General features: G+C 36.3%; 2 protein-coding genes across 2 annotated transcripts; both read right to left on the reverse strand.

Moving 5' to 3' along the window:
* Positions 1-3,705: 3,705 nt before the first annotated feature.
* On the reverse strand, positions 3,706-30,378 carry LOC309610070 (olfactory receptor 8S1-like). Its single transcript, XM_082352507.1, has one exon. The coding sequence runs from the start codon at positions 8,405-8,407 to the stop codon at positions 7,394-7,396; it is 1,014 nt and encodes a 337-aa protein (XP_082208633.1). The 5' UTR covers positions 8,408-30,378; the 3' UTR covers positions 3,706-7,393.
* LOC309610078 (olfactory receptor 8S1-like) lies at positions 30,374-48,570 on the reverse strand. Its single transcript, XM_082352537.1, has 2 exons — positions 46,376-48,570; positions 30,374-44,781 (listed from the first exon to the last, which is right to left on the reverse strand). Exon 2 carries the CDS (start codon positions 43,567-43,569, stop codon positions 42,652-42,654), a length of 918 nt encoding a protein of 305 aa, XP_082208663.1. The 5' UTR covers positions 43,570-44,781; positions 46,376-48,570; the 3' UTR covers positions 30,374-42,651.
* Between the last annotated feature and the right edge of the window lie 23,519 nt (positions 48,571-72,089).

Here is a 72,089-nt window from a genome sequence, read left to right on the forward strand (position 1 = left end):
ATGTAGTGGACAACATGGGTATGCTAGCTTCTGCATTATACATGCAGTCTAGCAACAACAAGGAGAAGGTATAAGAAAGAAGTGCAGAACGGCAAGAGACAGCACTCTTTCAAGAATGACTCCTTGAAACTTTCACTGTATACCTCATTGGTCTGATTTTAATCGCATTGTCATACATACCTGCAAGAAAGACTGGCTAAAGAATTATTCTGTATATACATGTGCCTGGATAAAGAACTGTAATAATTCTGTGATGAGGCAAAAAAGGATAACAGATATTTGGTGACAACAAGCAATTTCTACCACAAACAGGGCATACAATTAATATAAAATGCAAAAAGATAACCAGAAAAGAAAACTATAGAATAATATCTATTATGAATAATGATGCAAAAATTCTGAGTAAACTATTAGCAAATGGAACATAGCAATGTATCAAACTAAAATTCAATAAGACGGAACAATGGTTAATGTCAAAATGTAAGGATGGTTCAATATCAGGAAGCTTACTACCAAAAACATGACGTTGACCAAGATGGCCTTAATGTTTCCTTCAGTTTGACTAATCTTTAGATGAGCTGTTTCCTGCCTCTAGGCCCCTGACCTCCCTTTTCTTAGAGATTTTACTTTTGAAAATTTGTCATTATAAATCATTTCTCTGCCCTTTTGTGATATGAATATTTTAAAAGGCTTCTTGCCAATTTTACAACCCAGGAATGTCTGGGAACCATCTCTTTGAAATGTAATCATCAAAAAAGATAAGCAGCTACCTCTCCATTTCTGTGGGAGGGTAGGAGCCTGACTTCTAGGGCACCTTGGTCTAAGTTGTAAATCGACCTCCTGTCATGAAGACACAAGAAAGTTCACTTTTCCTTTGGGTAAAGCCAATTAGCAAACACAGATGGCCTACGATCTCCCAGTCACCCCAATTCTTAAAACCCTACTGCCTTTTGTTTCAGTGGAGTTGAGTTCAGACTCAGTTCTGGCTTCTCTTACGCTATTGCATTAGCTTTCGATACAGCTTTCTTTGCTTTTTTCCAATTTTTCTTTGACAACATCAATACATCAAAGAAGTAAAACTGTACGCCAATAGTAATAGGTGCTGAAGAGTAATTTGTAAAATTCAGCATCTATTGATAATAAACAGGAATAGAAAGAAACTAAAATAAAATAAAGATATCAACAATTACAGGAAATATTATTTTAAATATGAAACACTAAAACAGTATCAGTTAAGTTCAAGAATAGGCCAGGGATTCCCATTGATACCACTATTAAATATTATTTTAGAAGTTTTCACAAAATAAAAACAGAAATGAAATTACTATATGAATATTGAAAAAGAAGACTATAAGGTATTTCTTTTTTTTTCTCCTGGTTGTATAGTTGCATGTCTAGGAAACTTAAGCAATTACAGTAAAAGAAAAACAAAAGAGTTAATAAGATTTTGGTACTCTGGCTTATTGCATCCATTGGGTTCAGCTGCAATCACAGAAAGAAATTTGATACAGGAATCAGCACTTACAAAATCATCAAGAAGGGCTGGAGGAGCCAGCATCAGGATGATCTCGTAGTTAATAAAGTACCCAGCACCTAGAATCTCTCCTTTGCATAACAGAAAAAGCTGCTGCCACTGATGCAGACAGCCAAGGAATCAGGAAAGTTCTGCTGCTGCAGTCGAGTGTAGAGTCATATCACTTTCAACCTAGCCAAAAGCTGTCTCTACTATTGTAGAAGCGGCTAAATCAGTGAGACTTCAACACAGTTATCGGCTGTAGAGCCATGCCACCTCTGCCATGATCTAGGTCAGCAAAATGAATGCCCCACATCTTGCTTCGCTCCTCCCGGGATTCAGGTTCAAATTATCATCTCAATGAATGCGTCTGATTGAAACCTCAAAAAAACCTTCTTGATACCTGATCCAGTGGAGTTTGCAAATACAGTTTTTACCTTGTAGTTTCTACACACTAGAATAATATTGAAAGGGATGCAAACAAATGCATTCCACAGTATCTACCGCACTGGATACAGTAGTAAGTATATAAAATTTGCCAGTTTATCACTGTACTAACAGTAAGAACCGTAAAAAACAAAAAAGGGAAAACGTCTCATTTACAATAGTGACAGAAACTTTAAAAATGTATGGGTACATTTAATAAGAATGGCATGATAATCTATGAAATTTTATTTAGGGATATAAACGATGTCTAACAAATTGAAAGAAATATTCTTGTTGTGAAAGTATTCTTACTGGGATGACTCAACATCATTAAAATGTCTACTATACCCAAACTAGTTTTTAAATTTAAGGCCATTTAAATCGTAATCCCAAAATAGGACTTTTCTGAAATTGAATAAAGGATACAGGAGCTCATATAAAATAATGAGAAAGAATAATAGTGGTTGTGGGGGAATGTTGTTGAAGAAGACTTATCTTGCCAAATATCAATATAATATTTTAACTAAAAGATGAATAGAACATTGATTAAAAAATTAAAAACTAAATTTATCTCAGATTTTAATGTGTGACTCAAGTGCTATTTTAGTTCAGTTAGAAAAGAATAGCTTATTTATTAAATGTTGCTGTCATCGTTGTTACCCATCATAACCTAATGTAGTTAGACATCTATTTCACACCAAGTAAGTATAAACATGAATTCCAAATGATTATAGATGTAAATGTAACAAATTTTTAAAACTAAGTCTAAGAAAGTATATCTAGGGAACTATTTTTAAATTCAAAGTGAAGTAGACCTTTATCTCAGTGGGTAAAGAGATTTATTGTTTGAAGAATATAAATTATGTATGAATATATAAAAACTAAGCTTCTGCATGGCAAAAGATACCATAAACCACAAGAACAAGTAGCAGAACAGAAAAAAAACACCTGCTGCATAGAATACAAATGTAAATATACATGAAATGTGAAATGCTCTAAAACTTTGATTAAAAACAGCAAACAAGCTGAAAAAAAATGAGCTGTGCATATAATCTTCACAAAAGATCAAATGCAAAGGACCAACTAATACGTGAAAAGATGTTAATATTGCCTAGTGGCAGAGGAATGCAAATTGAAATAAAAATGAAATAGCACTATGTAATAAACTATAACACATTGCAGGCTCAGTAGGGGTTAAAGGGCACTCTTTGCTGGTGGAGATGTGAGGTGTTATAGCATACCCAGAAAACAATTTGGTGACATCAATTAAAATTAGAAAAATACATACACTTTACAAGTCTATTTCTGGGAATCAATCCCAAAGACATAAACACATGTAAATTTCATGTTATGTACTCAAAAATGTCTACTGCAGCATTTTTGCAGTGGTTAAAAAATGGAAGCAGAGTGAGCCTAAACATAGGGGAATGGTTTGAGAAACTATGGCACATTCACAAGTAGAATTTTATGCTGACACACAAAAAAATGAATTAGAGCTATGGCATTTGAAGTGTAGTATGTTTTATAAATTATTAAAGAATGAAAAGCAAACAGAAGAAAAAGTGTATATTTATACAGTTTTTTTTTAGATTTTTATTTATTTTATTTTTTTTAGTTATTTCTGAGATATACATTTTAAAGTATATACAGTTTTTAAACAGAGATGGAAAACTTCTATATGTATACATATACGTATATGTGTATGTAAGTTTGAATGTGACTATATAAACCCAGAGAAAGCTAAGAAAGACATATACTCTGTGATTAACATGGGTTACCTTGAGTGGAGAATAAGTAGGAGAAAATGTGGAAAGGACGGCAAGCCAAAAAAAAAAAAAAACAGGAAACAGATTGTATGATGTGATCCCATTCAGGTGTTTATGTAAAATGATGTCTGAATAAAAGAATATAGATAAATAAAAATGGTTCAAAAAACAACACTACATAGAAATTAAATTTACTCTCATTTGTTAAGAAGAAAATAAAATTTATCCCCAGAAATATTCTCTAGATTATTGGAGATAAAAATTCATCTATTACTATATTTTTTCCAATATGTAATTCTTTCCTTTTCTCATTCTGATCTCATCTTTCAGGCCATGTTGGTTTTGAATCCTAGACCTCAACAAACCAACAGGGAAGAATATAGGCTATGAGGAGTAACTAGCTTTATTCCATTAGGGAGTCACAGTATGCTGAGGCAAGGGAAACACGGTGGTTTTAGAGAGGTTGGAGGTTCTTAGTTCTCTAGGTCCTCCAAATCCATGATGTCACTATTCCACTATTCCATGATGCTGAGATGATGTAATTCCCTGGTCAACATCCATTTCTCCGATAAGCAACCTGCTGCTGTAGTGAAGTCACTGAGTCAGTCTCTGAGTTATTTTTGAATACTCTCTGCTCTACATCTATAAAAGGACAGGCATTCTTTCAGCACAGGGAAAGAAAGTCCCTAAACTTCATTCTGAACCTTAAGGTCAAAAATCAAGAAATGTTTTTTAGATGTTGTGTTGTATGAGCTGTTTATATATGTTGGATATTAATCCCTTGTCAGTAATATCATTTGCAAACACTTTTTCCCCAACAACCCGATTTAAAAATGTGCAGAAGAACTAAATAGAGATTTTTTCAAAGAAGACATGCAGATGGCCAACAGGCACATGAAAAGATGCTTGACATCGCTAAATCATCAGGGAAGTGCAAATCAAAACCACAAGGAGATATCACCTCACACCTGTCAGAATGGCTATCATCAATAAGTCTACAAATAACAAATGCTGGCGAGGATGTGTAGAAAAGGGAAACCTTGTACACTGTCTGTGGAAATGTAAATTGGCACAACCAATTACTGTGGAAACCAGTATGGGGGTTTCTCAAAAAAACTAAAAATAGAACTACCATATGACCCAGCAATTCCACTCCTGAGTATACAGCCCAAAAAAACAAAAACACTAATTTGAAAAGATACATGCACCCTAATGTTCATAGCAGCATTATTTACAATTGCCAAGACATGAAAATAACTTGTGTCCATCAACAGATGAATGGATAAAGAAGATGTGTTGTACACACACACACACACACAATATGGAATACTAAGCCATAAAAAAGAACAAAATTTTGCCATTTGTAGCAACATGGATGGACTTGGAGGGCATTATGCTAAGTGAAATAACTCAGACAGAAAAAGACAAATACTGTACAATATCACTTATATGTGGAATCTAAAAAATATAACAACAAAAAAGCAGACTCACAGAGAACAAACTAGTGGTTACCAGTGGGGGGGAGGGGTAACATAAAGGTGGGGGAGTGGGAGATGCAACTATTATGTGTATTATAGGCTCAAGAATATATTGTACAGCACGGGGAATATAGCCAATATTTTGTAATAACTTTATATGGTAAGTAACCTTTAAAAATTGTATAAAAATTAAAAATTTAAAAATCAAGAAATGAAATAATTGTCTTGACAACAGAAGACCCTGTGGTCTTGGCATTCCTCTTTCTCTTGTACTTGCTTAATTTTAGCAACTTTCCCTTACTGAAAGGCTTATTAGTACAGTGTCCATGGTCTCAGACAATGGATCTTAAGAGTGGCAATTACATATGATGAGCAGTAACTACGGACAGACGGCTCACTTCATTGTGCGTGTCTTAGCACAATCACGAATTCTACATATCCTCACTTCCCTGATATTTGTTGCCTACAAATCAATCTCTCAGTTCCAATTTCAAAACCAATCATTTTTCTTTGAAAAAAAACAGAAACTGACTGCAAATAACCTGATTAAAGAGAGAAAACACATTTTTGGAAAAAGGGATAGTTTACAAAATAGAAGAGGAAGGGCAGCATAGCGATTACTGTCTTTTCCCAAATCTTAACTAAATATCTAAATCTAAATACTTTGCATTTCACCAAAGTTCTGTTGCTTGAACGTCACCTTTGGTATTAATTACCATTCTTTGTAAGCAACTGAATCCAATAGCAAATATAATTATAGAAAGTATTTGCGAGCCTCATAGACTTAATGGAAGCAGCACTACAGTGATTGAGAGCGTGGACTTGATTCAAACTGCATGGGTTAAAATTCCAGCTCCACCATTTCCTTGCTATGAATCGCTGGACAGCATACAAACATCCTGAGTCTCATTTCCTCATCAGTAAAGGAGAGCTAACAATAAACCTATCTCATATATCTGTTGAGATAATTAAGTAGGATAATAAAAGGTACTATATTAGTTTTCTATTGCTGCCATAACAAATTACCAGAAACTTAGTGGCTTCAAAAGACACAAATACACTTTCTGATAGTTCTTTAGGTCAGAAATATGGGTGCACTCAACTGATTTTTTGCCCTGGGTCATATCACACAAGGCCAAAGTCAAGTCAGTAGGTCTTACCTGGAGGATCTAGGAGAGACACCATTCAGGTTGTTGGCAGAATTCAGTTCCATGAATTCCACGGACTAAAGTTCCTACTTCTTTGCTGGCTCTTGGCTGGGGGTTGTTTTCAGCTTCTAGAGGCCACCCACAATCTCTGGCTCATGGACCCACACCAGCAATGGTGGGTTGAGTCTTTCTCATGCTTATATTATCTCTGACCTTCCCTTTCTGCCTCATCATAACTGCCTACAGCTGGAGAAGTTTCCCTGCTTTTAAGGATTCATGTGATTAGATTGAGCCCACCTGGATAATCTATACTACTCGACCCCTTTTAAGGTCTATAACCTTATTCATCTGCCCAGCCCCTTTTGTCACATAACATATTCACAAGTTCCAGGGATTAGGAGATCATCTTCAGGGGGCCATCCTGTCTATCCCAGGAACTTAGCGCACTTTTTGACATGACTTAAGAAATGTAACAAATTAGCTATTATTACCATATCTATTAAAAATATGACCTCAGAAAGGACAATTGCCAGGGGAACAGGGTTTCATGGTCTCTTTAGGCACTACAGTCAGATTGACTTTATTCTGAATGATGGGTTTTTTGTTGCTGTTGTTGTTGTTTCTTCCTGCTCAATATTTGAATCTCCTAGAGAAGGATTCTAAATAACCTCACTTGGGTCTTCGTTTCACACCTTGCCTCAATGCACTGTCGGGAGAAAGGGTAGAATGGTTAGTCTATCATGGGTTATAGGATCACCTCACTTTATGGACGTGTAAATTTGAGAAAATCAGTCTTCCTATGGACTTGAAGTGTAATTATATGAAGAAGCACGAAGAAGTAATAAGCAACAATAGCAATAGATATAGATGTCCACATAATATGAATAATAAATCAACATTTTAACAAAATGATCCCTTGAAAAAGAGGGTTATCTGATTCATTTCTCCTTTTCCAAATAAGACTGAACCTGAATCACCCTAAGAGTTTTCTGTCCTTTTCAGAAGTATTTCCAAGGAAATAAATGCCACTATGTTCCCTGTAATATCTGGCAGCATGGACAATCAAGAAACTCTCCTTAAAGTCCATTGTTTGATCATGTAGCGCAATAGTTCAGCTCCTCTTTCATTATCATTTTGTGCATACTGCAAGAGAGAATGAAAATATTTTCTAAACATTCTTCCCATAGCTGCCTTCAACTCTTTGTTCTGTAGGCTATAGATGAGGGGATTCAGCATGGGAGTAATCACACTGTACTGCAAGGAGAAGATCATCTCCAGAGTGGAGCCTGAGGTTGGCAAGAAATAGCTGAGGAAACCTGAGCCATAGAACAAAATAATAGTAGTGAGGTGAGAAGAGCAGGTAGAGAAGGCCTTGCTTCTGCCTGAGGTGGAGCTGATGCTTAGGATAGTGCAGACAATGCGGGCATAGGAAGAAACAATCATAATGAAAGTTCCAAAGAGATGCAAGACAGAAGAGCAGAGCAGGAGTGTGAAACTGGTGGAGGTATCAAAGCAAGAAAGATGGAAGAAAGACAGCTCGCAGCTGAAGCGGGGAATAGTTTGGTCCTCACAATAGTCTAAATTGACAGCCAGGAGGATATTGATGAGAGCATCAACAAAGGCCAGGCCCCAGGAGCCCCACATTAGCCCAATACAGAGCTGGTTGTTCATCCCCTGGCCACAGAGCAGAGGGGAGCTGATGGCTACATAGCGGTCATAGGCCATCACAGCCAGCAGACATGCCTCAGTGCCCCCGGTGGCAAACACAAAGAAGGCCTGAGCCAGGCAGCTCTCTACAAAGATGGTTTTACTTTCAGAAAGTACATTTTCCAGCATCTTGGGGACTGTGATGGATGAGTGGCAAAGGTCCAGAAAGGAGAGTCGTCTCAAAAAGAAGTACATGGGTGTGTGGAGGTGAAAATCAGCCCTAATCATCAGCAGCATTAAGAAATTTCCCATCAGAGTGAGGAGGTAAATCAGAAGGAACAGCACAAAGAGTACAGCCTGAGTATGGGGGTCAATAGATAGTCCAAGGAGAATGAACTCACTGACAGCACTGTAGTTTTTCATTGCCATATAGAGAAGTGTTCTCTCTGGAAAACAAAAAAAGAAGATCCATCAAAAGTCCTTTAATGCCTCTCAGTTACACCAGCACCTAGATCTTATTCTGCATAAATGTTTTTTCATTACTGTCTCACAATCCACATTCAGATATTTAAAAGCTCACTTCCTGGTCATCATCGTACCACTGATGTTTTAAATCAACTATGTTACTATTTTTTATTATAATCTGTTTTTGAGCTAGAGTATTTTTATGTGGTTCAGAGTGATACATTTGAAAAGGAAAGTTTGCTGATATTAGAGAAATATGGAGAAAAAAATTTCAGGAGTAAATTACTTGAGAAATAGAGCATTAAATCTAGATGAAAAGGACTTAGGTAGGAGCAGAGGCACTTTGTCTATTCTATGTCTAGGAGGGAAGGTCAAGAGTGCAAGAAGTTAAGGGAATTTGCATTTGATTGCTTCCATTTGTTTTCAATAAACTGTAAACGAATTCATTGGTTATGCATGTGTATGTCTGTGAGCATGCCCACATGCACACAAGAAATTATAAAGGCATGATAATGATAAAATTAAGTGTTCAGTCATGGGAATAGAGGCCAAGGTGAAGTGTAAGAAACCATTAGGGGGTAGGAGGACAATATGACATGAAGGAATTTAGAGACTGGATGTGGAATTAGATTGCTTTGGAGTTTTCTTGTTTTAAATTTCTCTCATTTTATTTAGTGGCATCATGTTGTCATTTAATTTTAAAATACAGTAATACAATTATAATAAATTTTTAAAAACTGGTAGCCTAGATTATCATGCCCAGTGATATTTTAGGTGGGTTTTTGTAGGCAATGCTATGATTACAATGAGTCATAAGAAGCTGTTCCCAGTAATAGAACAATGCTCTGGGTAGATACACCATGCTCACCCTAAAACCAATATACCCAATAATATATGTAGTCACCGCACCTGTCTTAGCCATTCTGGCAGGTTTTAAGGTCCCACATGGTCATCTAAACTCTATCCTCACACTTTAAGACTTGTGTATATATTCCCACACTATCTTGATATTCTAGACTTCACCTGAGTCTCAATATAACTATTCAATACTCTGGCCTCAATATAGAGGCCCATCCTGGCCTTTGATGTTCTAATTCAACACTAGTTCATTTAGTTCATCATTGAAGACTCAGAAAGCTATCCTTTTGTCCATTCATTGACTGAATAGCTGAGTTTCCAAGCCCAGGTGAGGAATAAAACCCAATTACCTGAATTCTCAGTGGTACACTGGTTTGTAGCACTTTCAGATCCAGTAAATGATAAAACTGTTTAGCTTGTGAAGTCAACATTGAGAATACCACTGTAAGAAAGAAATAGAAAATCATATTGAAAGTTAACATTTATGGTGGATTCAATACTAATAATGTAAAGTGATAAACTGTGGACAATATCTGGACATTTATTTACAGTAATTTGGCATCAGGATAAAGGAGATACTTTCTTAATTTCTTCCTCTTTCACTCTTGTGTATAGCAACATTGTTCATGGGGGCTCCCAGGGCTCATCCTGAGATCACCTCAGAACAAAGCAACTTGGAAGGGAACTCAAGTAAGGGTTCACAGTAACCAGGGATGAGGCTTGTTTTTGTATGATTTCAGAGCCAACACACACTGGCAAATCCTACCAAATATTTAACGAAGAATTAATACCAATCCTTCTTAAATGCTTCCAAATAATAGAAGAGGGAACACTTTCAAATTCATTTTATGAGTCCAGCATTACCCTGATTCCAAAGCCAAACAGAGGCACCACAAGAAAAGAAAATTATAGGCCAAAATCCCTGATGAACATAGATGTAAATATCCTCAACAAAATATTAGCAAATTGAATTCAACAGTACACTAAAAGGATTATTCACCATGGTCAAGTGGATTTATTCCTAGGATGCATGGATGACTCAACACACACAAATCAATTAATCTGATACACCACATTAACAGAATGAAGGATGAAAACCACATGATAATTTCAATGGATGCAGAAAAAGCATTTGACAAAATTCAACATCATTTATGATAAAAATTCTCAACAAAGTGTTGAGGGAACATACCTCAACATAATAAAGACCATATATGACAAACCCACAGCTAACATCACACTCAGTGGTGAAAAACTGAAAACTATCCCTCTAAGATCAGAACAAGACAAGGATGCCCACTCTTGCCAATCTTACTCAATATAGTATTAGAAGTCCTAGCCAGAGCAGTTAGGCAAGAAAAAGAAATAAAAGGCATCCAAATTGGAAAGGAAGGATTTAAATTGTCTCTATTGTTATATAATCAATGTTATACATAGAAAACCCTAAGCACAACAAAAAACTGTTAGAATTAATAAATGAATTCAGTAAAGTTGTAGGATATGAAATCAATATAGAAAAACATTATATTTCTATACACTAACAACTAATTAGCTGAAAAAGAAATTAAGAAAACAATCCCATTTACAATAGCACCAAAAAGAATAAAATACCTAGGAATAAATTTAACCAAGCAGATTAAAGATCTTTATGGTAAAACTCTGACTTTGATGAAGGAAACTTAAGAAAACACACATAAATGGAAAGATATTCTGTCTTCACGGATTGGAAGAAATAATATTTTTTAAATGTCCATGCTGACCAAAGTGATCTACAGAGTCAACACAATCCCTTTCAAAATACCAATGGCATTTTTCACAGAAACAGAACAAACAATTCTAAAATCCATATGGAACCACAGAAATACTCTAAATAGCTGAAGCAATTTTGAGCAAGAAGAAAGCTGGATGCATCACACACCCCCATTTCAAAATTTATTACAAAGTTAGAATAATAAAAACAGTAAGGTACTGGCAGAAAAAACAAATGTATACACCAATAGGACAGAATAGAGAGCCCAGAAATAAACTCATGCATCCAAAGTCAATCTCCAGCAAGAGTGCCAAGAGTATGCAATGGAGAAAGGACAGTCTCTTCAATAAGTGGTATTGGTAAAACTGTATATCCACATGAAAAACAATGAAATTGGATCCTTATCTTACACCTTACACAAAAATTAACTCAAAATGCGTTAAAAGTTTAAATGTAAGACCTGAAACTATAATACTAGTAGAAGAAAACACTGGGGAAAGCTTCTTATTATTGGTCTTGTCAATGCTTTCTTGAATATGACATCAAAGGCACAGGAAATAACAACAAAAATAGACTACGTGAGACTATATCAAACTAAAAAGCTCTGCACAGCAAAGGAAACAATCAACAAAATGAAAAGGCAACCTAAGGAACGGGAGAAAATATTTGCAAACCATAGATCTGTTAAAGTGTTGATATCCAACATATATAGGGAACTCTTACAACTCATTAGCAAGTCATTATCATCATTATCATCTGATTAAAAAATGGACAAAGGCTCTGAATTGACATTTTTCTAAAGAAGACATACAAATGGCCAATAGGTACATGAAAAGGTGTTCAACATCACTACTCATCAGTGAAATACAAATCTAAATCACAAGGACATATCACCTCATACCAGTTAGGATGGCTATTATCAAAAAGCAATAAGTAATTGTTGGTGAAGATGTGGAGAAAAGGGGAAACCTGGCATGCTGTTGGTAGGAATGTAAATTGGTAGTCACTTAGGAAAATAGTATGGAAGTTCCTCAAAATATTAAAAATACAACTACCATATAATCCAGCAATCATTTGGGTATATTTCCAAAGGAACTGAAATCTAGATCTTGAAGAGATATCTGTACAGATATCTGTACTTCCGCATTGCAATATTATTCACAGTAGCCAAGACATGGTAACAATCTAAGTGTCAATCAACAGATTAATGGATAAAGAAAATGCTATAAATACATAAAATATTATTCAGCCTTAAAAAAAGGAAATCCTGCCATTTGCAACAACATGGATGAACCTGGAGGAATATATACTAAGTGAAATAAGCCAGGCAAAGAAGGAAAAATACTACATGATACCACTTACATGAGGAATCTAAAATAGCCAAACTCATAAATGCAGAGAGTAGAATGGGGTTGTCAGAGTCTGGGAGGAAGGGGTAAGAGGGAGGTATTAGTCAAAGAATACGAAGTTAATTATACAACATTAGTAAGTTCTAGAGATCTCCTGTACAGCATAGTGACTACAGTTAATAATGTTGTATTGTATACTTAAAAACTGGTTAAGAGGTTAGATCTTAAGTGTTATTATCACAAACAAAAGATCGCAATAATAATAAAGAGGGTGGAGGAAAGTTTTGGTGGTGATGGATATGTTTATGCATTGATTGTTTTGATGGTTTCACAGATGTCCACTCATCTTCAAATTCATCAAGTAATATAAATGAAATATGTATAGCTTTTTCTTTGTCAATCACATCTCAATAAAGTGCTTTTAAAATTATTTTAAAATTTCCATTTTTACTGTGGCAGAAATATCACCATTATTGATTTATTTCTTCAAAATCTATTACAAAATTTAAAATAAACAGCTTTGGGAACATAACATAATAGGTTTGTTTCTAGATATTAACAGCCATTATGTGGAGAAAATTAGTTGGCTCCTGCCTAAAGAAAAATTCCCTGAGAAGAGTTCGTTTCAGAATTAGACAAACAAAGGGTACCAAGCATAATATATAATCCATGTGTTGCTCAGAATGTAATAGTGAAAAACATGAATGAATGAATGAATGACACTGCTTTTGGAAGACAAGCCAATCTATGTAACCAAGACACAGGTTTTTAAAGGGTCTGTATTAGCTTGAAGTCCCTTACTTTATGAGGGGCACTTGGCATTATGGGGAAAGTATAAAGTGAGAGGTGCCAAAGACAACCATCACCTATTTTTTTAAATGTGTCCTGATTTTGCTTTATGTGCTGCTCCTTGCTCAGTTAGATACCTCATATGCTCTGTGGTGGGATAAGGGAAGTGCTTTGTTAGGTTTTATTTTGCAAAGCTTTACTAAACAAACCTGGAAATCCATAGTATTACTACATAAGTTAGACTGTAGTAAAAATTACCTAGGATTTATATACAAATCATAATGATTTCCATTGTGCAATCAATTGACAAGATTTTGAACAGTTCTCCACATGAGAACGAGCTGTATACGTCACACAGAAACTGAGATTACCTTATGGAGTTTCCAGTTGCAGCTCTCCAGGAAGAGCAATAAATGACACAAAATTGACAAACCTTGAGATGCAATGAGCAAGAAAAAAAAACTCAACAAAATCAGATATTAAAGTGGAGACATTTCTAACATATTACGGAAAGTTAAAAAATTGTAAGACAACACTATGAAAAACTGTATACCAACAAACTAGATAGTTTGCATAAAATAGAGAATTGCCTGAAAGCACACAAAATACCAAAACTTACTCAAAAAGAAAGAGAAAAACTGAACAGACCTATAACAAGCAAAAAGATTATATCAGTATTCAAAAGTCTCACCTAAAAAAATTCCAGGACCAGATGGCTTCACTGGTGAGTTTTACAAAATGTTTAAAAAAGAATTAATACTAATCTTTCTCAAACGCTTCAAAAAAAAGGGTGGCGGGGGGGGGGGGAAGAACACTTCCTAACTCATTCTGTGAGAGCACCATCACCCTGATACTAAAGCCAGACAAAGACATCACAGGAAAGAAAACTTTCAACACCCTCATGATTAAAAAAACACCAAATACTCAACTATCTAGGAATAGAAGGAAACTACCTCAACATAATAAAGCCCATATATGAAAAGCCTACAGCTAACATCATACATAAGGTTGAAAGGCAGAAAATTTTCCTTCTAAGATCAAGAAGAATACAAGGACACCAGCTTTCATCACATCTGTTCAACATAGTACTGGAATTAAGTAAATATTTTCGACTTTTGAATAAATTTTCCTCTATTAGCGACTGAAGTCACTGACGCTAGTCTTTCATGTGTATTAATAAACATGTTTCTTCATTTAAAATGTTATGACAATTTTCCCTATCACAACAGAGGTGAATAGTGCTCTCTGCTTTAAAACAAAAGTTTCACACTGCCTGAGTAGATGCTCATTTTGATTAAACACTTTCTTTCCAAAGATGAGGCTGCCTCCCCTAACCAGGTTCACTGACCTGAAGAAGGAGCCTGTGATTGCCCTTGTCATCCCAGTGTGTTTTGCAACACTGTTGTGTGAGATAAGGGTTTACAAGCGTGTCAGATGCAAATTGGATGGAGTCAATGATTTTTTTAACTAGTTTAATCATCATAATGTTCACACCAAAGGTGTCTAAAGACAGTTCATGTGAATACGGAAAATAAAGATGCCTGGTGAAATATATCTCACTACACACCTCCTTAGATAATTTCCAAATGGAGAATCCCTCCTAAGTGGACAATAAGAAAATACTACCCATCCTGCCTACTTTAAAGTCCACCAGACCCCAGGGTTTACACCTAAAGCTTCAACCCTAAAGTTACAAACGTTATACATGTGGGAATGCCCTAGGATGCATACAAACCTCAGTTCTTCGAGGTAATGCGTTTCAAATTTGGCTTCAGATTGTGACCTCAGGTATAGTGCTCTCCTGAGCTTCTGCTGCTCTGTCAGCCAAATTACTGGCTTCCCTTCTGCTACATTATATCTGAACCTCGCTTGCTTCACTGATATTCTTTGTCTAGTACATAAAATCACAAAGGCAGCTAAACAAAGAGAAGCCTCTGTGACTGAGGTTAGGATGACATAAAAGAAATCTCTCTTGAGCTCCTTTCAGAATCTTAATGTTTCTCACTGCATTTAATGAGTGAAAGTGGCAGTACCAAGACAGATTTCAGATGATGTGTCCTCAAACTTCTCCATCTGAAATGGTCTACTTTCTTTCCACCATTTTGATTTGCAAAAAATTAATGTCTGTGCTTTCTGTAGTTAGGCTATAAAAAAGTTGGTTTCACGTGCATAGAGATCCCAGGACAAAAAATGACATATTATGGTAAGACCAAAACCAAAAGATGACTTTTGTGCCAGAAAAAGTCAGACCTCCATGATTTCTCTAAAAGTTCCCCTCATTCCCATGTGGGGCTACTAAGTCCTGGTTATATCTTCTCTTTAGCCTTCCATGCCTGTCTCTTTCAGTCAACTCCTTTTACCTTTAGTTCTCACATTACTTGTGCTAGAAACTGAGTTCTGGACCCTTATGGCTTTATGGATTTTATCTATTGTGAGACTCTTTTCTTCAGCTGCTCTTATACTCTACTAATAAATCCTTTTTATGCTCTCTAAAACGTGTTGAGTGTACACTAACTATAAACTCTGCATTGATCTGGGAAGCTGAGACCAAAACTTAAGAGGTTCCTAGTCTAGGGAGGAGTGGGTAGAATAACATCAGAGTAGAAAGGTAGTGAGATTCAGTGACCTAGAGTCCTCCTCCTCTTCTAGACCCTAAATGCATGAGCTGAAAATAGTTTATTTTTCAGCTATTATTAACTATGCTGTCAACTCTGGTCAACAAAATTATTGGTAGTAAAAGAGAAGGGGGAAGAGCACATTCAGACAAATTTCTAAGGCAGGTGTTAAGGTATATGGAGTTTGTTTTCCACATACACAAGACCACAAGTATTGTGACCATTCTCTCCATTTCTGATGTTCCTGGGATATCCAGAGTTTTTAATATTCTTCTGACCTCTATTAGTTACTTAGACCATTTCTGCCTTGAAATAAATGTGACCAAAATTCAAGTCTGAAAAAAAAAAAGACTTATCTTTAATTAATTTACCTATCCAGTCATTTATGCAATTAACTAATATTTTCTGTGTGATTAGAGATAGATAGAATAGATAAACTGTGAGATATTTCTGTGTGGATTGTCCTCAGTTATCTACCTCCATGGAAATTACATAAGATCATTGTATCTAAAGGAGCTAATTTATAATATCATTAAATATGCTTTGTCCTCAGAATTGATTTAGTTTAAACTTTGGGCAGATAGTAATTTAAGTGGAATGGTTCCACAGTAGTATAAATTTACATATAAATCATAGGATGAAAGGTGATGATTATTTAGGATATTCTTACAATGATCCAGAAAATGCCATCTCTCACTCTACTTCTCTTTCAGATGATGTCTGACAGACATAAACAAGTTAGCAAAAAGTGACCTGTTTGACAAGTGCTGAAACACAGCTATCCAAGTTAACTGAAAAATTTCACACTTTAATAAGAGGATCTCACTGGGTCCCACTTTCTTTTCACCTGTTTTTCTCTATGTAAGCACCCAAGTCTCCCCTCTCTTCTCCTTTTATTGAATTTAGAAATAGGCATTTGACTTCAACATGTATTGAAGCAACAGTATTTCCTCTTGCAAGGTAAGCGAGCAGAATTTGGAATTAGTGTTGCCTGTCATTGCAAGATAGAAGTGAAGCCTTCTCTTCACTTGGTCCCACAGTCAGAGGATCTGTGCTGCAGGCCAGGATTAGAGGATTATAGAATCTCACAACTTGGGCTTCCACCTGCCTTGCTGATTGTGCAGGCACTTAGCATGGGAAAGAGGTTTTCAAATGTTGAATCTCTAGCTCACAGCTTCTTCAACATCCTTTGGATATGCTAGAGTTTACTCAGGCTGAGTGCTCAGGAACAAAAATGGGATAATATCCAGGTCTACACTGAAGGTTAAACATGGAAAAACTGGAGCAAATATCTAGCCCAGAACAGACAGTAAATTCCAAATGCAGAGAAAATTCTTTGCTACTGAAGAATACAAATAAACTATTTTATTTCAACAGAATTTTACAAACTTACATGTAAGAGAAAATGACTTTTTAATAACTGAATTTGGGTTCTGTTTTTCCCCCTTCCCCCACCACTTCCCAGTCTCCCTCAAGCTTGCTTATTTCTGAAACTGAAATTCAAGCTGGGGACATTTCATCAGAAAAGTTACACATGATATGTCTTATTTGCTTCATCATTTCATTCTCTCTATATTCAACAAATAATGATATGACCCATTATGAGTCTCTCATTCTCCCATGAACTCAGGATTTTAAATAGAATAAATGGTTAACAACACTGTATTATACATTCGAATGTTGCTAGAAGAGTAGATCTTCAATGTTTTTACTACAAAATTTATAAAGGTAATTGTGTGTGGTGATGGAGGTTTTAACTAACCCTATTGTGGTAATCCTTTCATTATATATACATGTATCAAATAATCACATTGTACAACTTAAACTTATGCAATATTTTACGTTAATTATGTCTCAATAAATCTGAGGAAAAATTTTAAAAATTAAAAATAAATAAATAGAATAAATGATTGGTTACCAACCTATACTCCAGGAACAGGGAATTTGATTGGACAAAAAAAGACTTACTATTCACCTCCTACTAAAAGACAGAGCCAGGTAGATATCCAAAGACGGCACAGAAATGTTTAACAGAGTAGGAGGTGAAATAGACAGAGTGGAGAGTAGCAGCTGTGTGTGTAAAAAATGGGTGTCGGTCAGTCAGGGTGTAAAAAGCCAGATTTTGTAGCTCCACAGACCTGGGATAGATGTAAAATTTATGAACTAATTTACTATCTCAAAACCAGCATGTTACTATAACACTTTCACCTTCAATTTCCTTGTTATAAAATTTGGGATAATGCAGCTCTCAACAGTTTGTTAGAATCTTCAAATAGAGAAACGCTAAGTATTTTAATAATACCTACAACATAATTGACAACAAAGAAATTATGAGTATCATTATTTTCCATAATCTGGGCAGGCCTGGAAGGAAGTAATCAAGATAGGTGTAATGGAGGAGGTAAAAACTAAGGTGAAGTTTGAAGAATAAGTAGTTTGGGGTCAGAATTTGAGGGCTAAAAATTTCAGAAGAGTATCAGCTGAAGGCAAGGCACAGAAAAGGAGACTAATGAAAGCTTCAGTATAATTGTGGCCTGAAACAATCCGTGCCCTGATGCTGCATCCTAGGTGTACATTGGAACCACCCAGGGAATTTTTAAACTATCCAACACCATGACCCAAACAAGACCAAATGAAACAGGATATCTGCACATGTAGATGTTATTACTAAGATTGGTTGATCCTTTACACCAACCAGAGAACTTTATCTTTATAAAGTTCTGGAGGAGCAGTAGAAACAGCACTATAGTTTAATAGAATAAGTTGTGGATATAGGGTCGTGCAGAGTGGATACAAATCCTGGCTGTTCAAATTGGAGATTTGAACACATTTTAGAAGGGTCTATTATCCAGAATAAATAAAAACTCTTACAACTCAACGACAAAAAGACCAAAAAAAAAATCTAGTTTTTTAAATGGATAAAAGAACTTGAACAGATATTCCTCTAAAGAAGATATACAGGGCTTCCCTGGTGGCGCAGTGGTTGAGAATCTGCCTGCTAATGCAGGGGACACGGGTTCGAGCCCTGGTCTGGGAAGATCCCACATGCCGCGGAGCAACTAGGCCCGTGAGCCACAACTACTGAGCCTGCGCGTCTGGAGCCTGTGCTCCGCAACAAGAGAGGCCGCGATAGTGAGAGGCCCGTGCACCGCGATGAAGAGTGGCCCCCGCTTGCCGCAACTACAGAAAGCCCTCACAGAAACGAAGACCCAACGCAGCCAAAAATAAATAAACTAATAAATTAATAAATTAAAAAAAAAATACAAAAAGTACAAAACTTAAATTAAAAAAAAAAAAAAAGAAGATATACAAATGACCTATAAGGACATGAAAAGACACTGAATATCATTAATCATTAGGATAATGCAAATGAAAACCCCGATAAGATTACACTTCATACTTGGTAGGATGACTAATTTTTAAAAAGGACAAAATAACTACTGTTTGTGACGATGTGGAGAAGACAGAACCATCATACATTGTTGGTGGGAAGGTAAAATGTCACAGTAGCTGTAGAAAACAATTTGCCAGTTCCTCTAAGAATTAAACACAAAATTACCATATGACCCAGCAGATCCACTCCTTTGTTATACTCAAAAGAATTTAAAACAGGTACCTAAATAAATACTTGTACATGAATATTTATATCAACACTAGTCACAGGGACAAAAGGTAGGAACAACCCAAATGTCCATCAACAGCTGAATGGATAAATAAATTTGGTATTCCATAAAATGGAATAATATTCAGCCATGAAAAGAATATGAAGTACTGATACATACTACAGTGTAAATGAAACTCAAAAACATTATGCCAATAAAAGAAGACAGACACAAAAGGCAACATACTGTATGATTCCATTTATATGAAATATCCAGAATCAGTAAATCTAGAGAAAGAAAGCCTGTGACCATGAGGGAGAGGAAAATGGAGAGTTACTACTTAATGTGTACAGGTGTTATTTTTTATTTTTTTGCAGTGATGAGAATGTTATCAGATACATGATTTGCAAATAATTTTCACATTCTGCACATTGTCTTTTTATTTTAGTGACATTGTCATCTGATGTACAAAAGTTTCTTATTTTAGTGATACTGTCATTTGAGGTACAAAAGTCTCTTATTTTATTTATTTTTTCTTCTGTTGCTTGCTCTTGCGTCATTTCTAGAATCCATTGCAAAATCCAAGGTCATGAAGATTTACCCCTATTTTCTTATAGTGTTGGCTCATATTTAGGTGTTTAATAAATTTTGAGCTAATTTTTATAAAATGTTTGAGGTAAGGGTCCAACTTCATTCTTTTTGAATGTGGACATACAGTTGTCTCAGCAACATCTGAAGAAAAAACTATTCTTTCCTCATTGAATAATTTTGGCATTCTTGTGGAAAATCAATTGACCAAAGATGAATGGGTTTACTTATGGACTCTAAATTCTATTCCATTGATCTGTAAGTAGATCTTTAGGCCAGTGTGACACTGTTTTGATTACTGTAGCATTGGAGTAAGTTTGGAAATCAGGAAGTATGTCCTCCAGCTTTGTTCAATTGTTTTTCAATGTAGTTTTGACTATTCTAGGTCCCTTGCAATTCAATATGGTTTGGGGATTCACTTTTCCATTTCTGCAGAAAGAACATTGGAATTTGGGTAGGAATTGGATTGAATCTATAGATAACTTTGGGTAGTACTGCCATCTTAACAATATTAGGTATTCCAATCCATGAACACAGTATATCTTTCCATTCGTTTAGGTGTTCTCTAATTTTTTTCCACAATGTTTTAGAGTTTCAGCATATATGTCTTTTACCTCCTTGTATTTTATTCTTTTGAATGCCACTGTAAATGGATTTGTTTTCTCAATTTTCTTTTCAGATTGCTCATTGCTAGCTTATTGTAACACAATTGATTTTTGAATGTTGATGTTGTACCCTGTAGCTTTGTTGAATTTGTTTATTAGATCTAATAATTTTTTGTGTAGGTTCTTTGGAATTTTTTTATGTATAGGATCACATCATCCATGGTGTGTTTAGGGTTTTCTATATATCAGGTTGCATTATCTCCAAGAAGAGACAATTTAACTTTCTTTCCAATTTGGATGCATTTTATTTCTTTTTCTCACCTAATTGCTCTGACTAAAACTTCAAGCCAGATGTTGAATAGCAGTGGTGAAAGTGGGCATCCCGTCTTCTTCCTGACTTACAGAGAAAGCTTTCAGTCTTTCACCACTGAATATGATGTTAGCTGTGGTTTATTTATAAATGTGCTTTATCATATTAAGGAATTCCCTTCTACTTCTAGGTATCCTTCAACACTTAGCCAAACTGCCTACAATTCTGCCTTGGCCGTCACTTCCTGCTTGAACAAAGTCCAAAGATCAGCCACAGGTGTAAGCCTGGAGTCCTCTCAGATTTTTTCTGTGCACTGATCCATCCCTGGAAATGTGTATTGCACTCCATATTTCTGGGTACATATGGCTGCCCTTCAAAACCTTTATTTGCTCAAGTATCTTCCTCCTCAGCTTCCATCTTACCAGACATTTTGGTCTGCCTTATGCTTTCTCTGTCCACCATCCATTGCCCCAGGTGTTTACAGGTAGCATAAAAGTTTAAATGCTTTGACAGAAGGTTCTTGAAAAGCTGCATCAGTCAGAGGGGGCAAATTGAAGGCAAGCACATGTTAAAGTCCCAAAAGTAACCACCAGGCAAGTCAAAATATATAACCACAATTTTTTGAAAACAAGGTCTATGTGGTCCCATCCAAGCACCAGTTAGCTGCACCCTAATCATGTGCCCCAACCCCCCAGCCACTGGTGAGCTGGGGATGGGAAATGGTAGGCAGGAAAGCAAAAATACCACAATACATTCTTACTGAAATTTAGCAGCCATTTTCTTAATTTCTTCACTCCCCTGGATGCCATAAGTCTTTGACTAGTTCCAAGAGTTCCAACAAAGTTGATTCTGTCACTTTTTGCCAGCTTAATGGTTGCTTCAGTGGAGAGACCCACTCAATGGCTCTGTACTTCACCAATTTCTGTATACCCCATTTATTTTTGAAGCTCTGCTTTTAGATCCACATGCATTTATGGAGTTACATCTTTTTGGAGATTTGACTCCTTTATCATTATGTATTGTTACACTACTGCTAATAATCTTTCTTATTCTGAAGAATACTTGCAATTAATATGTGACTCTAGGCTTCTTTTAGTTAGTCTCCCATGGTATATCTTTCTCCATCACTTTCCCCCCACCTATTTGTGTCACATATTTGAAATTGGTTTCTTGTAGATAGCATACAGTTAGATAGCAATATCTGTGCTTTAATAGATGTTTATCTGACAATGGCTTTAATGGATATCTATCTGACAATATCTGTGCTTTAATGGATGTCTTTAGACCATTCACATTTTAAATAATTTTTAATATGATTGGCTTAAAATACACCACTTTCCTGTTTTCTGTTTGTTTTGTGTCTTTTTTTCATCTTTTTCTGCCTTCTCTTGGTTTGACTGTTTTTCAGAATACATCTTTTCTCCTTTCTTAACTTATTATTTATATTTCTTTAAAAACCTTTTTTTAGTGCTTCCCCTAGGGTGTAACCATATACATTTTTAAACAATCTGAATCTACCTTCAAAAATATTTTGCCACTTCTAGTCACAATCATTCCTAATTCTTTCTTCCTATCCTTTTGCCATTGTTGTCATACATTTCACCTTTACATCCATATAGACACACAGTTCATTGTTACCAGTATTGCTTTTAACAGTCAGTTACACTTTAGAGAAGTTAAACATTTTAAAAGGTTATATTTTGCCTTCTTTATTCCAGTTTTATACTCCTTTTCTTTGTGTCGATCCAAATTTCTAACTTACTTCATGTTTCTTCTGTCTGAAGGATTTCCTTGAAAATTTTTTACAGAGTAGGTCTGATGGCAAGGAACTCTCATGTTTTGTTTGCTAAGAAAGTCTGTTAACTTTTTGCTCTTGAAGGTTATTTTTGCTGGGCAGAGAATTCTCAACTGATAATTTCTTTCAACATTTAAAATTTTTTACTCTATATTCTTACTTGCATGGTTTTTGACAAGAAGTGTTCTGCAATTCTTTTTTAAATTGTTAAATCGTTGCTATTTTATGATTTTTATTGAGTTATAATCAACATCCAATATTATATTTGTTTCAGTGTACAACATAGTGATTTGATATTTTTATACATAATGATCACCATAGTAAGAGCAGTTACCAACTGTCACCATACAAAGTTGTTCCAATATTATTGACTACATTCCCTATGCGTACATTACATCACTGTGACTTATTTATCTTATAGCTAGAAGTTTGTACCTCTTAATCCCCTCATCTATTTTGTCTGGCCCCCAACCCTCTCTCCTCTGGCAACCACCAGTCGGTTCTCTGTTTTTAGGAGTCTTTTTCTGTTTTGTTTTCTTTGTTCATTTGTTTTGTTTCTTAGAATCCATATATAAGTGAAATCATAAGGTATTTATTTTCCTCTGTCTGACTTATTTCACTTAGAATAATACCCTCCAGTTCTATATATGTTGTCACAAATGGCAAGATTCCATTCTTTTTTATGGCTAGGTAATACTCTATTTTATATATATATATATATACATACACACACACACACACACACATACCTATACATATGTGTATATATGTATATATATGTATCACATCTTCTTTGTCCATTCATCTATTTTTTTTATCTTTTTATTTTATATTGGAGTAACAAGGACCTGCTGTATAGCACAGGGAACTCCACTCAATATATGTAACAACCTAAATGGGAAAAGAATTTGTCCATTCATCTACTGATGGACACAGCTTGCTTCTATATCTTGGCTATTGTAAACAGTGCTGCAATGACATATGTAGGGATACACATATGTTTTTAAATTACTGTTTTAATTTTCTTCAGATAGATACACAGAAGTGGAGGTGCAGGATCAAATGGTAGTTCTATTTTCAGTTTTTTGAGGAGCCTCCATACTGTTTTCCATGGTGGCTCTACCAATTTATATTCCCACCAACAGTGCACGAGGGTCCCCTTTTCTCCACATCCTCTCCAACACTTGTTGTTTCTTGTCTTTATGATAATAGCCTGACAAGTGTGAGGTGATATCTCGTACTTTTGATTTGCTTTTCCCTCATGGTTAGTGATGTTGAGTACCTTTTCATCTGCCTGTTGGCCGTTTGTACGTCTTCCTTGGAAAAATATCTATTTAGGTCCTTGGCCCATTTTTTAATCAAGTTGCTTTTTTTTTCATATTGAATTGTATAAGTTCTTTATATACCTTGGATATCAACACCTTATTGGATATATCACTTGCAAATACCTTCTCCCATTCAGTAGCTTCCCTTTTTGTTTTGTTGCTGGTTTTCTTCACTGTGCAAAAGCTTTTTAGTTTGGTGTAGTTCCATTTGTTTATTTTGGCTTTTGTTTCCCTTTTGAGGAGACAGTTTCAAAAAAATATTGCTAAGATCAATGTCAAAGAGGTTACAGCCTATGTTTTATTCTAGGAGTTTTATGTTTTGAGGTCTTACATTTGTCTTTTATCCATTTTGAGTCTGTTTATTTTTGTATATGGTGTAAGAATGTGGTCCTCTGTAGATAAGGTATGTTTTTTTTCTCTGGCTGCCTAGCACATATCCCTGCTCTTTTCCTATAAATAGAACTTTTTTTTCTGTTCCTCTCCCCCAGTAACATTGCATTTTCACCAGTGATCTTAGGCCTCAGTTTTGATTCCCTTCTCCCTGTAGATTAAAATTTTTGAATCTCATTAAAATTAGATTTTCTAACCAATGACCTGAACTTTTATCATTATGGGTGACACACCTTATCTCTCGTAAAGTTTTTTTTGCCATAATATTTGTATTTCATGATATTAATATAATAAGTTGATTCATATGTGTCTCATGTCTTTTTCCATCCATTGACTTTCAAATTTTATTCATCCTTATGTTTTAGAAGTGTCTCCTGTAAATAATATGTATATTTTTTCTAAAGCCTAATATTTTTTGTCTTTAAACAATATAATTAAGCCATTTATATCTATAATGATTACCATTATTTGGATTAATTTCTAACATTCTTTTTTGTACTTTGTTTATCCTCCTTTCACATTTTTGACCTTAATTGAAGCATCCTCCTCCACTCATATGTTTATTCCTGCCCTTCATCTCCTTTTTTTCTTCTCCTCATACTAGGTCTTATTCTTTCCACAATTCTCTTCTTGAAGAGAAAGAAGAGAATTACATTACATTTACCACAGGGTAAATTTTATGTATTGTTACCTGTATGATGCATTGAATTTCACCTTATAAGAAATTTACTGAATTCATTCCCAAGTAGCAGTTGGTAACAAACTGCTTATTCATCCTCCTCTCTGGCCATGCTCCTCTGTTTTAGGACATTGCATCTCACTGGGCTGGCTCTCCTCTTCCCTGCAGGCACTTCTTCCCCAATTCATTTTCATTCCTAAACCTGAGGTGCACCAGACTTATTCTCTGAATCTTGCACTGTTGGTTTGACACCAGATGATTTTATTCCATGTCACTCAGTGAGCTTCAGCTATACGGGTTGGAAAAGCTATCAGCACCACCAATAAACTACAGAGGCAATTATCATACATCTCTCCTCTTCTTCCTTCCTCCTTCCCTCATCCCATCCAGATATCCAATCATTCTTTTAGCAATTCATTATTTGAATTGTATTGAGTGTTGATTATTTCAAAAAATATTTATTGAATTCTTGATGTGCAAGACACCACATAAGGCACACACAGGTCAGAGAATTCTATATGCCTTTGTTGAACTAACATGTAATTTTAAAATGTAAAAAACAACCTATATAGTACATTGTATGTGTCAGTCACATCTAAATATTTTCCAAGAATTAACACATTTAGTCCTCATTGAAATATCATGTTATTATGGGATCACTGAAGGTTTAAAAATCCTGCTCAAGGTTACATGGCTCTAAGAGATAAAGCCACAACCAAAACTCCAAATTCTATCTCTTAGTCAGCACACTAGGGTACACCAATATCCAAATCTGTCCATCCATGTCTTCACACCAAGATTTAATCCTGCTCTGTGGCTCAGATTGGGCTCCTTTCCATGGCCTCACATTGGCAGGGGAACTCTCAACAATATTTTGACCTGTCTACTGGAATTCTGAGGCTTGTTCATAATACCAGCCTTGGCTGACAACACAAACTCTGAATCTTTGGACTCACAGTTCCAGTCCTGCCATTCCAGGCAACTTCTCGGTTCTTCATTCCCTTTCCCACACAATTCCTGTTAAATGCTTATCCAATGTCCTATCCTCTCATCTTTTCACAGGTCCAGTAACATCTGCATTCTTACCAGAATGGTAATATTCAGCCTCAGATGTTAAATCCAATTAAATTATAATCAGGAACAAAGAAGAACAACCAACCAATCAATATTAAAGAATTATTTTCATTTCTGCATTTGTCAAATTCTATTGAATTGGGATGCTACAATATCAAAATAAAATACTGAATTAAGTTAATTCTTCCAAGAATCTGAAAATTTCAAAGATGTTGGAATTTACCATCTCAATTATCCAGGTTATCATATTAGTTCTTCTACACACCTGTGTAGGCCTTTTCCCCATTGTACATTCTTGCCTCATTTGTCATATATTGAATGACCATATGTGCATGGGGCTTATTTTTGGCCTCTCTATTCTGTTGCACTGATTTTTGTCTGTTTTCATAACAGTACCATACTGTTTTGATTACTGTAGCTTCATAGAATAGTCTGAAGTTGTGGGATGTGATATAGCCAGTTTGATCTTTTTTTTTTTCTCAAGATTGTTTTGGCTATTTGGGGTCTTTGTGATTCCATACAGATTTTAGGATTATTTGTTCTAGTGCTGTGAAATATATCATGGATATTGTGATAAGAATTGCATCAAACCTGTAGACTGATTTGGGTAGTATAAACTTTTTAACATGTACTTGGATTCAAGTAAGACAGAAAATGGTCCCTCAGGCAGCCCCCCTAAAAGTCAGAATAATGGACATACATTCTACTTGTTTCTCTCACCAGGGAAAATATGTGAATTGAGTATGTTAGCTGTGGTTTGTCATAAGTGGTTTTTATTATGTTGAGATATGTTCCTTCTATACCAATTTTGTTGAAAGTTTTTATCATGAGTGGTTGTTGAATTCTGTCAAATGCTTTTCTGCATCTATTGATATGATTGTGTGGTGTTTATCCTCTGTTTTGTTAATGTGGTGTATCACATTGATTGATTTGTGGACATTGAACCATCCTTGCATCCTTCGAATAAATCCCACTTGATCACAGTATGATCCTTTTTATGTGCTGTTGAATTTGGTTTGGTTATATTTTGTTGAGGATTTTTGCATCTATATTCATTAGGGATATTGGCCTGTAATTTTCTTTTTTGTAGTGTCCTTGTCTGGTTTTGGTGTCAGGGTTATGGTGGCCTCATAGAATCAATTTGGGAGTGTTCCTTCCTCTTCAATTTTTGGAATAGTTTGAGAAGGATAAGTATTATATCTTCCTTATATGTTTGGTAAAACCTCTGTGAAGCCATCCAGCCCTGGACTTTTGTTTATTGGAAGCTTTTTGATTACTGATTCAATTTCAATATTAGTAATCAGTCTGTTCAGATTATCTATTTCTCCCTCATTCCATCTTGGAAGATTTTATCCATTTCTTCTACATCGTCCCATTTGCTTGGTATATAACTGCTCATAGTATTCTCTGATGATTGTTGTTATTTCTTTGATATCACTTGTAATTTCTCCTCTTTTATTTCTCATTTTGTTTATTTGGGTCCTTTCTCTTTGTTGAGCCTGGCTAAAGGGTTATCAGTTTTTTTATTCTTTTCCCTAAAAAAAACCCAGCTCTTGGTTTCACTAATCTTTTCTATTTTTTGATGGGGTCTCTATTTTACTTATTTCCTCTCTGATCTTTATTATTTCCTTTCATTTACTGACTTTGGGCTTTACTTGTTTTTCTAATTCCTTTAGATGGTAGGTTATGTTGCTTATTTGAAATTTTTCTTGTTTCATGAGGTAGGCCTGTATCACTATAAATTTCCCTCTTAGAGCTGCTTTGGTGCATCCCATAGATTTGGAAAGTTGTATTTTAGTTTCATTTGTCTCAAAGTATACTCTGATTTCTCTTTGGTTTCTTTGTTGACCATTGGTTTTTTTAGTAGCATGTTGTTTAGTCTTCACTTGTTTTTGTTTCCCATTTTTCTTTCTGTAATTGATTTCTAGTTTCTTACACTGTGGTGAGAAAAAATGTTTCATATAATTTCTATCCTTTTAAATTTGTTGAGACTTGTTTTGTGGCCTACAATATGATCTATCCTGAAGAAAATTCCATTTGTAATTGAAAAGATATATATTTGCTGATTTTGGATGGAATGTTCTGTAGATATCTATTAAGTTTAACTGATCTAATGTGTCACTTAAGATCAGTGTTTCCTTACTGATTTTCTGTCTGGATGATCTGTCCATTGAAGTAACTGGGGTTTTAAAGTCCCCTACTATTATTGTATTGCTGTTAATTTCTCCCTTAATGTCAATATTTTCTTTATATATTTAAGTGCTCTTCTATTAGGTGCATATATGTTTATGAATGTTATATCCGCTTCTTGTCTTGATCCCTTCCTTCTTTGTCTTAATTAAAGAATTTGTTTTAAAGTCTACTTTGTTTGATATAAGTATTGCTACCCCAGGTTTCTTTTTGTCTCCATTTGCATGGAGTATCTTTTTTTCATTCCCTCACTTTCACCCTTTGTGTGATTTTGCTCTGAAGTGTGTCTCCTGTAGGCAGCATACAGATGGGTCTTGTTTTTTATCCAATCAGTCACCCTATGTCTTTTGTTTAGAGTATTTAGTCCATTGATATTTAAAGCTATTTTTGATAGGTATGTACTTATTGCCATTTTGTTATTTTTTCTGGTTGTTTTTTGTAGTTCTTTTCTATTCTTTTATTTTTCTTTTAGTCTCTCCCTTGTGGTTAAGAGGGAGGGATCACAGAGCAGCATAAGGAAACATTTGGGGGTGATGGATTTGTTCATTATATTTATTGTGTTGGTCATAGGTGTATACACATGTTAAAGCTTATCAAATTGTGTACTTTATATATATTTAGTTATTATATATAAATTAGACCTCAATAAAGCTGTAAAAAATTTACATTGTGCAAGACTTAAACTTTGACCCAGAAATTTCACTTCTATAAATCAGTCCTAAAGCAATACTTACCTATATTTACAGAGGTATATGGTCAAAGTACATTACTGTTTGTAATAATAATAATTAAAAACAACCTATTGACCTAAAGATTGTCATACAGAGTGAAGTAAGTCAAGAGAAAAACAAATATTGTATCTTAGCACATATATGTGGAATCTGAAAAAATTGGTACAGATGATCTTATTTACAAAGCAGAAATAGAGACACAGACGTAGAGAACAAACATATGGATACCAAGGGGGAAAAGGGGGGGTGGAATGAATTGGGAGATGGGGATTGACATGTATATACTATTGACATCTATAAAATAGATAACTAATGAGAACCTACTGTATAGCACAGGGAACTCTACTCAATGCTCAGTGGTGACCTAACTGGGAAGGAAATCCAAAAAAAAAAGAGGGGATATATGTATATGTAGAGCTGATTCACTTTGTGATACACTAGAAACTAACACAACATTGTAAAGCAACTGTACTTCAATAAAAATTTTTAAAAATTGATTGCAACACGTTGAAAAAATAAATAAATAAAATAAAAATAAAACAACCTAAAAATAGCAGAAGTGGAGTAGATAAATTAATTACTGTATATCATGTAAGTATAGTATGCAGTTATCAAAAAAGAATGTACCCATTCTATATGTGGATGAAAACACTTTCATGAAAAATAGTAATGTTAAGTAAAGAAATTTGAGGGATCCCTTTTTTGTGTGTATAGCAGACTGGATACCCTCAATGACCATTGAAACTGGAAAAGTTATATCACTGGACATAGTATTTTTTAAATTACCATTTCACGTACATTTCTGAACTTGCAAAAAGAGAAGGATTTTGCAAAGTCAAAAGCAAAATGAAAGCCAGAACCCACTGATGTGAGTGCCAAATCTGACTTTTATCCCAAGCGTTTCTGTTGAACTCCAGATGCTCCACTTTAATGACTACACTTAGCCTAGGGTAATCCTCTTGGTGGGGATTTTAGTTTAGAATTATGTATAAACTGGGTCCCAAAAGGTGTTCAGTAAGCAACAGTATCACCACTGGTTCTGAGTGGAAAGGAAAATTTTATGGTCATAACATTAAAGAGGATTTCTAAATTCCAGCTTCTTTATGTGATTGTAAACACATCAAGTGGGGAATTTACTTTTAAATATTTCCAAGTTGGCTGTGCTCTGAGAGAAGTAGTAGAGACAAATGCAAATTTACTAGAGGGATACAACTTCAAGTTTCAAAGTATTCCCACAGACAAAGTTCTAAGAAAAATGAACCACAGATATTTTTAAAAGTCAAACACATAGAGAAAAACCCCACTATGAATGAGAATCCAGAATCAGAAATACCAAGATATTTGATACTGGAATTATTAGTTACCAAATATAAAATAGCTTAGTTTAATACATTTTTAGAAATAAGAGAAATTGGCAATATAATCAAGGAATAAGACTTATTGAGCAAAATGAAGTCATTTGAGAAACCAAAAAACCAGAAATTGTAGAAATGTCATACACACATATGCACACACACATACACATATAATTAAAGCTCAAAATTTCAAGGATGGATTAAACAACTGACTAAATACAGTTTTAGAGAGGATTGATAAACTGTATTATTAAATCAAAGTAATTAACCAGTTTGCAGCTCTAAGAACAAATAGATTAAAAATACTGGGAAGAGTGTAACAGATGTGAATGCTAGAATGAGAAGACATAACATGCCTAACCAGAGTTTCAGAAGTTCACAATATGATGAGGAAGAGGTAATATTCTAAAATATCTTCCAGGAATTCCAATAAATGCAAAGCAGATTAATAAAAAATAAATATAAATACAGCCACACGTTAGTGAAACTACAGAATACCAAACGTATGGAGTGTAGAAAAGCAACTAGAAAATAGATGATCAATTATTTACATGGGAATGGCAATTAGATTGGAGTTTTTCTTCTCCATGACAACAGCAAAAGCCAGAAGATGGTGAGCTGAGAGAAACTAAATACCTAGAATTCTATACTCAATGCAACTCTCTCTCAAGTGGGAGTTATAGGCAATTTCTGAAACACAATACATCACAGAACCTAAAAACCAACAGCTCCTCGCTAAAAGTCTTATCTTAAAAATGTGCATAGAGCAATAGGGAACTAATCCTAGGTGTAAGATCTGAGATGCAGGAAGGAACGGCAGGGTGATTACCAATGATCATTATGAGGTAAGGTTGTTGCTAAATCATAGGAATAATGGAGAAAACATGCGGCACTCAGGTAATCTTCTGGAATATCTCTTGGCACTGTAGTTACAGGAGTCACATCTTGCGCAGGACAGAAATTTAAGTCTCATATGTTTCAGTAATGAAGTCCTGGTTCACTTAGCAGAAATGTGAGCTGATGGTGAAAGGAAGCTCTAATGGGTGTTAGGGAAGGGAGATGAGGAATATAAGTTATGGTCTAGAGACTAACCATAGTAGCAAGAGCTGTAATTCCCACTAGCCTTGTTTTTGTAGGTTGTGGCAGACACAGAGATAAACTGCCCAGATTCCACTTTAATAAGACCTGCTGCCCAGATGCAGGGAGTGCAGTTAGCAGACAGCTGTTAGCTCCTTCAGTGTCTGCCTCAGGTGCAGGGAGCGACCTTGCCCAAGGTTATGTTCTTCTAGGGACAGATCGCACCACTGATTAAGTGAGGTAGTTGTAAAAGGCCTGGCTGTTCTGGCCTGATGTGAGACAACTCTGATGGTCAATACTCACTCCAGGGTTTCCTGTGGATTGTCTAAAGCTGCATCACACCTGCATCACAGTTTAACTCCTCCCTCTGCCCAATCATGCTTACTCTCTTACTTTCACAGGTGTTAATCTCTAATAAACTACCTTGTGCTCCAAACTCCAATTCAGCATCTGCTTCTGGAAAACCCTAATTGTGATGTAAATTTTCCCTCTAGAAATTATGACCAAAATAATTTTGAAAAAGCTTTGACATCATGGAATTAAGTTAGTGTGAGAAGTATATAAATCTGAGTGATGTAATGTGTACCCTACAGTGGATATTTTCATGTACCTCTTAAGAACCCCTTAGTTTCCTGTTACCTGTTATCTGCATCTTTTTATCAGCTTTTGTGTGCTTTCCTGCTAACAGCTTGCACTTCTAACCTTTAAAGGACTCTCTTGGGCCACAGAAGCCATTTCACTCAGATATATGGAAAGCTGTAGTTACCTGGAAATTTATATCCCTGTTCTTCTCACTTAATTTCTCCTGGGATCACTTCTCAAATAAACCAATTGCATATGAATCTTCATCTCAGGGTCTGCTTCTGGAGAATGAACTTAAGTTATGTAAACCTTAATTGTGGACTTGATAGACCCACCCTGCTTCCAACCCAGTATCTGGCAGATAAAATGGCAGAGTCTAACAAAACACATAATGAGCATATCCTTGAAACATAAATGGAACAGAAATGCAAAATGTTGAGCAGCACTGAAACTATGTCTTCCAGGCTCTAAGTATAGCTCTGATTAATTTCATACAGAATATTGTGAACTGAATGTGCTCAGTATGAGATGGAGAACAAGAGACTAATTCAAAGCTAGAAGTGAATGTGTGGGGTGAGGTTACCTTATTCTTGATAGAACGCTAAGAAAAAATGAAACCCTTGCCAACTTTCTGGCCAATAACTTTACAGGAATTTCTGGAACAAGCACGTTAGGAAACCAAAACGAAAAAACCTTATTAGGAAGCACCGAGATAACTTGCTCAGTGACTCAACGACAGAAGTTGCAATTAGCCTAATATGAAGCAGGAGCCCCAAAAGGGGATAGAGACCAGTTGTGGAATGGAGTCTGTGGTGGGGAGAAGCGGGGATACAAACTGCCAGACAGGGAGGACAGATGGCAAAAAAAAAGAAAAAGAAAGAAAGAGAAAGAAAGAAAGGAAGGAAGGAGGGAGGGAGGGAGGGAAGGAAGAAAGAAGAATGAAGAAGGAAGAGGGAGGGAGGGAAGGAGGAAAGAAGAATGAAGAAGGAAGAGGGAGGGAGGAAAGGAGGGAAGAAGGGAGGGAATCAAATCCTGCCTCTTAAAATAAGCCTGCCAACCAAAATTCCAAAATGTATGAAAAAAGTTAGTACTAAAAATCAAGCCAACAAAATCGTCAATTTACTATGATTTTGGAACACTATAACACAACTTTGCACAGATGTTTTTAGGATACTAGAAGGAATAAATGAATAACAGTTTAAATATTAAAAAGAATTTCTGGAAAAATTAAAGTAAAAATGAAACAAGATCAAACAGCTAATGAAATAAATTATTAGATCTCTTTAAAAGTATTTTCATTAAAATTAAAACTGTAATGGATGGAATAATCTCTACACTACATTGGTTACAAATGAATGGGTGATTCTGAAGATAGTACTACAAAATTCTCTCAGAATGCAACATGGCAAAATAAGACATATAAAAAGGAAGAGTATTTAAGAAACAAAAGTTAGGTTGAGAAATTACATATATTATAGAGCCCTATCAAGACCGTCCAAATATTCCAAAAGGGAAATGAATGACAGAGAATACTTTAATAAATAACCAGAGAATTTTCCATAAATAAAGATGTATTTTATTTATTGAAAGTGTATTATTAACACCAAGCAGGATAAATAAATATAAATCAACAGTAAAGCATATTCTAGTGAAACTGATGAATACCAAAGATTGTTTTAAACTATTTTAACTGTTGAAAAGTATGGTTCAGTGGCCTTAAGTACATTCACATAGTTGTGCAACTGTCACCACAATTCATCTCCAGAAATTTTTCATCTTCCCAAACTGAAACTCCACACCCATTAAACAATGACTCCTTATTCTTCCTTCTCCCAGCCTCTGGCAACTGACATTATGCTTTCTGTCTCTATGAATTTGACTATTCTAGATACCTCATATAAGCAGAATCATACAATACTTGTTCTTTTGTGACTGGCTTATTTAGCTTATTAACATTATGTCCTCAAGGTCCATCCATGTTGTTGCACATGTCAGAATTTCCTTCTTTATTAAGACTGAATAATTTTCCATTGTATGTATCTCCACATTTTGTTTATTCATTTGTGGACAGACAATTGGGTTGCTTCTAACTTTTGGCTACTGTGAATAGCACTGCTATGAACATGGGTGTAAAAATAATCCATTCAAGGCCCTGCTTTCAATTCTTTTGGGTATATAGACAGAATTGGAATTGCTAGATCATATGATAACTCTATATTTAATTTTTTTGAGGAATTGCCATCCATACTGTTTTCCATAGTAGCTGCAATATCTTACATTTCCACCAGCAGTGCAGAAGGGTTCCAATTTCTCTACATCCTTGTCAACACTTGTTATTTTCTGATTTTGGTAATAGCTGTTGTAATGGGTGTGAAGTAGTAGCATCAAAGATTTTTTTAATATTTAAAGCTTTTAGAGAGAATAGAAATATTACTGACAAGGAAATAAATTGATGGAAGACTTTTTATATCAAGAATGAAGTAAAATAAAGTGGGGCTATGTCAAACTAAAAAGTCTGCACAGCAAAGAAAATCATCAGCACAATGAAAAGGTAAGCTAATGAATGAGAGAAAATATTTGCCAATCATATATCTGATAAAGGGTTAATATCCAAAATATATAAAGAACTCAACCCAATAGCCAAAGCAAACAAACAACCCATTAAAAAATGGGCAGAAGATCTGAATAGACATTTTTCCAAAGAAGACATACAGATAGCCAATAGGTACATGAAAAAGTGCTCAGCATCACAAATCATCAGGGAAAGGCAAATCAAAATCACGATAAGATATCACCTCATACATGTTATAATGGATAGTATCAAAAGACAATGAAAAACAAGTGTTGGCGAGAATGTGGAGAAAAGGGAATTCTTGTGCCCTGTTGGTGGGAATGTAAATTGGTGCAGTCATTATGAAAAACAGTATGGAGTTTCCTCAAAAAATTAAAAATAGAACAATCCAGCAATTTCACTTCTGGGTACTTATCCAAAAAAACTAAAACATTAACTGGAAAAGAATACATGTACCCCCACGTTCATTGCAGCATTATTTACAATAGCTAAGATATGAAAAAACCTAAGTGTCCATCAATGGACAAATGGACAAAGAAGCTGTGGTATAAGTATACAATGGACTATTACTCAGCCATAAAAAGGAATGAAATCTTGCCATTTGTGACAACATGGATGGGCCTTGAAGGTATTATGCTAAGTGAAATAAGTCAGACAGAGAAGATAAATACCATATGAACCCACTTATATGTGGAATCTAAAAAAAGAAACAAAACAAAACAAAAAAAATCACCAAGCTCACGGATACACAGAATAGTGATGGTTGCCAGAGTCAGGAAATGGGGAGTGGGCAAAATGGGGGCAGAGGGTCAAATGGTACAAACTTCTAGTTATAAAATAAATAAGTCATGGGGATGTAATGTACAACATGGTGACTATAGTTAATAATACTGTATATTTGAAAGTTGCTAAGACAGTCAATCTTAAAAGTTCTCATCACAAGAAAAAAAATTTGTCACTATGTATGGTGATGGATGTTAACTAAACTTATTGTGGTGATCATTTTTCACTGGATACAAATATCAAATCATTATGTTGTACATCTGAAACTAATATAATGGTATCTATCAACTATACCTCAATAAAATACAACTTCTGGAAGAAACATAGGAGAAAATCTCTGTGACCTTGTGTTAGGCAAAGATTTCTTAGGATAGAAAAAGCAGGAAGTACAACAGAAAAAAATGACTTAGATTTTATCAAAATTTTAAAATTTGCACTTAATGCCTCATCCCTGCCCCCAGGGGCACTGGCCCCTGTGCCCAAGAAGCTACTGATGATGGCTGAAATTGACCACTGCTACACCTCTGCCAGGGGCAAGCCCACTTTTGATGCCATTTCTAAGACCTACAGTTATCTCACTCCTGATCTCTGGAAAGAGAAAGTGTTCACCAAGCCTCCATATCAGGACCAGCTTGTAAAGACCCACAACAGAGTTTCCGTGCAGAGGACCCAGGCTCCAGCTGTAGCCACCACATAATTTTATGTGAGAAAAATAAAGTGAATAAAGCCAGTTTTTAAAGAATCGTACTTAAAAGACAATACAAAACAATTTTTAAAAACACACAGACTGAGAGAAAAGACAAAACATATTTAGATTTGACAAGACTGGTCCCCAAGATACATTAAAAACTCCTACTACTTAATAAAAAAATATAATTTAAAAATGAGCAAAAGTCTTGATCAAACAGTTCATATAAAATACATGAATGCCTACTAAATACCTGAAGTAGTATTCAATATCATTAGCCATCAGGGAAATGCCAACTAAAATCACATGGATATTTCACCAGAAATCCACAAAAAGGGCTAAAATTAGAAAGGTTGACTATACCAAATGTTGGTAAGATGTGGAACAACCAGAAGTCACAAACAGTGTTAGTAGAACTATCAAATGATATAACCCTTTTGGAAAAAATCTGACAATTTCTTATAAAATTTATGCCTACTATGACCCAATAATTCCAATGCTAGATATCCCCAGGAGAAATAAAAATAATTATGTACAAAAGGCTTTTACAATGTTTATAGTAGCTTTATTCCTAATAGTCCCAAACTGGAAACAACCCAACAGAATGGATAAGCAAATGGTGATACACTCATACAATGGTGTATTACTCAACAATAAAAAGACAATAGGGCTTGCCTGGTGGTGCAGTGGTTGGGAGTCCACCTGCTGGTGCAGGGGACATGGGTTCGAGCCCTGGTCTGGGAAGATCTCACATAGGGCGGAACAACTAAGCCTCTGCGCCACAACTACTGAGCATGCACTCTAGAGCCCGCGAGCCACAACTACTGAGCTCAAGTGCCACATCTACTGAAGCCCACACGCCTAGAGCCCATGCTCTGCAACAAGAGAAGCCACAGCAATAAGAAGCCTGTGAACCCACCACGACGAAGGGTAGCCCCCACTCACCGCAACTAGAGAAAGCCCACGGGCAGCAATGAAGACCCAATGCAGCCAAAAATAAATAAATAAAATAAATAAAATTTTTAAGAGACCCTATTTAAAAATAAATTAAAAAAATTAAAAGACAATAAATTACTGACACATGAACAACATGGATGAATCTCAAAAACATGCTGAATGAAAGAATCTTGACACAAAATCATGCATACTATATGATTCTGTTTATATAGTGTTTTGCAACAGGCAAAACTAATGTATAGTGGAAAAAGCAGAACAGTGGTTAAGTGGAGAAGTGGGAAAAGAATTGACTGGAAAGGGATGGGAGATAGATTGCTTGGGTGTTGGTAATGCTCTATATTTGAATAGGGATTTGGGTTACACAGGAGTTTGAATTTATCAAAATTTACTGAATGACACTCTTACTATTTCAGCATGTAGAATTACCTCAAAAGAAAAACAAAAGGTGTAGTCAAATCTTGAACTCTAGCTGATGATATGAATGCTGAAGTATTTGGGGTAAAGTGTACTGATGTCTGTCTTTTTTTGAAATGCATTAAAAAAAGGTGGATTACAAAATACCTAGGAATAAACCTACCTAAGGAGGTAAGACCTGTACTCAGAAAACTACAAAACACTGATGAAAGAAATCAAAGATGACAGGAACAGATGGAGTGATATACCATGTTCTTGGATTGGAAGAATCAATATTGTAAAAATGACTATACTACCCAAAGCAATCTACAGATTCACTGCAATCCCTATCAAATTACCAATGGCATTTTTCACATAACTAGAACAAAAAATCTTAAAATTTGTATGGAGACACAAAAGACCCTGAATAGCCAAAGCAATCATGAGAAAAAAAAACAGAGCTGGAGGAATCAGGCTCCCTGACTTCAGACTATACCACAAAGCTACAGTAATCAAGACAATATGGTAATGGCACAAAAACAGAAATATAGATCAATGGAACAGGATAGAAAGCCCAGACATAAACCCATGCACCTATGGTCAACTAATCTATGACAAAGGAGGCAAAGATATACAATGGAGAAAAGACAGCCTCTTCAATAAATGGTGCTGGGAAACTGGACAGCTGCATGTAAAAGAATGAAATTAGAACATTCTCTAACAGCACATACAAAAATAAACTCAAAATTGATTAAAGACCCAAATGTAAGACTGGACATTATAAAACTCTCAGAGGAAAACATAGGAAGAACACTCTTTGACATAAATCACAGCAAGATCTTTTTTGACCCACCTCCTAGAGTAATGAAAATAAAAACAAGAATAAGCAAATGGGACCTAATTAAACTTAAAAGCTTTTGCACAGCAAAGGAAACCATAAACAAGATGAAAAGTCAACCCACAGAATGGGAAAAAATATTTGCAAATGAATCAACTGACAAAGGATTAATCTCCAATATATATAAACAGCTCATGCAGCTCAATATCAAAAAACAAATAACCCAACCAAAAAATGGGCAGAAGACCTAAACAGACATTTCTTCAAAGAAGACATTCACATGGCCAAGAGGCATATGAAAAACTGCTCAACATCACTAATTATTAGAGAAATGCAAATCAAAACTACAATGAGGTATCACCTCACACCAGTTAGAATGGGCATCATCAGAAAATCTACAAACAACAAATGCTGGAGAGGGTGTGGAGAAAAGGGAACCCTCTTGCACTGTTGGTGGGAATGTAAATTGATACAGCCAATATGGAGACCAGTATGGAGGTTCCATAAAAAACTAAAAATAGAGTTACCATATGACCCAGTAATCCCACTACGGGGCATATACCCAGAGAAAACCATAATTCAAAAATTCACATGCACCCCAATATTCATTGCATCACTATTTACAATAGCAGGTCATGGAAGCAACCTAAATGTCCATCGAAAGATGAATGGATAAAGAAGTTGTGGTACATATATACAATGGACTATTACTCAGCCATAAAAAGGACCAAAATTGGGTTGTTTGTAGAGACGTGGATGGACCTAGAATATCTCATACAGAGTGAAGTAAGTCAGAAAGAGAAAAACAAATATCGTACTTTAATGCATGTATGTGGAATCTAGAAAAATGGTACAGATGAACTGGTTTGCAGGGCAGAAATAGAGACACAGATGTAGAGAACAAATGTATGGACACCAAAGGGGGAAAGGGGGAGTGGGAAGAATTAGGAGATTGGGATTGACATATATACACTAATATGTATAAAATAGATAACTAATGAGAACCTTCTGTATAGCACAGGGAACTCCACTTTGCTGTACAGTAGAAACTAACACAACATTGTAAAACAACTATACCCCAATTAAAAAAAAAGGTGGATTGATGAATGGATAGATGGATAGGTAGGTGATGAGGCATGTATGTATACTAAAATGTTAATAGTAACATTTAGATGTGATTATATGGATGTTCATCATAGAATTCTTTCAACTTTGTTGTATGTTTGAAATTATTTATTTTTAAATTAAATGAATGCTGAAAAAACATTTAAAAATTATTATAGTAAGCCACAAAATACTAATGAAATTTAAAACATTATATGAATAATAGACAAAAATTACAAATCACTAAAATTGATTCATGAATTAATAAAAAACCCAAATACACCACTGATTATTAAAGGAAATAAATTGGTAATCAAAATTTTTCCTCCACAACAGGACAAGAAATGCCTAAAATTTTAAAGGCGAGTTTTATAAAACCTTCAAGGAAGTGATAAGTCCTTTTTTATGCAAATATTTTAAGAAAATACAAAGATGAAAGAAAACATACTATTGATGCCAAGATCAGATGTCCAGAATATGCAAATCTATATAGGCAAAAAGTAGATTAGTGATTGCCTAGGGCCAGGGTTAAGGGTTAGGAATGGAGAGTGACTGCCATGGGCATGGGGTTTCTTTGAGGGTGATGAAAATGTTTTTAAATTGGGTTACCATAGTAATGGTTGCACAACTCCATGAATATGCTAGAAACCACTGAACTGTATACTTTGAATAGATGAACTTTGTTGATATGTGAAATATCTCAATAAAGCTGTTAAAAAGAATATGCCAAGACGGGAATAAAGATGCAGACCTACTAGAGAATGGACTTGAGGATACGGGGAGGGGGAAGGGTAAGCTGGGACAAAGTGAGAGAGTGGCATGGACATATATACACTACCAAACGTAAAATAGATAGCTAGTGGGAAGCAGCCACATAGCACGGAGAGATCAGCTCAGTGCTTTGTGACCACCTAGAAGGGTGGGATAGGGAGGGTGGGAGGGAGGGAGATACAAGAGGAAAGAGATATGGGAACATATGTATATGTATAACTGATTCACTTTGTTATAAAGCAGAAACTGATACACCATTGTAAAGCAATTATACTCTAATAAAGATGTTTTAAAAAAAAAAAAGAATATGCCAGATGAAAGCAAGAAAAAAATTATACTATCTCACTTATGAACATCAACAGGAAATTCCTAAGTTGAATATTGGCAAAAGTTAATTCAGTTTTTACCACTCTACCTAAGTAGGGTGATTTCAGGAATGTAACAATTCTTCAACACCAGAACACCTATTAATATAATTTACTATTAAAAATCTAAACAATAAAAGCCATATGATTATTTCAATAAATTTTTTATTCGACATGTATTTATTGCATGCTTATTATGTGATGGACACTACACATTAGTAAACAAAAGAGAAAAAGTCCTGATCCTCAATAGAAATAATAAAAGCACTTGATAAAATTTCACACCAATTCTTAGGAAAATATTGTTAGAAGAGAACTCTTATAATAAGTTAAAAGTATTGATCAGAAACAGCACAATCATCCTTAATGCTGAAATATTAGAAGCTTTCTTACTGATCCCAATAGAAAGATGCTTGTAGTAGAGGCCCTGGCCACTGCAATAATTATGCACAGTGCATAAAAGTGAGATATACAAAAATTGCATAGAAGAAGAAAAAAATTGTTTCCCTTTATGTAGATAAAATAATTAAAATGTAATTTAAAAAATCTAACAGTATATATAAACAAGCCATTAGAACTAGGAAGATAGTTCGACAAGATACAAGTTCAACAAGATACAAGATCTGTATACAAAATACCACAGCATTCCTGGAAATAACCAAGTAGTAAATGTAATTGGATTGTTAATTCACAATAGAAACAAACAGTGGAAGGTACCTGATAATATATCTAACAAAATTTGTGTGTGACCTTTAGCAAAATAATTTTCACCAGTGGCAACAGCAGATCGGCCTTGGTGAATGAAAATGTTGTTGAACCTTTGCATAACCACCACCTTGCCCAGCCATGGCCACACTCTTTGTGAATCCACGGACCAGAACTAGGCTCACCAGGAAGGAAAAGACTGGCACTCACATAATAGGCTATTCTACTCACAGAATTATTTCAAACTGCTTTGGCCCTCTGGTGAGAATTCATCCTAGATATATTCTCTGTTTCTTGCTCATGATTCATACATTCAAAATATATTTATTGTGCAACAAGCATGTTTGAAACTATTTTAATATTCTTGAAAAAGTAGTGAAGATGCCAGAAAATGTCGTTGCTCTCTTTGAGTTTATAGTCTCTGCTCCTGCGGAGTGCAAAGTGAAGGGGAGGATGACAGTTGACAGTTTGTAAGTAAGTAAAAACTAAAAGGTAATTTCAGAAAGAAATAATAATTAACTTTTGACCATGATAATTTTAATCCATATACCTCACCTAAGTCTCCTTCTCACTAGTGCTCTAATTGTGTTTCATGATCTAAAGGGCCTTTGTTGAAAAGCCCTTTGGTTTCTTTCTGGTGTTTATCAAAGGCCCTGTACAGTACTTGCTCTGTTGTTGATTTGCTCACATTCTGCCTTTTCTGCAGCACCACTAGAGCTCAGCGGCAGAGCTATTCGTCCAGCAGTGTGTACAAGCCAGGGAATATTCTCTTGTTATGGGGCCCCCTCACAGCTGGAGATTGTTGGCCACTATGTAAATGGTTTGAAGCATGATAAAAAAATGTTTTATTTGTAGTCTCTATTGGACACGTGTAGGCCAAATAAACAATTTCAAATATCCTAAGAGAGTGAATGGTCCAGCATTGACCATGTGCTCACTCCTGTACCAGCCACTGTGCCAGAAAGAATGAGTGAATAATGAGAAGGGGAGGGGGAGGATTTGGGGACACTGGGATTAACAGTCTCTCTGGGACCACATTGAACACATGGAGTTTAGTTACTGGAAGAATGGTAAAGATAGCTTAAGCAGGCAATAACAATGTCTACCATATTGCGTGTAATAAATTAAATATTTTTGCAAGAAAAATTGCTAGACAAAATGTTTATCTATCCACCTTCCTCTGATTAGGACTGAACTGGTATCATTCCAGAAAATAACTTCAACTTTTCTTAAGTATTTTCAAGAAAAGAGGTATGGCATCTTGCAGATTCTTATATCAGAGAATTCTCCTTAATATGCAGGCACTATTTATTGCAATTCTACCCAATTTCCTCATCATTCTGATTTTTTAATCTATGATTTGAAACACTAGAAACATTTTCTCAACATTTTTCTCACAGCTGCCTTCACCTCCTTGTTCTTCAGGCTGTAGATGAGAGGATTCAGCATGGGGGTGATCACACTATACTGCAAGGAGAAGATTAACTCTCGAGTGGATCCTGAATTTGGCATGAGATAGCGGAGTAAACCTGAGCCATAAAAGAAGCTCACTGCAGTGAGGTGGGAGGAACAAGTGGAGAAGGCCTTGCTTCTGCCTTTAGTTGAGCTGATGCTCAGGATGGTGGAAAAAATGCAAACATAGGAGAAAAATATCAAGAGGAAATTTCCAAAGAAATGCAGGAGGCTGGAGCAGAGCAAGGCAGTAAAACTTGCAGACACATCGGAACAAGACAAAGGGTAGAGAGAGGGCAGCTCACAGCTGAAGTGGTGAATATTTTGAGCCTCACAGAAGTCTAAATTGAGAGCTACAAGGCTATTGATGAGAGCATCCGTAAAAGCCAAGCCCCATGAGCCCCACACCAGCCCCATACACAGCTTTCTGTTCATCATCTGGCCATACAGCAGAGGAGAACTGATGGCAACATAGCGGTCATAGGCCATGACAGCAAGTAGGCAGGATTCAGTGCCTCCAGTGGCAAACACAAAGAAGACCTGAGCCATGCAGCCCTCTACTGAGATGGTTTTCTTCTCAGACAGGAGGTTCTCCAACAGCTTGGGCACAGTGACAGAAGAGTGGCAGAGATCCAGGAAGGACAATTGTCCCAGGAAAAAGTACATGGGGTTGTGGAGCTGGGAATCCACCCTTATCACCAGCAGCAGCATCAGGTTCCCCATAAGGGTCAGGATATAAATAACAAAGAACAGCACAAAGAGCAGAGCCTGGATTTGGGGGTCAGCAGACAGCCCGAGGAGGACGAACTCAGAGACAACACTGCGGTTTCTCATTGCCTTCAGTACTTTCTTTGGAATTCAAGAAAAAAGTCAGGTGAAGTCTCTTCTGATGTCTAACAAATACCCAAGTGTTTTAACCCTCTCCATTCACAAAGTTTCATGCCTACTCAAAAATGTACATTCAGCAATTATACTCCAATAAAGATGTTAAAAAAAAAAAAAGTACGTTCTGAAATGATAAACTTCCCTAAGTCTCTAGATTTACCAAAACCTGTAATAATCTTTTCCGTGGGATCCCAACACTAGATCAACTCCCTCTCCACCTTTACTGCTCTTTCTTTGATGTCTTTGAGTTTATTTTTTGTTGTTTTATTATTAAAGTGACTGGAGGATGTTTGTAAACTGTTGATAATAAACTAGTAGAGAGGGGTAAATTTTAGGAGGAATAAGAGAAAATTGCAGAAATGGTGTCTCTGAGAGCAGTTGGGTCTCAGAGCAGAAGCAGAGCATGGCCAAAGGCAGGAGAGGGTTTACTTCATCAAACATGCATGAAGTCCATAGATCTGGTGTTAGGAAGGAAGAAGTTCTCATCTAATGGCTTTTATTTTTTCCACTAAATATTTAAATAGGGTCATTAATGGAAAGTGAAGAGGGGTAGTGGCTGGAGATTTGCAGAGTGAGGAGAAAGGGAATTAATTAGAGAGAAAGTAGAACAGAGATATCCTAGATGTTATATAAATGATCACAAGAAACTGCTGACCAGTATGAGAACATACTCTGCTCATAATCTCCATGCCTAGCTTGGGTAATCTATTCAGATTCAGCTCTTGTCTGTGCCTTCATGCCATTTGTAAGTATAGACTACCCACTAACTTTCTAAAGTTTGGCCTTCTTTTTCTCTACTCTAAACTGACAATCCAAATTACATCCAAAGACTCAGGATAACGCTTCAACACTACTGACTCCACCATCTCGACCCTTCCTGACCTGCTCTATCTTTTGTGCTCACACTGCAAGACCCACCACCCAATATGATTTCTCTCCCATGTATATCCAAACAACACCCAGAATTAGAGCTATCTTAGAAATCAAGTTCACATTACCTGTATTTCTCACCTAGTTGAGCGATATCTAGCACAGAATTAAACAAAACCTTTTTCAAATCCAGTGATCCAGAAGATGACTAAATTTGAATGTCGGTGTGAGAATTCAGAGTTAAGATGGAGTTTGAAAATTCCTGTTGGATATAGACCTCTTCCTTGATTTCTAAAGGAGGAAAATAAAAGGATAAGTTGTGTATATTATTTCTAAAAACCTCAATTCTTCCTCTCATGTGGGGATTAGCTACAGCAACATGGATTCATCCTGAGAATATCACATCATTGGCAGAAGACACAGGAAAATCAAGTCATGAAATACAGAGAAGCACCCATTATAATTTTGGAGGGCAGCAAAAAGAAAGGTCCCCTCCATTTTACTCATCTCTAAATGGAACCCTATTAACTAGCACTAGAAATTCCTTAAGCTTTGGGGAAACTTATTCTCCTGTAAATAAAAGCCAAAGAGTGAAAATCTTGCACAGGGCATTTTCATGAAGGACAAACCTAGAAACTGTACACTATCAGGAGCCATACTTCCTCACAGGTAGAGGTGTGGTGTGTTAGAGTTACTTGAAGCAGTCAAAGAAATAAATAAAATCACTTATTTTTTTTTTTGTGCCTGGTGCTGCAATTTCACTGTCCTTGATACTTCATTTATTCAGAATCGATGCTTCAGATTCCAAATTGAGAATGGAAACAGCTCTGAGAATGCTACCACTATAAGTTTTCAGTTGTTATCATAATTAGGTAGAGTTAGCCGACTAGATCACTTCCAAAGAAAGACGGCTTGAGAGGAGTCCATTTTAGAATGGGACATACAAAAGTACCTAGCATTGTGACTGGCCCAAGGAGTTGCTCAAAAATGTTACTTAACAATTAAAATAAATGCACAAATGAGTGAATGAGTAAGTGAATGGAGGAAACTCAGAAAGAGAATAGTCTAGAGCTTTACTACTAGAAGAGAACAGATCTGATTAGGAACCAGTAACAGATTTAGACATCCTGAGCTTGCATGAAACCAGTTGTGGGAAGGGCACAGGAGAAAAATTCTGCCAACAGGAGAGGTTTGCCCCAATGCAGTGTCTCGTGCCCTCAACTTCCACATACCTATGAGTATATAATTATAGGGAATACCTATAATTAAAGGTACAATTAGTTTCTGGACCCTATATGTTTGGAGGGCTTGGAGAGGGTTATTTTTGAGTCATGAGGTGTCCAAAGTCTATCATTTTCCTGATCTCCTCCCCCCCTCTTATAGACAGTTCTCAGGTATTAGCCTCCCCAAGCTTCCACGTTTCTGGTATAATGTGGGCTTTCAGCATCAGAAACAAGGAGTATAGTAAGATATAGGGAAACTCTTGTCTTAATTGTCCCATATGTGAAATGAAAGCTAAAAATAATTAGCTTGGAACGTTGTGAGGACTTACTAACTGAAGTGTGGTGCTGAAGACAATTGAGGTGCTGAAGAACCATTAGATTCTCTTTTCTTCACCTCTAACCCAAGTGTTTAATTTTCCCAAAAGGAGGACAAGAAGTAATTTTGAGGAACAGACCAACAGTCTAGGTAACAGAAATGAATACCATGTCAGAGAGACTTGAGGGGGGCACTAACTCAGCCCAGGGGAACAAAGGTAAGATGATAGAACTGCAGGAGAAAGGAGGGGCCTGATAAGGGAAGGGTAAGAAGTGGCGGGAACTGAGGGGAAACGGGGAGCACAAGAGCAGGAAAGCAACATTAGAAAACAGAAGGGAAACATTACCAAGTTTCTCTCTTCCTGGTGTAGAATACATCCTGGTTTTCTAAGCTGGTGGGCATGCCTCTGAGTGCAGGAGAAATTCACAAGATAGAAAATGCACCACAACTGTCCCATCGTGTAAACTGACATTGATTTTTCTATTAGACATTTTGTGCATAAAGACAAGTGTATAAGCTCAGTCCTTAAAAGCCCCTGCAAATAAAGACTTCAGAAAACTCTTCTGAACTTTGATAGCATTTTGCTCTTATCCTTTATGACTCCATAAAATGACAAAGAAAAGGAAAACTGAGAACTTCAAATTCCTAACAAGGAATAAAGCAACCTCTTTCATACTTCCCCTAGCATAGCTGCACAATCATTTCTTTACATATCTCTATTACCGTTGATATACTGCTACGAGCAGCATCCTAACAAAGGAGGCTCAGGTCTACCAGAAGGGCCTGTGTGTTAAGGTGGCCAATGGGATGGCAAGGTGTAACCTGAAAGCCCAGGTGGCATCTAGGTCCTTCCTGATTGCTGGAAAGCTCAGCCTGAAGTATACTTTGGACTTATTAGCTAAAAACAGTTACTGGATGATCCCTCTGGGAATTACCATTGAAGCTAAGTGACTCATAGCTTACCTTTAGATAATTTTGCTAATGCTGTCAAGTGTTTTATCATGATACACATTAAGACATAATTATTATACATGACATTATCACTATTATATGATCAATGGTCATTTAAATTTACCTACATGTTTGACTTTTTTTTTTGCTCAATTTTTTCTATATCTAGAATTGAAAGTTCAATACCTGAAAATAGATTTCAATGGATAAGTTTAACACAAATTAGACAAAGCTGAAGAGGTGACTCAGAAGATAGGCCAGAAGAAAATAAGAACTTCCATCTGTGGGCATTTTCCTTCTCCTTGAAGAACTCCTTTTAATTTTCCCTTTAGTGCAAGTCTTCTAGTGATGTATTTATTTCACCTTCATTCTTAAAGGATGTTTTACTGGGCACAGAATCCTGATGGGGGAGGGCTGTTTTGTTTTTTTAAATCCAGTACTTTGAAGATATTACCTCATTGTCTTCTGTCTTCTTGTTAGTCTAACGTTTCTCTTGAGAAGTCAGTTGTTGGTCTAATTGTACTTCTTTGGAGCTAATTTGTCTTTTCTTTCCTTCTTGCCACTCTTAATATTTTCTGTTTTGACTTTCAGTAATTTTATTATGATGGGACAAAGTGTGACTTTCTTTTAATTTATCATACTTGGGGTATATTTATAGAATTCCTAGCATTTACAGTTGATATAATTTTTCAGTTTGGAATATTTTCATTCGTTGTCTTACACATTGCCCTATTTTCTTAGGTATTGCCTAATTCTCTCTCTTCTTTAGAACTCCATGTAAATGTATGTTATCCTTCTGCATCTATGCATTATATATCTCATACTCTTTTCTTTATTCTTTCTGTGCCTTACTGTATATATTTTCTTCTTGCCTATCCTATAAGTTATTAGTATACTCCTCAACACTAAGTTCCTTTAAACTTATCCATTAAGATCTTATTCAGCCATTGAGTTTTACTTTTTAAAGATTTTCACTTAGATTATTTATAGTTTCCAGAAATATTATGCCAAAATTCTCAATCTTTTCTTTAATCTCTATAAATATTTATTTTAAAGTTAAGTGTCTGGATCTGTTTCCACTGTCTCCAGTTTCTGTCTCCCCATATTCTTGTTAAATTTTTTCCTATTGAGAATAGGATATTATTATAAAAAATTATGGAGATAACTTAAGGCTCTGAATTATATTCTCTTCCTCCAGAGAAAATTTTTACTTGCTTCTGTCAGACAATCATGGGCATCAGCAATACTGGATGACCCTCATGTAATTTGGGGACTGAAATGAAGCTGGGCTCCAACCCACACAAAGCTGGTCTGCTTCCAATCCACCTTTACTTCAGGGTATTGCCCTTTAAGGTTCCAACCCACCCTTGTGGTCCCTGAATTCCATTTTCCCCACTAACTTTAGGAAACTGTCAAAATAACTTTTCACATTTTCAACCACCTCTTCAAGATGCCCTTACAGGAAAAAGAGACCCCTAAATGCAAAGCTTGCTTCTCTGGGTTTTCTTCTTCTTTGGGATGACAGCTCCATAATTACTCACAGCCTCCTTAGCTTTCAAATATCTTTAGAACAGATCTTAAAAATAGGCTGTTCAGCTTTTTAAAAATTTTTTAATTGTGTGTTGGTCCAAGTGATCTAGTTAGTAGTTACCCAAAGTGGAAGTCCCCGATAATTTTAGTCCATTCCTATTCTATTATTATTATTTGCTATTGCTAATTTACATATTTTATAATACTTTACTCTTCTGTCTGCTTTTTCTCTAATCTCAATTTTTATCATTCTTTCTTTTTTCCCTACCTTTTTAAAAGCAATGGATGTTCTTATTACATATTTCTATCAAAAGAAGTATATGCAAAGAATTTGAAGCTTCTTAGTTTATTTTTTTTCCAAGATTGGTTTCTTCCTCTATCTTAGCATTGCATATCAGTTAGGATGCATTTGGATGAAAATAAGAGAAAACTTAAATAGCCATAGTCTAATCCATAAGAATGTTTATTTTTACTTGAGAAGTCTGGGAATGGGGGGTGGGTAATGAGGTTTGGGGTTTTATTCAGCATTTCCATGATAAGTAAAGTTATTGCTTCAATGTGACTATGATATTTTTCCCTTTCCCTCATAGTCTCACTACAGGTTCTGTAGCACCTAGCATCACATTCTTTTTTTTTTTTTTATTAACTGTGTAAGTTTTTTTTTTTTTAACATCTTCATTGGAGTATAATTGCTTTACAATAGAGTGTTAGTTTCTGCTTTATAACAAAGTGAATCAGCTATACATGTACATATATCCCCATATCTCCTCCTTCTTGTGTCTCCCTCCCACCCTCCCTATCCCACCCTTCTAGGTGGTCACAAAGCACCGAGCTGCTCTCCCTGTGCTTTGCGGCTGCTTCCCACTAGCTATCTATTTTACGTTTGGTAGTGCACATATGTCCATGCCACTCTCTGACTTCGTCCCAGCTTACCCTTCCCCCTCCCCGTGTCCTCAAGTCAGAGAGGAGTGCAAAGATTATTCCTCCAGAGGGTGCCCCTCAGACTCATTGGCTAATACTGTGTCACATGAATACCCTTAGCTGCAAGGAAGACTGGGAAGCTGATTATCTGGGAAAGGAGAGTGGAATTTCATGAATGGTTTGGATAATAACAAAGTACCCCTTACTATTGGGTATCTAAATAAAATGAGAGATGTTAGTAAGTAAAAAAGCAAAATAATAAAATAGGCAAGCCATGGTGTCCCCTCCCAAATGGCATGTTTCTTTCCTTCCTAATTTTGAACGTCTTTACTGTAGTATGCTAGAATTCTCACTGATACACTTACCTTTCTATTTGTCTTTTCTTTTTGTTATAGATTAAGAGCTTGGATACTTCATGGTATCCAATATATAAGAACATGTTTACCTATCTTCCTATCTGTGACTACATACTTCTGTATAGAACTATTTTTACTCCCTCCTTCAATTTGATAGATGCTATGGTCTGAATGGTGTCCCACAAAATTCACATGGTGCAGTCCTAAGCCCCAATGTGATGGTATTTGGAGATGTGGCCTTCAGGAGATAATTAGGTTTAGATGAGGTCATTAGGGTGGGGTCCTCATCATGGGATTAGTGTCCTTACAAGAAAAGACACAGGAGAGCTTGCTCTCTCTCAATCTCCACCACTCAGACTATGGCATTTTGCTATGAAAAATATGTACTGAGCTAATACAGTAGAGGAGATGTCCTTCTCAATCCAAGACAAATGCCTCCACCTATGCTTTAGATATTTTTCCATTCTGCTTCCTCTGGGACCAAGCTCCCTCAAACTTGCTATTTTTCTAGTTGGTATTCAATTTTTCCTCTCCATTTGTCTTTTACATTTAGCAGTTAGCACATTCAAACTATCTTCTCTATTTGTGTGTATTTTCATAGCATGTATTATTTTCTAAAACTACTTTCCTAGTCCCACATACCCTTACAGCATCTGACTTAATTCTTGCATTTTCTCTCACCCAAATGTACTGAAGTAATAACTATATTACCTGGCAACCATTTCTGCACCAACCACTCTTCTAAAGCTTCTCTATGGTTTATTTATGATCTCTGACACAAGAATGAATTTGTTCTAAAACACCGAGATACATAAAACACCATTTTCAGTATTTTTAATGTTTTTTGTTTTCATTTATTTTAAAAAGTGTTTTTATTATGTAACATTTCAAATATACATAGACTAGAAAAACATAACTAACATCCACTACACACCATGCATACTTAACAAATCTTAACTTTTACCATATTTACTTCAGATTACTTTTCAAAAATAGGACACTATAGATTTGAAGTCTTCTTTTTATACCATTTCCCAATCCCTTCCTCCCTACCCATATATAACCACCATCCTAAAGTCAGAATGTAGCCTCTTGTGGTAGACAGGATGGCCCCCCCAAAGATGTTCATTCTCTAATCTCTGGAACCTGTGAATATGTTACCTTACATGGCAAAAGGGACTTTGTACAGACTTTAAAATAAGGAGATTATCTTGGATTATCCAGGTGAGCCCAATCTAATAATACAAGTCCTTAAAAGCAGAGAACTTTCTCTCACTGGCATGAGAAAGTTGAGGTAGAAATGGAAGTCAAAGAGGAGTGGAAGCATGAGAAGACCTGGCTCATCATCTCTTGGGGAGGGATACATAGAAAGCATGAGAAGTAATGCAACCAGCCTCTAGAAGAAGAGCCGAGCCCCCAGCTGAGAGCCAGCAAAGAAACAGGGACCTTAGTCCTACAATGTCAAGAAACTGAATTCAGCCATCAATCTGAGCCTGGAAGTGGATTCATCACCGGAATCTCCAGAAAGGAATGTAGCCCTGCTGACACCTTGATTTCCACCTGCTGAGACTCTAAGCAGAGGACCCAGTTGAGCATGCTGTACTTGGACTTCTGAGCTACAGAACCTTGAGATAATAAATAAGCATTGCTTTAAGTTGTTAAATTTGTGGTAATTTTTCACAACAGCAATAGGAAACTAATACACTTCTTCATGCATGCTTTTATATTTTTTTATTACACGTGTCTGTGTTTTTTAAACTCTACATAAATGTCTCCCACTACATGAAACATTTTGAAATTAGTTTTTATTTTGTCAGCATGTTTTAGAAATTTATCCAGGTTGATATGTAGAAATAGTTCATTCATTTAATTGCTAGATAGTGTTCTACTGTATAGGTATACCACATTCTATTTATTTTTCAGAAGATTAGAGCACATGTGATGAATCTGGATATGTTTTGGTTTATCTGTAGATTCTATAGGATTTTCTATGTAGAAAAGCACATCATCTTCAAATAACTAACCTTTTTTATTCTTTCCAATTCTTAAATTTTAATTTCTTTCACTTCCTTATCTTGGGAATTTCAATACAATATTAAATTGTAGAAGTGATAGTGGCCATCCTTGTCTTATCTTAATTGAAGACAAATTTCTAAAATGTATTGTTTAAGCAAAAGTTTACTGTAGGCTTTGTAATTACTCTATCACATTAAGAAAGATCCCTACTATTCCCAGTTTGCAAAGACCTTTATAATGAACAAGTGCTGAATTTTATCGAGTGCCTTTCTGCACTATTGAGATAACATATGATGCTAGAATAAGTTGAGTTAAGAGAAAAATACTGCCTTTTTAATCATTTAAATTATTGCTTTTTAACATTGATTCCAAATATATTTTTAAAACAGTGTTTGAGTAACCATTGTAACAGAGATTTACTTTATATATATATATAAATGAAATATGCAAAACTCAAGGTTATAAATCTGGGGCAGCATAACAGTAAATATGCCAGCTGGTTCAGACCTAATGGCTAGGACACCACTGCCTCCTTGTGGTAAAATTCCAGAATGACAAGTTCTGATTATTGGAAGTTTATTTTTCAAGTCACAGTTTTGACAACAAATGTCACAGAAGCCATGGCCTGGGATAAAAAGAGAGTTGTTACAGATCTCAGAGAGACATGAGAATAATAGAAATTTGGGACAGACACACAAACAGAGAGTTATCCAGATTTTCTTTCAGGACTCCCAGGCATAGGGGCAGAGGTTGAAGAAAAGACTTGAGTAACATGAAAATGTGGAGTTGGGAGGGGATCAAGATGGTGGCATATAAGGACTGGGCTCACCTCTCCTCATGAACAAACCAAAACTACAACTCCATATAGAGCAACTCTCACTAAAATCAACTTGGGAACTAGCAAAACAGCTCTTCTACAACAAGGGCTGTAAAGAAATTTCCACATGGAGTCTGGTAAGAAGAATAGAGAAATGATCTGGTCAGGAACCACAACCACCATGGGGGACAAAAAGAGAAGGGGGATATCACAGGCTAGGGGATCCTCCCTGGGAAGAGAGGGGTTTGAGCCACATATTAGACACCCCAGCCCTGGGGTCTGACACCAGGAAGACAAGCCCCCTTAGCTGGTTTGAAAACCAATGGGGTTTACCAGAGGGCTGTAAGAAACCAAGACTCTGCTCTTAAAGAGTGCACACACAGATTTGTTTATTTCTGGTCACAGCATGGAGGCAGCAGATTGAAAACTGCCTGGGGCTCTGGCCAGCTTGCCAAGACCACCCAGCATGCACCACAGCCCACACTGGGCTACTACTCCAGCCACTCTTGCTCCGGCACTACTCCCCACTAAAGGGGAGCCTGCTATTGCCAACAAGACTGTGCACACTGGGAGGGAACAGAGCCAGCCCAGACCATGGCCCTGCATCTGACCAGGACAGAGGCAACCATCACCAGCTCATGTGTCCTTGCACACAATATGGAAGGAGTGAAGCTAGCTCCATGTTGGAGACCACCATCACAGGAACACATGTCCCTGTGCATACTTGGGAGAGGGCAGGCCCAGCTCAGTGTTGTGGCATCACCCCCTCCAGCTCCTATCCAGCTTCTAACTAAGGTGTGCACACTGGGGCAGGGGGTGGGTAGTGAAACCAGCACAGAAGTAACTCAGTCCCAAGCTCTCAGGCACTGGCCATGCCCCAAACATAGGTAGAGACTGCCATTACACCCAGGAGAAACCCAACTACCTCAGAGTGTCTGCTCCAGCCCCTTGGGCCCTGCCTTTACCCCTGATAGGGTGGTGACAGTCACTGAGCACAGGAGAAGCCCTATCTTGCACCTGGCTCTGGTCCCTCCAACTCGAGCCCTACCTCCCACTAAGCAGGTGGCTGTCAGCCACCCACGGGAAGATATGAAATGTGCTCATTTCAGATCCAACACTCCCACCAAAGCTACCGGGCACATGCAGACTGCATAGGGATGGTCTAACACAAAGACACACCCTCAAGACCAGGATAAGCAACTGTTTCACCTAACTTCATAGAGACAGAGAAAGTTAAACAAAATGAGAAAAAAGAGGAATATGTTTCAAATGAACAAGAAAAAACTCCAGAAAAAAACCTAATGAAACAGATAAATAATTTACCTGATAAACAGTTCAGAGCAATAGTAAAAAGAATGCTAACTGAACTGGGTAAAAGAATAGGTGAACACAGTGAGAATTTTAATAAAGAACTGGAAAATATAAAAGAAGACCCAGTTAGAGCTGAAGAATTCAATACCTGAAATAAAAAATACACTAGCAGGAATTAACAGCAGATTAGGTGATACAGAAGAGCACATAGCAATCTGAAAGACAGAATAATGAAAATCACTGGATCAGAAGAGCAAAAAGAAAAACAAATTTTAAAAAATGAGAATAGTTGAAGGGACCCCTGGGACAACATCAAGTATACTAACAATCAAGTTATAGGGGTCCCAAAGGAGAAGAGATAAAAAGGTAGAAAATGTATTTCATGAAATTATGACTGAACACTTACTGAACCTGAAGAAGGAAACAGGTATCCAGGTACAGGAATTACAGAGGGTCTCAAACAAGATGAACCCAAACAGACCCACACCAAGACATATCATAATTAAAATGGCAAAAGTTAAAAGATTAAGAGAGAATTCTAAAGGCAGGAAGAGAAAAAGAAAGAATCACATAGAAGGGAACCCTCATAAGGCTATCAGCTGATTTTTTCCAGAAACTTTGCAGAACAGAAGGGAGTGGCATGATATATTTTAAGTGTTGAAAGGAAAAAACCTGCAACCTAGGATACTCCACCACAAGGTTAACATTCAAAATTGAAGGAGAGATAAAGAGCTTCTTAGGCATGAAAAAACTAAAAGAGTTCATCAATTCTAAATGGACCTTACAAGAAGTGTTAAAGGGTCTTCTTTAAGTGAAAAATAAAAGGTTACAACAAGAAATAAAAAATTATAGGAAGGGAAAAATTCCACAGGTAAAGGCAAATATATAGTAAAGGCTGTGGATCAACCACTTAAATAAGCTAGTACAAAGGTTCAAAGACAAAAATTGTAAAATCAGCTATAGCTACAATACATAGTTGAGGGGTAGATATGAAGATATAAAATATGACATCAAAAACACAAAATGTGATAGGGGGAGTAAAAAATGTAGAGCTGTTAGAATGTGTTTGAACTTAAATGACAATCAGTTTAAAATAAGCACATATAGTTATAGGTCAACATATATGAACCCCATGGTAACCACAAATCAAAGACCTACAACACATAAACAAAAACCAGAGAGAAAGGAGTATAAGCATAACACTAAAGAAAATCATCAAACCACAAGGGAAAAAATTAAAAGAAGAAAAGAGGAACAGAGGAGAACTACAAAAACAAACAGAAAACAAGTAACAAAATGGTAAGAAGTACATATCAATTAATAATCACTTTAAACGTGAATGGACTAAATACTCCAATTGAAAGACACAGGGTGGCTAAAATACTCCAATTGAAAGACACAGGGTGGCTAATTGGATTAAAAAAAAACAAGATCCATCTATATACTTCTTATAAGAGACTCACTTTAGAGCTAAAGACACAGACTGAAAGTGAGGGGATGGAAAAAGATATTTCATGCAAATGGAAACAACATGAAAACTGGGGTAGCAATACTTATATCAGACAAATTGGACTTTAAAATAGTCTATAATTGAATACAAAGAAGGCATTACATAATAATAAACAGGTCAATCCAAAAAGAGGATATAACACTCATAAACATATATGCACCTAATATCAGAGCACCTAAATATATAAAGCAAATATTAACAGACATAAAGGGAGAAATTAACATTAATATAATAATACTACGAGACTTAACACCCCACTTACATCAATGGACATATCATTCAGACAGAAAATGAATAAGGAAACACTGGAATTAAATGACACATTAGACCAGGTGCACTTAATATATCTATACAACATTACATCCAAAAACAGCAGAAGACACATTCTCTTCAATTACACATTGAATGTTCTCCAGGAGAGAGCACATGCTAGGCCACAATACAAGTCTCAACAAATTTAAGAGGATAGAAATTATATCAAGCATCTTTTCCAACCACAAGGTATGATACTATAATACAGTCAAATACAGGAAGAAAAATGGGAAAAACACAAACACGTGGAGACTAAACAACATACTAGTAAAAAAAAAAAAAAAAACTATTGGCCAATGAAGAAATCAAAGAAAATATCATAAAATACTTTGAGACAAATGAAAATAAAAACACAACTTTCCCAAATCTATTGGATGCCGCAAAAGCAGTTCTAAGAGGGAAGCTTATAGTGACACAGGTGTACCTCAAGAAACAAGAAAACTCTCAAATAAGCAACCTAATTTACCATCTCAAGGAATTAGAAAAAGAATAACAAAGCCCAAAGTCAGAAGAAGGAGGGAAATAATAAAGATTAGAGAGGCAATAAATAAAATAGAGACCCCCAAATCAACAGAAAAGATCAATGAAACCAAGAGCTGGTTTTTTGAAAAGATAAACAAAATTGATAAGTCTTTACCCAGGCTCATTAAGAAATAAAGAGAGAGAATCAAAATAAACAAAATAAGACATGAAAGTGGAGAAATAACAACTGATATCACAGAGACACAAACAATCATAAGAGAAATTATGAATAACTATATGCCAACAAATTGGACAACCTAGAAGAAATGGCCAAACTACTAGAAACATACAATCTTCCAAGACTGAATTAATAGATAATGTGAACAGAACAATCACTAGTACTGAAATTGAATCACTAATCAAAAAATTCCAACAAACAAAAGACCAAGCCCAGATGACTCCACAGGGGGACTGTACCTAACATATAAAGAAGAGTTAATACCTATACTTTTCAAACTATTCCAAAAAATTGAAGAGGAGGGAACACTTCCAATTTCATTCTATGAGGCCACCATAACCCTGATACCAAAAGTAGACAAAGACACTATATAAAAAGAAAATTACAGGCCAGTATTCCTAATGAATATATATGCAAAAATCCTCCACAAAATATTACCAAACCAAATTCAACAATATGTAAAAAGGATTATACTGTGATCAAGTGGGATTTATTCCAAGGATGCAAGGATTGTTCAATATCCACAAATCAGTCAATGTGATACACTACATTAACAAAACAAAGGACAGAAATCACATGATCATGTCAATAGATACAGAAAAGGCATCTGACAAAATTCAACACCCATTCTTGATAAAAATTCTCAACAAAGATTGTCTACTGGCAAAATATGTCAACAAAATAAAAGCCACTTATTACAAACCCACAGCCAACATAACACTCAATGGTGAAAAACAGAAAGCTTTTTCTCTAAAATAAGGATCAAGACAAGGATGTCCACTCTATTTCTATTTAACATAGTAAAGGAAGTCCTAGCCACAGCAATAAGACAAGAAAAAGAAACAAAAGGCATCCAAGTTGGAAGGGAAGAAGAAAAAGTGTCACTATTTACAGAAGAAATGATGTCATATATAGAAAACCCTAAAGTCTCCACCCAAAAACTATTAGAACTAATTAATGAATTCAGTGAAGTTGCAGCATACAAGATTAATATGCAGAAATCTGTTACTTTTCTATCATTAATATTGAACTATCAGAAAGAAAGAGAAAGCAAGAAAACAATCCCATTTACAATTGCATCAAAAAGAATGAAATAAACTTAATCAAGGAATACACTTAACTAAGGAGGTAAAAGACCTATACTCGGAAAACTAGAAGACATTGGTGAAGGAAATTGAACATGATACAAATAAATGGAAAGATACTCCATGTTTATGGATTGGAAGAATTAGTATTGTTAAAATGTCCATATTACTCAAAGCAATCTGCAGAATTAATGCAAGCCCTATCAAAATACCCATGACATTCTTCACAGAACTAGAACAAATAATCCTAAAATTTGTGTGGAATCACAAAAGACTCCAAATAGCCATTTCTTCAGCAAAAAAGAATAAAGCTGAGGGTATCAGGCTCCCTGAATTTAGACTATACTACAAAGCTACAGTAATAAAAACAGTATGGTCCTGGCACAAAAACAGACATATAGATCAATGGAACAGGATACAGAGCCCAGAAATAAACACATGCACGTATGGTCAATTAATTTACAACAAAGGAGACCAAAACATACAATAGGGAAAAGACAGTTTCTTCAGTAAGTGGTGTTGGGAAAATTGGACAGCTACATGTTAGAGAATGAAATTAGAAAATTTTCTCACACCACATACAAAAATAAACTAAAAATGTATTAAAGACCTAAAAATAAGACCAAAGGCCATAAAAATTCTAGAAGAATATACACACAGTACACTCTTTTACATAAGAATTAGCAATATTATTAGGGTCTGTCTCCACAGACAAGCTAAACAAAAGCAAGTATAAACAAATGGGGCCTAATTAAATCAAAAGCTTTTGCACAGCAAAGGAAACCGTCAACAAAATGAAAAGACAACCTACTGAGTGACAGAATATACTTGCAAATGATATGTTTGACTCTGCTTAATAATGGGAAAAGTGATAGAATATTGAAAGTTTTATTTTGATAGATCCAAGAACTTCTGACTTTACAACCTTTTATTTGTTATAAGAATTTACAGATTTTAGAAAGTTTGTGGTAGAGAACTATATTTGTTCACTTAAAGTTGTAACCATGTTTGTTTTAAGAGATTGGTTTTTCTCGTGAGCCTTATGAATAATTAACCTACTAACCGATTTCTTTGGTCTACTTTTAATTAACCAGGAAGAAAGACTATACATATCCTTCTAAAATCAGAAACAAACCTAAGGACATTTTTCAGTAAAATAGTTAAGTGACTTCAACAGATTGCTTTAAAACCAATGCATAATCTCAGTTTTTCACAATAGCACTTTACATATACTACTGGGTTTTAACTCTTACAACAACCCTATGAGATAAGTATTTTTTATCCTCATTTATAACTGTGGTTAAGTAATTTGCTCAGTATCACAAAGCTAGAAATGTGTTGAGCTGGAACTTAAACTCAGGGCTGTGTCATGTCCAAGCCCCCATCACCGCCTACATAGCCGCCATTATACTTCCCACTTCTATAACTTGAGCACGTTGCGGAGAAGCCTCTGGTTTCACCCGAATAGGACTACCTAAAACCTCTCTGTAAGTGTATGCTAGGTTTACAACACTATCAGAATATCATTAAAACATAGCAGCATATCTGAAAAAAAAAAAGCAAGAAACAAACCAAAAAATATATATATATATAATAAAAAAATAAAAGGCTGGAAAAGGCCTTGGCTATAGGGGGCGGAGCTTAGGTGGGGGTGGAACTTAGGCAGGGGTGGGGTTTAGGGTGGGGCGGGACCTAGGCTCAGGACCCACACAGCTGGAAAAGGCCTTGGGGGTGGGGGGATAGGTGGGACAACGTTCATGCATGGGGCGGTGCCTAGGCATAGGACTTGCTCAAGCATGGGACGGGTCCTAGTCTTAGGACCTGCTCGGAAGGGGAGAGGCAGCACATCCAGAGGAGGGCCTGCAGAGTGTGGAGTTCCAGAGTTTGGAGGTAAGGCCCTGAGTGAAGGTGTGTGGGTGTGGTTTAGGCCCAGCTCTTTGGAGGCGGTCTCCAAGTGTAGAGGTAGGCCCCTGGGTGGGGGTGTAAGGGCGGGCTTGGGCTCTGCATGGCAGGAGGGAGGCTCCGAGGGCAGAGGATTAGGCCCAGGAGCCCAATAGGCTCCTGGGTGCCCAAGTGGGCAGGGAAAGCACTGGCCACACTCCCTTCCATTCCTCCACCCTCCCCCCCCCGTGGGTCTCCCCCATCGCCACTGGACCTCTAAACATGGGTGGGTCTGTTGGGTGTAGGAACTTCTCCCCTCCCCCAGCCGCCCCTCAGGGGTGCTGGTCCCACAGGTATGGCCTTTATTTTTGCTCCCCCTTTCCTCCCTCCCACTCCCTTGGGACCTGTGAGGCTGGAGGGGCCTCGGTGGACAGAGGATCAGGCCCAGGATCTCAGCAGGCTCCCAGGGGCCCAAGTGGGCAGGGGAAACACTGGCCATGTTCCCTTTTGATACTCTGTCCTCCCAATGGTCCCCCCTTTTCCCCCTCTGGGCATGGGATGCCTTCCCCTACCCCAGCCACCCCCAGGGGTGCCGGTCCCATCCCACCTCCACTTCTCCTCCCCCTTCACTCCCCCCCACATCCTACCTGGTCGCTGGGGGTTCCTCCCATCTCCTTAGGTGTCCGTGGTTCCCCACCAGTGCCTGGTAGGTGTCCTAGTTGTGTGGAGATTCCACGTCCTCCTTGTCTGTCATCTTGACTCCACCCCAGCCAGCTATTTTTACATTCCTTTTTGTTTGTGCTCGATTGTCCTATCCCTTTAATGGGAAGGGACTTATTAATTAAGTTAGGGGCCACTCTGTTCCTCGAGGGACAAGGAAACCATATTCACCACCAAATGATTTTAACAGAAAATGAAGAAGAACAGATTAAATATATAAACTGAGATAAAAGACTTAACAGACCCTAAAGTACAAAACATTGGGATTCTGGGCCTAGCCAAAAACAAACAGGTTGAGACCTTAAGTGACCCTTTTCCAAATTTGGAAACTGTTTTGGGAAAAATGGTTTAGATTTCCAAAATGTCACTTATAATCTCTTTTAATGACTCTTCTAATGCTTGTTGTACTTCTTCTCATTTATATCTTTTGTAAACTCATCCTCTGACGTATAACATCCAAGAGGACTAAAAGGATGATACTAAGCAAAGTGACATTGGTTTACAGTTTTCCCAACAGAGAAGGGACAGTCAGCCAGGTGTTTTACTCCTTCCCCAGGAAGGCCTACATCCCATCTCAGCAGGAAGCAGTCAATGATTGGTCATCGCCCCTTACCCCCTTTTAAGCATAAAAGGGTAAACATCTGGAGGGGGGTAATGATCGGGACAGAGTAAAGGGACAAATTAGGTAATTAAATAATCCCACTAGGGGATTGTGAGTAAAGAAAAAAGTATGGAAGACCCCTGTAAGCTAATGATCATTCAAGAAAGCAGGTTTGTTTAACCACAAAACCAAGCAGGCCTGCTTAGCAACAAAACCATGCAGCAGAAGCATGAGACATGCCCCCAAACAATAAAACAGTGGTAGCATGAGATCCACCCATCCTGCTCAGTAAGTTAATGATCCCTAGGACATGCTCTCTGCACACATAAAAAAACAATAATTTATGGGAAGATGATAGTTCAAAGTGAAAGACACTCATTGTACTGAGACCTGAAATAATTTTTCCATAGTACCATGACAGTCCTAGCTTGACCATGTAGGGAAACTCCCCTGCCCAACCTGGAGGAGGAACTGATGATGGCAGGGTGACATCTACTCAAGAATGAGGAAGAAGGTGGTCTTTTCCCCCTCCCCACTTTTCCTTTGATTATAAAACTGTAGGCCACTAAGTTCTTGGGGCACAGGCACCCTCTCACGTGCCCACCTGTAAGCCTCACAAGCGTCCTATTCAAATAAATCACTTCTTATCTATCACTTTGCCTCTCGCTGAATTCTTTCTGCACTGAAACATAAAGGACCAGAGCTCCTTGGAGCCCCCCTGAAACAACACCTATCAGTTTCACCTTTGTTAGCTGGCTTTCATCTACCCTCCTCTTCAGGAGCTGCATACTGTTTATGCACCAAAATCTTATTCTTGGCAAATCTTAACTACCTCTTCTTCCTCTGATTTCTTCACATGCTTGAATACCATAAAAATCACACTTTCTGAGTTTCCTCATATTTCTTGTAATACTTCTTCTCTGCTTAATAGGTCCTGCTGTCTAAAATATGGGAGTCTTAAGCTATGACTTTTCAAGCTTGCAGACACTGTGGTATCGATAATTAGTAATACTATCACCAATATTCCAGTTCTCTGTCTGAGCATATGGTGGGACAGAACTTCTCAGCTACCTCAAAGCTAAGAGTGCCTATATGTCTTGTTTAGGCCAATGAAATGTGAGTGGAAGTTATGTGTCAGTTTAGGGAAGGTGTTTTAAAAACAAACATGATTTATCATGTTTCTGTTTTCCTAACTCAGAAATTGCTAAAGCATGAAGAACCTTCCTCAGCCTGATTACCTGAGTGAGAATGACAGAACAGAGCTCTTCCCCTAAGCCCACCCAGAAAGGATATGTAATGTAAACAAAAAATGAACTTTTCCAGTTTTAAGCCACTGAGGTTTGGGGGTCTTGTTGTGGGTCCCCAAGACCCTCAGACTTGATGATTCACCAGAAAGACTCACAAGATTCAGAAGCTGTCATAATTATGGTTACAGTTTATTACAGGAAGAGGAAACAGATCAAAAATCAGCAAAGGGAAAAGGCACATGTGGCAAAGTCCAGGAGAAACCAGGCACAAGCATCCAGGTGTCCCCTCACAGTGGAGCTGCATGGGGCACACTTAATTCTCCCAGTAATGATGTGTTACAACAGGTGTCAAACATTGCCAACCAGGGAAGCTCACCTCAGCCATGTGGTGCAGCATTTTTATTGGAAGTCAGTCACATGTAGTGCCCATATGACTGACCTCAGCTACTCAGACTCAAGCCCCCTCCAGATCAAAAACATTTGCCATAAATATATACTTATCTGGTTAAACTGGTACAACATGACTCAAAGCCTCAGGCTATGAAAACACTCTTATCAGGCAGAATATTCCAAGGGTTCAGAGATCATCTCCCAGGAGCCACCAAAGGACCAGTCCTGAAGATAGGCCTTTCTTTGTAATATGTATGATTGAAGAAACCCAGGCCTGCTGAGTTAACTCTTTCCTGACTAGGGAGTTGCTTTGGGGGGGGGGTCATACAACTTCTCCTGATTGTTATATATACCCAAGGCATCTCCACTCTTGAAGCACTAGCTATACTAAAAAAATTAAGAAATTTAAAAGAAAGCTATAAATAAAGGTAGAATAATTTAAATATTTAAATTTAATAAAATAAAACTTTAGAAAAGACTTTTTGAGACATACTAAAGTTGAAAGAGTTAATTACCAGTATATCTGCACTGTAAGAAATTTAAATCAAAGTCCTTCAGGAGAAGAAAATGATACCAGATGGAAATGTGGATCTACATAAAGAAATGAAGGCACCAGAAATGATATTTACATGGATAATTACAAAAGACTTTTTATTCTTCTTAAATCCCCTTTAACAATAATTGACTATTTAATGCAAAGAATAATGTATTTGGGGTTTATGACATACAACAACAATAGCACAAAGGCTGTCAGGGGATAAATGGAAGTATATTGTTGTAAGATTCTTATACTATACAAGTAATACAGTATCACTTGAAGGTAGATTCTAGTAAGTTAAAGATATAAACTATAAGCCATAAAGCATCCCCTAAAGTAACACAAAAAGAGTTATAACTAACAATCCAACAATGCAGATCAAAGTAAATCATAAAAAATACTCAGTTCACAAAGACATGAAAAAAGAAGACCAAAGGAACAAAAAATAGGTAAAACAAATAGAAAAAAAAGATTGAGGGCTTCCCTGGTGGTGCAGTGGTTGAGAATCTGCCTGCCAATGCAGGGGACACGGGTTCGAGCCCTGGTCTGGGAAGATCCCACATGCTGCGGAGCAACTAGGCCCGTGAGCCACAACTACTGAGCCTGCGCGTCTGGAGCCTGTGCTCTGCAACAAGAGAGGCCGCGATAGTGAGAGGCCCGTGCACCGCGATGAAGAGTGGCCCCCGCTTGCCACAACTAGAGAAAGCCCTAACACAGAAACGAAGACCCAACACAGCCAAAAATAAAAATAAATAAATAAAAAAAAAAAAAAAAAAAAGATTGATATGGCAGAGTTAAACCCAAATGTATCAAAATTACAACAAATGTAAACTAAATTTCCCAATTAAAGGGCAGAGACAACCAAATTAGGTTAAAGAAAAAAGCAAGACCTAACTATATGCTGTCTCCTGGAAACCCACTTTAAATATAAAAAAACAAATATATCAAAAGAAAAGTGATAAGAAATGATATTCCATGATTAGAGGGGCCATTTTAATATCAGACAAAGTAGAATTCAGGAAAAAATATTACTAGAGCTAAAGAAGGTAATTTCATAATGATAAAAGTGTTAAGTCATAACTAGAATATCTGTGCATATTACAAAGATCATGACACAAAATCTGAGAGCACTAAGGATAAACAAACAAACTGACAAATATTGTTAGAGATTTCAATACCCTCTCTCAATAACTGATAGAACAAGTAGAATGAAAATCAGTAAGTATATAAAAGACTTGGAGAACCCTATGAATCAACTTGACCTAACAAATTTGTATACACTCCACCCAACAACAGCATAATGTACACACTCTTTTCAAGTGCACATAGAGCATTTTCCAATAGAGACCACATTCTGGGCCACAAAACACATCTCAATATATTTTTTTAAAAATTCAGGTTATACATAGGACCTGGCAATAATTTTTTTGATATGACACCTAAAGCACAAGCAACAAAATTAAAAATTAAAAAGTGGGACTACATCAAACTAAAAAGCTTCTGCGCAGCAAAAGAAACAGTCAGCAAAATAAAAAGACCACCTATGGAATGGAAAAAAATCTGATAAGGGGCTAATATCCAAAATATATTTTATATATATATATATAAAGAATTCATGTAATAATAGCAAAAACCAAATAATCCTATTTTTAAATGGGCAAAAGACATGAATAGACATTTCTCTAAAAAAGATATATATATGAAAGGCCAACAGGTACATGAAAAGATGCTCAACTCCACTAGTCATTAGGGAAATGTAAATAAAAACCATAGTGAGTTTAACCTCTCATGTCTGTTAGAATGGCCATGATCACAAAGACATGAGATAATAAATGCCGGTGAGGATGGGGAGAGAAGGGAACTCTTGTGCACTGTTGGTGGGATTGTAAACTGGTACAGCCACTATGAAAAACAGTGTGGAGGATACTCAAAAAATTAAAAATATAACTACCATATGATTCAGCAATTCCACTTCTGGGAATATATCCAAAGGAAATAGAAACACTAACTCAAAAAGATATATGCACCCCCATGTTCTTGGCCACATTATTTATGATAGCCAAGACTGTAAAACATAAATGTTCATGGACAAATGAATGGATAAGAAGTTGTACAGACACACACAAACACAGAGAAATATTATTCAGCCAAAACAAAAACAAAAAAACAAGGAAACCCTGCCATTTGTCAGAAAGTAAAAAACAAATACCGTATGATCTCATTTATATGTGGAATCTAAAAACAAAACAAAACCAAAAAAATAAGAACAACAAAAAATCAAACTCATAGAAAAAGGGATCAGATTTGTGGTTAGCAGAGGCAAACGTGGACAGGGGGAGAGGGAATAGGAGACAGATGGTCAAAAGATACACGCTTCCAGTTACAAGATAAATTAGTGTATAATATGATGACTATAGTTAACACTGGTGTACAATATATATGAAAATTGTTTAAAAAAGTAAATCCTAAGAGTTCTCACCACAAGGAAAAAAATTTTTTTCTTTTTTTTTTCATGCCTCCTCTTTTTATTGTATCTATATGAGATGATGGATGCTAACTAAAATTATAGTGGTAATCATTTCACAATATATGTAAGTCAAACTATTATGCTGTACACCTTAGACTTATACAGTAATGTATGTCAATTATATCTCAATACAACTGGAAAACAAAAACAAAGTATTCAAGTCATAAAATTATTTTGTCTAACTGTAAGAAAATTAAGTTAGAAATCAATGGCAAAAAGATATCTGGAACATTTCTAAAATTTGGAAACTAACACACATCCTGATAACCCAAGGATCAAAGAAGAAATCAAAAAGGGAAACTAGAAAGTGTTTTGAAGTAGATGAAAATGAAAGTGCAATATTTCAAAATTTATGGGATAAAATTAAATCAGTAATTAGAGGGAAATTTATAGCATTACATGTTCATGAAAAAAAGGTATAAAAAAATGTCCAAAAAAAGGTCTAAAATTGATGACCTCAGTGTCCACCTTAAGAAGTTAGAAAAAGAAAAGCAAATAAAATCCAAAGTAGGTAGGAGAAAGCAATAATAAAGATTATAGCAGATATCACTGAAATAGAAAACAAACAAAGGGAAATCTATGGGAACATTGACTGAAACAAAGGGAAAATAATTCAAATGTCCATCAGCCAGAAAATGGATAAACAAATTGTGGTATATCCATATTGGGGGGTTGAATGGTGCCCCACCACCACCAAAAGATAAGTCCACTCAAAACTTGTAAATGTGAAAAAGGGTCTTCGCAGATATAATTATGTATCTCGAGATGACCTCATTCTAGATTAGGATGGGCTCTAAATCCAATGACAAGTGTCCATAGGCAAGAAATGGAGAGACAGACATCAGAGGAAAGGGTCATGTGAAGATGAAGGCAGAGATTGGAGTGATGCATCTATAAGCCAAGGAACTCCAGGGATTGCTGGCAGCCACCAAAAACTAAGAGAAAGGCATGGAACTGATTCTTCCGCAGAGCCTCCGGAAGGAAAGAACTCTGCCAGCACATTGACTTCAGACTTCTGGGCTCCAGAACTTTGAAAGAACAAATTTCTGTTGTTTTATGCCATCAAGTTTATGGTAATTTGTTACGGTAGCCCTAAGAAACTAATATATCATACAACAGAATACTGCTTAGCAATCAAAATAAATGAACTATTTTTCCAGGTTTATTGAGATGAAATTCACATATAACATTGTGTACATTTAAGGTGTACAACATGATGACTATATATATATATATATATATATATATATATATATATATATATATATATATATATATATATATATATATAGTGAAAAGATTACCAAAATACAGTTAGGTAACACATCCTTTGCCTCGCATAGTTACCTTTTTTGTGTGTCTGGTGGCAACATGTAAGATCTACTCTCTTAGCAGCTTTGAAGTGTACAGTACAGTATTGTTGGCTATAGTCTCCATGCTGTACATTAGACCTCCAGAATTTATTCATCTTCTAACTGGAAGTTTGTACCCTTTGACCAACATCACCCCGTCCCCCCACCCCCAGACTCTGGCAACCACCATTGTATTCTCTGTTTCTTTGATGTTGGATTTTTAGATTCCACATATAAGTAAAATCACACAGTATCTGTCTTTCTCTGTTTGACTTACTTCATTTAGCACAATGCTCTCATGGGTCATCCTTGCTACCACAAATGGCAGGATTCCTTTCTTTTTTATGGCTGAATAATAAGGAATGAACTACTGAAATAAACAATAACATTGAATGAATCTCAAAATAAAATTCTGAGCAAGAGTTCATGCAAAAAAGTACATATTGTATAATTTTATTTATATAAAATTCTAGAAAATACATACTATAATGAGAGAAAGCATATCAGTGGTTGCTTGAGGATGGAAGAAGTGAAGATGGCAGAGAGGAGCATAATAAAGCATTACAAAGGGGCATAAGGAAACTTTTTGAGTCATGGACATGCTCATTACCTTGCTTTTGTTGACGACTTCATGGATGTACACATAAGCCCAAATTTATCAAATATGTGCTGTTTATTGTGTGTCAATTACAGCTCAATAAAGTTCTCAAAAATTTAATCTGAATTTAATTTAGTCTGAATTTAATCTTTGTGTGTGTGTGAGAGAGTGTGTATTAAACACTGACAACTCAGTTTTTTTTCTCCTTCTCACTCTAGGTGACTTCTGTTTGCAGGAGAAGGTGATATCATGGCAGAAGAGGGGTGCCTCTCCTCTGTGGGATGCCTCTTGCATCATTTTCAATGGCTTTCACCCATGCCTTTGGGAGAAGTCTCTGTACTGTTGATTGGCTATTCATTCAACATACATTTGAGTTGCCTCTATTTTGCAGACACAGTTCTTGGCACTGTAGATACAATAAATACTTAATAAGACAAAAGCTTTCATGGAGCTTACATTCTATGAGATGAAACATATAAACAAACAAAACTAATAGGATTTTATATTATAATGTCCAGTGATGATTAAAGTAAATGTAAATCAAAATAAAGGGCTAGTCAGTGGCAGCAGCTGCTGCCTACATCTTAGAGAGATGTAGGAAGATCTCTCTGAGGAAACATCTGTGTGGAGACATAAAGCAACTGAGATTGCCAAACAAATGTTTGGGAGAAGAGTGTTCTGGGAAGAAGGGACAGCAGGTACGGAAACCCTGAGACAGACACGTGCTGGGCACACTTGAAAAGCAAGGAATCCAGGGTGACTAGAGCAGAATGAGGACAGAGGTGCATAGGAAATGATGTCTGTGGGGCAGGCCAGACTTGGAAGGACTGTGGGCTTTGTTCAAAGCATGATGCAAAGGGAACACAGGGTTTTGAGAAAGGAAGTGATGTGATCTGTATGCATTTATCATTTTGTAAATTTTGGAGACTAATTCCTTGTCAGTCACATCATTTGCAAATATTTCTTCCCATTCTGTGGGTTGTCTTTTCATTTTGTTTATGGTTTCCTTAGCTGTGCAAAAGCTTTTGAGTTTAGTTAGGTCCCATTTGTTAATTTTTGTTTTTATTTCCATTACTCTGGGAGACGTATTGAAATAACATTGCTGTGATTTATGTCAGAGAGTGTTCTGCCAAAGTTTTCCTCTAAGAGTTTTATAGTGTCCGGTCTTATATTTAGGTCTTTGATCCATTTTGAGTTTATTTTTGTGTATGGTGTTAAAGAATGAACTAATTTCATTTTTTTACATGTAGCTGTCCAGTTTTCCCAGAACCATTTATTGACAATACTGTCTTTCCTCCATTGTACACTCCTGCTTCCTTTATTGAAGATTAATTGACCATAGGTGTGTGGGTTTATTTCTGGGCTTTCTATTTTGTTCCATTGATCTATATTTCTGTTTTTGTGCCAGTACCATACTGTCTTGGTTACTGTAGTTTTGTAGTATAGTCTGAAGTCAGGGAGCCTGATTCCTCCAGCTCCATTTTTCTTTCTCAAGATTGCTTTGGCTATTCAGGGTCTTTTGTGTCTCTATACAAATTTTAAGGTTTTTTGTTCTAGTTGTGAGAAGAACGTCATTGGTAATTTGATAGGGATTGCAATCAATCTGCAGATTGCTTTGGGTAGTATAGTCATTTTCACAATATTGATTCTTCCAGTCCAACAACATGGTATATTTTTCCATCTGTTTGTGCCGTCTTCCATTTCTTTCATAAGTGTCTTATAGTTTTCGGAGTACAGGTATTTTGTCTCCTTAGGTAGGTTTATTCCTAGGTATTTTATTCTTTTTCTTTGCGGTGGTAAATGGGATTATTTCTTGAATTTCTCTCTCTGATCTTTCGTTGTTGGTATATAGAAATGCAACAGATTTCTGTGTATTAATTTTGTAACCTGAAACTTTACCAAATTCATTGATGAGCTCTAGTAGTTTTCTGGTAGTGTCCTTAGGATTTTCTACGTAAAGTATCATGTCATATGTACAGTGACAGTTTAACTTCTCTTCCAATTTGGATTCCTTTTATATCTTTTTCTTCTCTGATTGCCATAGCTAGGACTTCCAAAACTATGTTGAATAAAAGTGGTGAGAGTGGACATCCTTGTCTCGTTCCTGATCTTAGAGGAAATACTTTCAGCTTTTCACCATTGAGTATGAGGTTAGCTGTAGGTTTGTAGTATATGGCCTTTATTATGTTGAGGTAGGTTTCCTGTATGCCCACTTTCTGGAGAGTTTTTATTATAAATGGGTGTTGAATTTTGTCAAAAGCTTTTTCTGTATCTATTGAGATGATCATGTGGTTTTTATTCTTCACTTTGTTGATATGGTGTATCACACTGATTGATTTGCGGGTATTGAAAAATCCTTGCATCCTTGGGATAAATCCCACTTGATCATGGTGTATGATCCTTTTAATGTATTGTTGGATTTGACTGCTAGCATTTTGTTGAGGACTTTTGCATCTACGTTCATCAGTGATATTGACCTGTAATTTTCTTTTTTGTGATATCTTTGCCTGGTTTTGGTATCAGGGTGATGGTGGCCTCATAGAATGGGTTTGGGAGTGTTCCTCCCTCTGCAATTTTTTGGAATAGTTTGAGAAGGATAGTTCTTAGCTCTTCTCTAAATGTTTGATAGAATTCACCTGTAAAGCCATCTGGTCCTGGACTTTTGTTTGGGGGGAGTTTTTTATTCACAGTTTCAATGTTAGTACTTGTGATTGGTCTGTTTATATTTTCTATTTCTTCCTGGTTCAGTCTTGGGAGATTGTACCTTTCTAAGAATTTGTCCATTTCTTCCAGGTTGTCCATTTTATTGGCATATAGTTGCTTGTGGTAATCTCTTATGATCCTTTGTATTTCTGTGGTGTCCATTGTAGCTTCTCCTTTTTCATTTCTAATTCTATTGATTTGAGTCCTCTCCCTCTTTTTCTTGATGAGTCTGGCTAAAGGTTTATCAATTTTGTTTACCTTTTCAAAGAACCAGCTTTTAGTTTCATTGATCTTGTTTTTGTTTTTCTCATCTCTATTTCATTTATTTCTGCTCTGATCTTTATGATTTCTTTCATTCTCCTAACTTTAGGCTTTGTTTATTCTTCTTCCTCTAGTTGCTTTAGGTGTAAGGTTAGGTTGTTTATTTGAGATTTTTCTTGTTTCCTGAGGTAAGATTGTATTGTGATAAACTTCCCTCTTAGAAATTCTTTGGCTGCATCCCATAGTTTTGGATCGTCATGCTTTCATTTCACTTGTCTCTAGGTATTTTTTACTTCTTCTTTGATATTTTCAGTGATCCATTGGTTGTTTAGTAGCATATTGTTTAGCCTCCATGTGTTTGGATTTTTTACATTTTTTTTCTCATTATTTCTAATCTCATAGCATTTTGATCAGAAAAGATGCTTGATATGATTTCAATTTTCTTAAATTTACTGAAGCTTGCTTTGTGGCCCAGCATGTGGTCAATCCTGGAGAATGTTCCATGTACACATGAGAAGAATGTGTATTCTGCTGCTTTTGGATGGAATGCTCTGTAAATATCAGTTAAGTCCATCTGGTCTAATGTGTCATTTAAGGCTTGTGTTTCCTTTTGGATTTTCTGTCTGGATGATCTGTCCATTGATGAAAGTGGGGTGTTAAAGTCCCCCACTATTATTGTGTTACTGTCAATTTCTCCCTTTATCACTGTTAGCATTTGCCTTATATATTGAGGTGCTCATATGTTGGGTGCATATATATTTAGAACTGTTATATCTTCTTGGATTAATCCCTTGATCATTATGTAGTATCCTTCTTTTTCTTTTATAACAGTCTTTGTTTTAAAGTCTATTTTGCCTGATACGAGTATTGCTACTCCAGCTTTCTTTTGATTTGCATTTGCATGGAATACCTTTTTCCACCCCCTCACTTTTAGTCTGTATGTGACCCTAGGTCTCAAGCACTGCTCTTGTAAACAGATATATACAGGTCTTGTTTTCATATCCATTCAACCAGTCTATGTCTTTTGGTTGGACCATTTAATCCATTTACATTTAAGGTTATTATCGATAAGTATGTTCCTACTGTCATTTTCTTAATTGTTTTGGGTTTGTTTTTCTAGGTCTTTTTTCTTCCCTTCCTCTTTTATTCTCTTCTCTTGTGGTTTGATGACCATTTTTAGAGTTGTGTTTAAGCTCATGTGGCTTAATATCATCAAAACAAACAACCCAGTCAAAAAATGGGCAGAAGACCTAAACAGACATTTCTCCAAAGAAGACATACAGATAGCCACGAGGCACATGAAAAGATCTTCAACATCGCTAATTATTAGAGAAATGCAAATCAAAACTACAATGAGATATCGCTTCACACCAGTCAGAATGGCTATCGTCAAAAAATCCACAAACAATAAATGCTGGAGAGGGTGTGGAGAGAAGGGAACCCTCCTACACTGTTGGTGGGAATGTAAATTGGTACAGCCACTGTGGAGAACAATATGGAGGTTCCTTAAAAAACTAAAATAGAGCTACCATATGATCCTGCAATCCCACTCCTGGGCATATATCCAGAGAAAAACATGGTCCAAAGGGATACATGCACCCCAATGTTCATTGCAGTACTGTTTATAATAGTCAAGACATGGAAGCAACATAAATGTCCATCGACAGAGGAATGCATAAAGAAGATGCGGTACATATATACAACAGAATATTACTCAGCCATTAAAAAGAATG

This window comes from Balaenoptera borealis (genome assembly GCF_965194805.1).
Source record: "Balaenoptera borealis genome assembly, chromosome: 13".
Taxonomy (NCBI): Eukaryota; Metazoa; Chordata; class Mammalia; order Artiodactyla; family Balaenopteridae; genus Balaenoptera; species Balaenoptera borealis.

What these genes read in the sequence shown, in the direction of transcription:
- LOC309610070 (XM_082352507.1), bottom strand. Translation starts at nt 8,407, where the DNA reads ATGGCAATGAAAAACTACAGTGCTGTCAGTGAGTTCATTCTCCTTGGA.
- LOC309610078 (XM_082352537.1), bottom strand. Translation starts at nt 43,569, where the DNA reads ATGAGAAACCGCAGTGTTGTCTCTGAGTTCGTCCTCCTCGGGCTGTCT.